A 71,801-nucleotide genomic window follows, 5' to 3' on the forward strand; every position below is an offset into this window, starting at 1 on the left:
CAGTGTTTAAAACCCAATGCTGTCCACTTTTCTAGAAGCTAGGCTCTTGCCCTTAAGATATGTATATGTATGCTTAATGGGAGGCTTATCCATGTCTCTAAAATCCATTTGTGCTAATGATTCAGTGAGTCATCAAATCCATTAGTATGGCTTGGCTTCTTCATTTTGTCTCCTGAAGTTCATTTTTGCATTTTTTTTTCTTAAGAGTAATGTTGTGTTAATTGGCTGGCATGCGGGGAAAGCTCCTTAATGGTATGCCGGTCCTTAGAAGCAGCCATGTCCCAAGTCACAGAATGATTGTCCTGACTGTTTCCAGTTTTCTTATAGGGTGACAAGATGACAAGTAGGAGAAATAGCAGTAACGAGGACACCGAATTCTCACTTTGAGAGCTGGTTATCCTCATCAGTTAAATATTGATGTCTTTCTTAGAGCTGATTTGTAATTGTTTAAAAATTGAAGGTAACATATGGTTTAGTGGGATGGCTGATTCTCACTGTATGGATAATGAGTAGTTCCTGAAACTTTCGCTATGGCTCCTGAGACTTTTGGGCAATGGCATGTGGTGTTGGGTTAGCTAGTCTTGAAATGATCCAAGAACGATGTGGTGCTATTAGCATATGGTACTCAAGGAAGAGGAGAATAATATTGGAGAGATTACATGGTTATTTCTGTATTTAAAAGTTTCTGTTACAGTCCCATTGGTACAGTCTGTACACCTAGAGAGATTAATTCACTTCAAATCTGATGATTAAGTGGTTAAAGCATCATCTCCAGCTGGCACTGAAATAAAGTGATTTGCATCATCTACATCAGCAGGGAAGTGTCACCTTTGTTAAAAAAAGAACCACCGACACACAGACTTAATTATCTCTTCAGAGTGCAAGCTAGCAGTTTAAACGTATTGACTTTTCTCCAAAACCGAACTAGATATTTAAAGAGGCATGATCAAAATCACGCTTCTCTGAAAACTTAACAGTAACTTCTAAAGGTAGCTATAACTCATCTTAAAAGGCTTGCTTCTGTGTTTTCTATTGTGTATTTTCTATACAATTGGCTTCTCTGCTTATCTGTTGCCCGTTTTCTCCTGTCTTTCTAATGTGGCTGAGAAGAACATCTTTTTAATAAAGGAGCAAATTGTTGTTTCAAAGCTACAGATATTGGTAGGTAGGCTCAGACTTCTGGTAGCTTGGTCTTTGAGCCTGACTAATGTGGTGTGATAAATGTGCTCTCCTTCCACAGAAACACTGAGTGGTTTAGATCATAAAAGCTATCATTATTTCAAATACTTTTCCTTCTTGTCAATCAAACCACTAGTTTGAAATTCTGTATCAAACCCTTTTAAGATGCTGTTAGGTCAAATAACACTGGAAAATGTGTGCTGAAATGCTGTTGAATAGCTTCTTTTAACTATTCAGTGCATGGCACATCATTAGTAGTAAGTGCAGTTGCAGTTTAGATTCATAGAAAAGGCTGTTATTTTAGTTGAGGATGTTCAAAGTCTCTGTGCTGGAGAGTCAGAAACACAGAAACTGTGCAGCCCGCTTGCTCTTGCTGCTGCTGGGGCTGTCCCTGAGCAGCCCTGGCTGCAGGACCTGAACCCAGCCCGCCCGGGCATTGAGATGCTGTTATATCCATCGCTCTCCCCTTGCTCCATGGTCTGGTAGCACTTGTGGGACTCCTTCCCAGGACAGCTTTTTGAAAGGGGCAGCAGGGCTATCTATACATGTCCAGCTATAGGCCAGAATCCCACCTGAGAAGTCTCTTTGCTGGATGTTTAGCTCATTTCATTGTCGGCAGAAATGTCAGTATTGCCCCGTTAAGAGGCGTCAAATGAGACGTGTCAGTATTGCTTGTCTTGGGCGATCTGTGTGCAGCCTGGGGGCTGTGCAGCTGTCCTGGAGCCCTTTGCCACCGCTGAGCCCCGCCGCTGCCGCCTGGGCTCCCTTTATTTCTAACGGAGCTGCTGCTCCCCTTCGCCTGGTGGTGCTGGAGGAGGAGGAGGAGGAGAAGCTGCTGGTTTATTCAGGCAGTGATGCTAGGATTGTGGGCGGGAGCAACTCCTTTTTTTTTTTCCCTCCTCTTTTTTTCTTTCTCCTCTCCTTGTCCTCCCTCTTCTCTCCCGCACCTCGACTTTGCTGTCTCCGCACTGCAGATCCCCCCTAGCCAGGAGAGCCGCTGCCGCGCAGCCCGGCCGGGCCACCCCGCCATGCCCCCCGCCCCGCCGCCCTAGGGCCAGCTTGCGGGTACCGCTGGCAGCGAGCGCCCGGCGGGGCGGCGGGCAGAGGCTGCCATGCGGCAGGACAGGCTGACGGGCTCGCTGCGGCGCGGGGGGCGATGCCTGAAGCGGCAGAGCTCGGGCGGCGGCGTGGGCACCATCCTCAGCAACGTCCTCAAGAAGCGCAGCTGCATCTCCCGGACGGCGCCGCGCCTGCTCTGCACCTTGGAGCCAGGTAACCCGCTCCCGCCGGCTGGGCGGCGAGGCGGCGGCTGCAATCCCGTAAGCGGCTTAGCTGGGGCGGGGGGGAGCGGCCGGGCCCCGGGCCGTCGCCTCCCCGCGGGGGCGGCTCGGCGAGGAGGACGCGGCTGGAGGGCGATGAGGGCCGCGGGTAGGCGAGGCGGGGGGCGGCGCCCCGGGGGCGGCGGTGGCCGGCACCGGCCCGAGGCAAATGGCCGCTCCTCGTCGGCTGCCGCTGCGGCGCGAGCAGCCTCGGCGGGGCCCGGCCTGCGTGAGGCGCCGTGGTCGCGGCCTGAGGCGCGGCGGGGTGTACAGAGCGCGGGGGCAGAGGCGGTGGGGGTCCCGCCCGGGCTGGGCCGGCCTCGGGGCGGGGAGCGGGGCCTGCGAGGTCGCCCCGGGCTGGGGAGCGGGCGGAGGCACCAGCGGCGGGTGCGAGGCAGCCCCGGCGGGGGAGACGGGCCCGCCCCAGGCGGGAGGCCGGAGGCGTCCGCGGGCCCTACGGGGAGGCAGCGCACTGCCCCCTTCCCCGGGGGGCTCCTTCCGCCCTCCCCACCCGGCGGATCCCGGCTCTGCCCTCTGGCTCTCCCGTCTCCTTTTCCCGCTCCCTCGCCCGGCATCGCAGCCTCTTTGTGCCGTTTGGCTGTGCCCGGTCCACGCTGCCTCCCTCCCTTCTCCTCTCCCCCCGGGCCGCGGCGCCGCTGCTTTCCGCCAGCCTCTCCCCATCACCCCCGCGGGGCCGAGCCGCCGGGGCCCTGCGGTCTCCCGCAGCCTCACCAGACCTTTCCCGCTAAACCTGCTAACTCCTGACTTGCCGGAGACCCCTCTTCCCGCCCAGCCTTTGTCTGTGGTAGGGTGTTGTCTAAATTCGCAAACATGCCTTTCCCGAGGAGGAAGGCATCGGCTCTGCGGCTATTTTTTCTGGATCCTGCTTCAGTACCACAATCCCTTAAGGACCAGCTGGTCAGCCAGCAACGTGCGTTTGCTCTAGGGAGGTGGGCTCTCAGCAGAAGCACTGATGGGTGATCATAACTGAATGCTAGATTCTAGTTGCCTGCCATCAAAATTTTAGATAATTTGTTTTTTTTATGAAGTATCAGAAATTTAAATTCAATTTACAATGTTAGAGCTGTCACTTGTAGCTAAAATGTTGTCTAATCCTAGGCATTTATGAAACATGCAAGCCTGAGGTCCACTGAAACGTGGAGCAATGCATAGAAATATGTAAGACTCGGTTTCCTATTGTACTAGCTGTGTGTCCATCAAGCACACAATGCTGGCTGCTTCTGTGTTTGAGATGAGTTTCAGATGCTATTATTAATATGGTCTCAGATATATTCTAGTATAGGTTTATGGGGTTGCTGCTATCAAGGAGATTTCCTGACTCATAATTCTCACAGACCCCTGTTCCTACAGTAGTCTTCTAATATCCCAGGTAATGATGTTATCTGGATAATGACATTCTTTTACTTACACTCCCACAAAGACTAGGAGAGATGATCAGAGGCATAACCACGAATGCCATAGTCTTAAAGCTAGGAAATCCCACTGGTTTGGGGTTTCCATAGTGTTTGTATGTAAGTAAATACAGTAACGTTATTCAGGATGCATGCTTTCACAGAGTGGTGGAGATGGGGTGCCTAATGAGCCCTTTAAAAAAATAAGCTGAATTAAGTTTCCTTCAGATTTTCTTAGCGTCTCTATCAGCTCTCTGTTTGTATTGGGAAGTTTCTGTAGGCTGCAAATTTTAGATGTGCCATGATGCATCACAGTGAGCTCTGGCTCCTGACAAAAGTGATTTCATGCGGAGTTACTCAGAATGTTACTTTCATTTCTCATTTTGCAGATGAGAACCTACATTTAGAGATAAATTACAGGGCAAGGCTAAGAATCTTCCTGAAACAACAAGTGATCATAAGGTGGTAATTTACGTTGCCATTTTCCCCCCAAGTTTGGACTCCTACTGCACACGAAGCTGCTTTAGGCCTTTTTCCTCATTTGTTTTCAATAAAATATTTATTGGCTTTCCATGGGAGAGGTTTCAACAGCTGCTTTTAGGTACAGCCAAGGATCTACAGTGATGTGCTTTGTAAGTTTGAAGCTATGGCTCACATAGGAGCATCAGAATAGATCATCTTCCTACCCTTTTTCTGGTTTAGTATTTCTGAAAAATTCCCAGAATTTGCCCCATCCTTTTGTTTAATGTTGCCGAGGAGTGGGGATTTTACTCTTTCACTCAGGTACTTGGCTGACCGCAACATTTTTCTCCCATCTTGTGGCTCATTATGAGGTCCTGTGGTACATTTTGGTCATGCAGTGGAAGACTGCTAAGGTTTGGGAATCCTAGGGGTATAATCTTCCCTCTTACAGCCTTTTGTTGTCAGGAGTCATTGTGTATCTTGCATGGAAAAGCTAACGGGACTGGGTTTTGTGGTGTTTTATCTTTTTCTTTTTTTTTTCTTTTCTTTTTTAAATAGCTTTTCTGCAGTGGTTTCTGGTGACCTGGTTGCAAGGGCATTGAACAGGCCTTACTTTGGCATTCCCCTACTTTTCAGAAATTCGACTGGTGCCAAATACATGTACCTTTGTGTGTGCTTGTATTCGTGGAGCTAATAATTCGTATGTGTTCCCAAGACATTCCTGCTTACATAAGTTAATATGCTTTTTAGGTATGAAGCATCAGTTGAAAGTGTATGATCTGGAGGTGATACTTAGTATGTCAAATGACACTGTAGCTTGGCTGGCTTGATGTAAAAGGGCTGAGTTGTACTGACAGCGCTTACAGTCCCCGAGAGTAGGAACTATTGCTGCGTGTATGGTACATTTCTGCCAGGCTGTCCATGCAGAGGAGCTGGGAAGAAAAGTTCCCATAAGGCTCCAAGGGGTCTTTTCTGCAAAGAGCATGTGTTTGCGTAATGGAGAGGAATGTGGCCCAGAGATGGAGGATTGACAAAAGGGGAAAATCCGGTGAAAACGGGTGCAGGTCTGTGATAAGGTTGGAGGGATATGGGGTACTGAGGGGGGAAGAAGCTATCAGGGAATCTAAGTTAGCTTGTGGGGAGAAGGCAACTGAATGCAGAGTTAAAGGGAGTTGCTGGTAAGATGTAGCAGATGACGCAAGTGTAAGTGAGGAAAGACAGTATGTGGAAGGCGGCCCTGGGGAAAGACTGGTGATGATCCAGGCAAAAGTGGACAGGATGAAAATGACAAGACTGAGAGAGAGAAAAAAAAAAAAAAAAAAAAAGTAGTAAGTAGGTGCAGAGGTGGGAGATTTGTTAGGAAAAGGGGAACAATGGAGGTTGGAAGGTTTGGGAAACCAAGAGAGATTGGAATAAGGATAGGTATTAATTTCCTTAAGCTCTAAAGTCCAAGGACAAATTCAGTGAGGAGTGCAGAAACTGCACATAGCAAGATGGTTCTTCTGCCAGAAATAAGAAACAGGCAATGAAGTGCTGCTTCTAGCTTGGTGGTTGCCCTCCTGCAGATGCCCTGGGAAGTTCCTGGGTGGGTACAGCTTTCCTTGCTCTGTCTTAGAAAACTGTGAAGTAATATTTGGCTGCTGAGTTGGAAATTAATACATGATTATTTTGGAAGGCTATTGCTTCTTTGCTACAAGGCAGTGTTAGATAACTTGTCAATATCTGTTGCCTTAATAAAAGGAGTTCTTGGTCATGATATCTTTTTGTACATATTAGGGTTTTCCAGTACTCACCACTAGATTGCTTGGGAATGAGACTCACTTTTTCGCATTTACAGCAAACGTGATACAATTTCATCTTAGTAGGTTACTGGCATTGTTACATTGCTTTGAATTATTATGAAAAGATTTATCTATTAGGAGTCCCTGCTGAGTACCATGGATTGTGGGAAAGAACGCTAATAAACAGTTACTTCCAGGAATAAGTGTTAATCTTTTAATGTTTTCCAAGACATTTCTATTATGTTTTGAAGCCTTTGTTTTTCTAGATCTGACAAGCATGTCTTTTAAATCTGAAGCAGGGAAATGAAAGCATCAATCCCCACATCTCAGTGATGCAGTTCTAAAATTCTAAACAGTACTGGTTTTTGTGTGAATTGTCTTCCTTCTCACTCCACCAATGGAAAAAAAAAAAGCCTTGAAGGAGAAGGCTTTGTCTTTAAAAACCTTACTGCTTGATAAATACATATTTAAATGACTCATCACCACTTCAGTATGCAAATGCTGAAAGCCGTTTTACATTCCATAACTAGCAAATGCCACTGCAATTTGGGTTTCTGTCAAACTCGCAGGCTTAGTCCTCCACAGCACTGAGTATTACTGGTGAGTTGATTAGCATATATTTTATATACTTAAAACCTTGCAGGATTAGAATCTGTCTTTTTATATATATGGCTACTAAAATATATATTAAAAATGTTTGGCTTGATATTCTAGAAAGACAAGAAGCTATGCATAACATAATTTTAAATATGGAGCAATACATCGTAGTAAACTGTGGAGGAAAAATGAAGAAAGGCTTTATTCTTTATGACAGAAGACTTGAGGGAGGGGATGCAATGCGACGCGGTGTTCAGCACCTGAGCTGTGGACAGCGGCATTTGAAGGAGCAAAGACTTGTACATTCAAAATGTGGGGTATAAAGCAAGTTAAAAGTGTTACTATTTTTCATGTTATGGCATACTCCAGTGCCACAATCGGGATCCAGTGTAGGCCAAACTTGAGATCCTAGTATTTTATGTAATATTGTGTTTTATAGATTATTAGCAGGTGTGCTTCATAACAACTAACATGATTTGGTCATATGGCCAAAATAAAATCTAAGCTTAAATGAGAATACTGACCAAATGTGCTTTATGTTCTGAGGAATTATAAAAAAAACCTATATTCTGAGCAATAAAATAATTTTAGTACCCCAAACTTAGAAATTAGTTTCGAGTGATTTAATGTCAAGAAGTTGAAATAGATGAAAAGAAACTGTCTCTGTATATATTTTTTCTGTGGATGCATATGATAGTTTGCAGTGTACAAATATAGTCTGTAGAATAGTGAACTACATGATTTTTAGTGAAATGAGTTGTGCCAAACTACATCATTAGAGTAAAGAGGGTATTACTGCATTTTAAAAAAATTTTGTCCATGTATGTCTTATCCATGTGGATTCAAGGCACATGTTGTGAAGACAAGAATTCACAGAAACAGGTTGAAATGTAGTTGTTGAAACATGTAGCTGAAATCTTGTGTTCTTATTTCAATTGTGGGTGGGTTTTTTTTTTTTTCCTTCTGAGTGAAATGAAAATAATGACAATGATTATTTTTTTTCCTTTTTGTTTCTAGGGGTTGATACAAAATTGAAATTCACTCTTGAACCATCTTTAGGTCAAAATGGTTTTCAGCAGGTAATTTGATTCATTTTTCTCTTGAGTTATGAAGGACTGGGTTCTCTTAATCAAGGTACTTGCCCTCGTTCAAAAGTGCATCTGTCAATATAATGTCAGGATATTATTTGCAGTTGCATCAAGAGCTGTTCTGTTAGTATTTGGAAAATGCAACAGGCTTTCATTGTTTACTCAGATATCTCATAAGTCTTTGTGTTCTAGAATATTGTATTTTTGTTATATCATTAAGTAATCAATCTGTATTTTCCCTGTGAGTGTATTAAGCAGTTAAACTCTTAAATGTGTGCAGTAAAATGAAATGAATGTGCACGTCTGCAGTGTTGTAAATGTTGCTATATTGGTGCATTAAGCTAATGGTGTGGATTTCATATGTTTTTGGATGTTTTTGCTTTTAGTGGCATGATGCGCTCAAAGCAGTGGCCAGATTGCCAACAGGCATACCGAAAGAATGGCGGAGAAGGGTAGGTAGACCTGTACGCTTTGTGGGACGTGTTGCCTGTGGGTTTCTCAGGAGAGATGAATGACATCCGTATTATCAGTGTTTTTTAACAAATATTTGGAAGTTTTAAGTTTAAGTTGTACTGGGGATTTTTCCTAGTTTACATTCTTCAGTGATAACCTCACAGGGCAGCTGGAGAGACTGAGGAGACAGGTAAAGATGGTGTTTTCCATAGTTGGGCTCTTTCTGTTTGAGGCTTAGGTAACTTACTCTGGTGCAGATGTTATTTCTTCATTCTGTCAGTCTCAAGGAATTGCTTTGGTGAAGCTGCCCCCGCAGCTGAAGATCAACTGAAAGGAGAGCAAATCTCCAGTGTAGGCTGTCATACTTATGATGGTGAAGTTGATAGATGCTAGTGCTGACAAGAATGCTCATAGAAACATTTGATGGGGGAAAGGCAGATTGCTTAAATTAGGGAAGTTCAGAGTCAGGAGTGATGTAGAATAGTAGAGTGCACCATTAATCGGAAGTTGCACTGAGTTAGTGTTGTAGGAAAGGGTCCAGTGGGATTTTGCTAAACTTACTTCATTGCTTTCTTCAACAATGTTTGAAGTTCCCTAGCCTAAAAAAAGGCATGTCTATTAATCTTTTCTATAAAACTGAGTCACACGGTCTCAGCTTTAAAAACGCAATTTTAATAAAAAGAATATTTTTAAAGCTGTATAAAATACAGGAACCTTATGAAATTCCAACCATAGTGATTCTGTGTGAAAGGCAAGTGTAGTTTACTGCACGTGGGGCGGAATAACCCCATGCATCAGTACAGGTTAGGGGCTGACCTGCTGGAAAGCAGCTCTGTGGAAAGGGACCTCAGAGTCCTGGGGGACAACAGAATGACCATGAGCCAGCAATGTGCCCTTGTGGCCAAGAAGGCCAACGGCATCCTGGGGTGCATCAAGGACAGTGTGGCAAGCAGGTCAAGGGAGGTTATCCTCCCCCTCTACTCTGCCCTGGTGAGGCCATGTCTGGAGTACTGTGTCCAGTTCTGGGCTCCCCAGTTCAAGAAGGACAGGGAACTGCTGGAAAGGGTACATCAAACGGCTACAAAGATGATTAGGGGACTGGAACATCTTTCTTATGAGGAAAGGCTGAGGGACTTGGGTCTTTTTAGTTTGGAGAAGAGAAGACTGAGGGGGGATCTTATGCTTGTAAATACTTAGGGGGTGGGTGCCAGGAGGCTGGGGCCAGTCTCTTTTCAGTGGTGCCCAGTGACAGGACCAGAGGTAACAGGCACAAACTTGGTCATAGGAAGTTCCATCTAAACATGAGGAGGAACTTCTTTACTTTGAGGGTGGTAGAGCACTGGAAGAAGTTGCTTAGAGAGGTTGTGGAGTCTCCTTCTTTGGAGATACTCAGAACTCGCCTGGACGCATTCCTGTGCAATCTGCTCTAGGTGAACCTGCTCTGGTAGGGGGGTTGGACTAGATGATCTCCAGAGGTCCCTTTCAACCCCTATCATTCTGTGATTCTGTGAAAATATATGTAGTTTCATTGATTTTTGATGTATCAGATTAATTTTGTTTTCCTGTTTTCTTTTTGCTATCTTTCCAAACCGAACTGTTCCTTTTTACAAATCAGGAGGGAAGGAAACAGAAGACTTACAGTGGCATCGTTTTCCTCACACAACTATGATTTTATTTTTAATCTACAACTCCAATGAATCATTATATCCATCTAACAGCCTTTTTTGTTTCCTGAAATGTTCTTTTCCCACACTCCAATAAGTCTCTCAGACACTTTTCTGTGGTACATGAGTGGCAGAGGTCATAGAATCAGAGAACGGTTGAGGTTGGAAGGGACCTCTGGAGGTTATCTGGTCCAACCCCCTTGCCCAAGCAGGGCCACCTACAGGTGGTTGCCCAGGACCGTGTCTGGATGGCTTTTGAGTATCTCCAAGGAAGGAGAATCCACAACCTCTCTGGGCAATCTGTGTCAGTGCTCTGTCACCCACACAGTAAAAAAAGTGTTTCCTAGTGTTCGGATGGAACCTTCTGCGTTTCAGTTTCTGCCCATTGTCTCTGTATGCGCATCTCGAATACTGTGTTCAGTTTTGGGCCCCTCACTACAAGAAGGACATTGAGGTGCTGGAGCGTGTCCAGAGAAGGGCGACAAAGTTGGTGAGGGGTCTGGAGCACAAGTCTTATGAGGAGCGGCTGAGGGAACTGGGGTTGTTCAGTCTGGAGAAGAGGAGGCTGAGGGGAGACCTTATTGCTCTCTCTACAATTACCTGAAAGGAGGTTGTAGTGAGGTGGGTGTTGGCCTCTTCTCCCAAGTGATTAGCGACAGAACAAGAGGAAATGGCCTCAAGTTGCGCCAGCGGATGTTCAGGCTGGATATTACGAAAAAATTCTTTACTGAGAGAGTGGTGAAACACTAGAACAGGCTGCCCGGGGAAGTGATGGAGTCACCATCCCCGGAGGTGTTCAAGGAACGTGTGGACGAGGCATTGTGGGACATGGTTTAATGGGCATGGTGGTGTTAGTTGATGGTTGGACTTGATGATCTTACAGGTCTTTTCCAACCTTAGTGATTCTGTGATTCTGTGGTCCTGTCACTGGGCATCACTGAGAAAGAACCTGGCTCCGTCCTCTTTGTACCCTCCCTTCAGGTATATATATAAATTGATAAGAACCCCCATGAACCTTCTCCAGGCTGAACAATCCCAGCTCTCTCAGCCTTTCCTCACAGGAGAGATGCTCCAGTCCCTTAATCATCCTTGTGGCCCTTCACTGGACTCTCTCCAGTACCTCTGTATCTCTCTTGTACTGGGGAGCCCAGGACTGGACCCAGCACTCCAGGTGTGTCTCACCAGTGCTGAGCAAAGGGGGAGGATCACCTCCTTCAACCTGCTTGGCAGTGCCCTGCCTGATGTGTCCCTTCTTTGCCACAAGGGTACATTGCTGCCTCATGATCAACTTGGTGTCCAACAGGACCCTCAGCTCCTCCTCTGCAAAGCTGCTTTCCAGCTGGGTGGTCCCCAGCATGTACTGGTGCCTGGGGTTGTTACTTCCCAGGTGCAGGACTTTGCACTTCTTGTTGAACTTCATGAGGTTCTTGTCAGCCCATTTCTCCAGCCTGTCAAGGTGCCTTTGGGCTTATCAGCCACTCCTCTCAGTTTTGTGTCATCAGCAAACTTTCTGAGGGTATGCTCTGTCACATCATCCAACTCAGATCTCTGTCATTTCCTTCTCATTCTGCCCATCTCTGTGTTTGCTCACATGCGACCACATGATGCTAACCAAAGAAGTAGTGTTAAGAAAAGGGATGTGGTCTTTTCACTGCCATTCCCTGGTTTCCCAATGATTTTAAGATTGATATCAAAATAAAGGAAGCATTTTGAGTTGGCAGCATGCTGATTGCCTCCTTTGCTGGCAGCAGGAGCAGGGTGACATCTGCATTATTGCTGTGGCATATGACATTTGTTTTCTGGGGCTGGCAGAGATAAAGAATCCAGTCAAACAACATCAGTAGGATGTCAGCAGTGCCAAAGGCTGCTGGGAGGCAGAGCAGCAGCATTCCTCCGCATGGGTGGCTTTGCAAAAGTGTGGGAAGGGACATTTAAATGCCAAAACCATGAGATTCTGGGAACTGTCTATAAATTCCTTCATCATGCAACTATCAAAGTGTTTAAATCTGTGGGAAGTGTCTGAATTGCTTTTCTCACTTGAGTGAGTTAACGGCTGATACAAAACTTGACCAATTTGTTTTCATGACTTCTTCCAGTTTCCTGAAGAGAAAGATCCTTTATTGTTACTTGTGGTTATTGTATGATCTGTCATGTCTTTCATGGTTCAGGAACTTTTCAAATGTTTAATAAAGGTTCAGCCTTTGTCTTAGATAGACATGTATAAATCTGTTCTGCTAATTATTAGGCTTTAAAAATAGTCAAAATGTTTGTATTCAGAACTCCCTGTAGCACCAACAGTTTAGGAAGTCCTCTTGTAAGGGTAAGTTGCTCTGATCTGAAAGTATCACTTGGATCAATCCCAAATGGTTAATACTAGATGCTATTTCTTATGCAAAGTTGATCAGAAGAGAGCTTTGGTAAAGAAAAGCACCACTAGATTTCTTTTGTGGGGTTTGTTCAAACTCCTCATCCATGGTTGAGTTTGAGGAAAGCCTGCAGCAGCATTACCTTTCTATAAAACTCCTTGCTGGTTATGAGATTGGAAGGGCTGAACTGACAAGGAGGGTCCTTGCAAGAGAGTGTGCTTCCATCTTGGAGGGCCCCTGTGGATTCAGTTTCTGACAATGGACTTGTGTCTTTGTTAGCAGTTCACAGATCTGGACGCTTAATGCTCACTGTTTCCTTCCTTTCTGTTTTAGGGAGCAAGTTATTACTTTAATTGTGCAAAGTTTTTTAGATATAGTCCTGTTCTGCATATTTCAAGTCTAACAGCAAATCACATATGGGTGAAGCTGATGAGGTCTGTCTAAGGGTATGTATCAAAACTGTTCATCTTTTATCTGAGAAATAATTAATTTTGTTGACTTGCCTTGTGTATTTCTAGGTTTGGCTGACCCTAGCTGATCAGTACTTACACAGTATAGCCATTGACTGGGATAAAACCATGCGTTTCACATTCAATGAAAGAAGTAATCCTGATGATGACTCTATGGGCATCCAGATAGTAAAGGTAGCCAGCTAATTTGTTATTTTATTTTAATTTTTTAATGAAGAGTTGAATTTTTTTTTTTAAGAGATGGAATTCAGATTAATTTTGTTCTCTGCAACTGCTTTGGCAAAAATTAGATCTTAATTCTCTTTGGCCCACCAAAATGAGTTCTTCGGCTTCTTTGATCCTTCTTCTGCACTGGTCTGGTTAGTGTTAGCTGGGAAAAAAATTGCTACTACTGATTTTTTTTTTTTTGCTCAATTTCTACTTTGTTATTTTAAAAGAAATACTGAAATTTAATGGAGACAAAGGAACATAAGTGGGTTTTTTTCCTCTTCTCTATAAATAAACGCAAATGTTTGCTGGGACTAAAAAGTGTGTATTATAACATAGCAATTGAGCATTTTTTCAGTTATTTTACAGGAGTGAAACATCTCTGTCTATGTGTATTACTCAGCTAATTAATGTTTAATATTTAAAGCAGTGGGCAGTATTAGGGAAGAGCTTAATGGATTTGTATTGCTGTGGTGACTTAAATATTAGTCTGTTTACCTATTTAGGAGGTATTACTCTGCTTAGGAGAGATTGTGTTCTATAGTCACCTTAATTAGAGTACACGGAGCAAAATACTTTGTGTTCCTGATTATTGCAATTGTCATCTGTACTTGGTAATTTAAGCTTATAGATATTACTTATGAAATATTAAACATTGTAGTACATGTTTTGCCTTTCCCTTATGAATTGCTTAAATCTCAGGAATGCTGTTTCTGTTTTTTTATGTTTTGAAGACTTAGTTACCTAGTAGTTCTTTTATACTTCGATAAAAACAGTTGCTCTTTTTTGTTCAGTTAAGCAGCTGTTATGTCTTGCCTCTTTGAAACCTAGATATCTGTTAACATCTTCTCTGAATACTTCATATGAACATCTTTTAGGTAACTTGTTTACTTAAGAGCTTGCTGAACCTATTTCTCTTCAGTAAGCTTCAGTAAGCTAAAAGTATACAGATTAAAAAAGAAACATTGTCATCAACTTTAGGAGTATGTACTGGGAGCATGGAGGTGGAAGAAAAACTGGGACAGGTGGGAGAACTAAAGGGGGAAGCAAAATGCACATCTTTTCTGTCTGTTATTGTCTTTTTTTTTTTTTTTTTCTTTAAAGGACCTTCACCGAACTGGTTGCAGTTCTTACTGTGGCCAGGAGGCAGAGCAAGATCGAGTGGTATTAAAACGTGTTTTGCTGGCTTATGCCAGGTGGAATAAATCTGTTGGCTATTGTCAAGGGTTTAACATACTAGCTGCACTTATTCTGGAAGTAATGGAGGGCAATGAAGGGGATGCCCTGAAAGTGAGTAAAATTATTTTTTTTTCAGTGTTGAAGATTGTTTTCATTTAGTGAACTTTAGAATAAGCCAGTGCGTTAATTTTGTAGACAGCCTAAAAGAGCAGGACTTAAAGTAGTCAACCAATTTATATCTGTGGATTGTTTGTTATCCTGTCTGAGCTAAAATGAACAGTTTGAATGTTATCACTGTTAAATTTTTTTTCAAACAGAAACAACTGAGGGCTTGGCCATAATAAAAATAAATCAGAACACGGCTACTGGCTTTAGAATATCTTATCCCATAATCCCAAATCTGCCTCAAACACCATAGGTAGCTGAAACCTTCAGATTCCGTTACCAGCCTCTTGTGTGGCAGTAGCATGTGAGGCAGTTAATAAATTTGCTGCATTTTAAAGCAAATTCTAGGAAAACACAAAATAAATGTTTAAAATGAAAATAAATCACTTTGAAGCTACTTTCTGGGCTACATTAGTCATACAGTTTTATTTTTTAGACCTTTTCTATTCTAATTAAAAGAAAGCTTCGTGAAATTTATAATTTGTCAGAAAATGGAAATACAGTTTACTACAGGACGTGGTTTAAGGTTTGCCAAGATCATGTGCAAATTTACTTAAGTAAACTTGCTCATATGTGTAAGTTGGGGTCAAATTAGTAAAAGATGACTGTGACTCTTGAGATACTGAGCTGTTTGTTTTGCCTTAGACAATGATTTAAATATGGTAAATATTTAAATACATTCAGAGCTCCTAAAGTATAAAGCTTTTGGTAGTAGAGTCCGGCTAGCTGGTATTTAATACTTCATTCTAGAGAGCTGCCTGTAAAAGGAAGAAAATACCATAAAATACCTACTTTATATCAGAGAGTAAAATTTCCTTTCAATAATTCTTGCTAGAAATTTCCTCAGTATTTTCAACTATAATTTATCATATTTTATTGTGATCTTATACTGTCCAGAAGCTCCTAAAACACATTATGATGATATAGGAAATGCGATTGCCCAAGGTTTATGAAGTCCAAATTGATTATAAGAACTGTGTGCATCCTTATATTATTGGATAATCTTTCACTGTGAGTGGTGTCAGGCTCCTTGTGCTAAGGAGGCAATGGAACGGTGCCAGACTGTCCTGGAGAGGTAAAGCACTGAAGGCTGTTAGAACCAAAATGGGCCTTACCTGGCAAAAATAAGAATGGAAAATAAAGTAATTTCTTTTCCAAGCTTAGTGCGTGGCTTTGTAGGGTTGGAATTTCCCCAGAAGAGAGAGGGGGAAAAGGGAAAAAACAGCCAAACCACTGAGGGGGGGAGGGGGGAAGGAATTGGAGGTTAGCATGTGGCTGTTTCATTGTTGTAGTCATTGCTGTCTAAAGCAAGTGATGAGTGGCTTTGGAACAGCTGCAGAGGCTGTTGCCTGTAAAGCTGCCCTCAGGATTGGAGCTATGGGAAACTATGTTTGGATTATTGCAGAGTCTAGGAGTTAAGGGGGGCAAGGGGATTCTCAGGGCTCACCAGTCATGTCCCCTTTCTGGGATGGATGTTATAAACAAAAGCTCTGTGTCTGGGAAGTGTCTCCCAGAGGCTGGGAAATAGCTGGTACTACAGACATCATGGGGCTTTAACAGCACAGGAGCCAACATGGTAGCTTCAGTGAATGCCCAGCCAGGGATGCTTGAGTCTTCACTAGTTAAGGTAAGCATGTTTAAGTTAAATCCCTTAAGACACCTCAAAGTTACCCTACTGAAATTATGGTAAGCAAGAAAATCATAGCTTGCATGTATAGAAGCTATCAAAGTATGCATAAAAGTCTTACAGATTCTGAAACTTAAAAACCATTTTTTCCTGCACATTATTGTGGGGAAATATTACAAAGTCAAACAATAAAAAGAAATGTGCACAGAGAGATGTCATGAAGAAAGTATCTATGGCAAACTGGTAAATGTGTGAAGCTGCTTTTTTAAAAAAGCATTCTCAAAACAATTCACATGCCAGTGAAATGGAATGGACTTCAGTGTTGCAAAAATTTCTGTTCTTTCCTGTGCTCTCATATATCTGAGATTTCTTGATTTTGCTCCCACCACACAGTGGGAAGGAAGCAAAAGCCTTTATAAAATGGTTTCTTTAAGGTAGGGATTTATGGCTTATGTCATAAGAAATTAATGAAAACACCAATAGCATAGTTGTAAGTTGATGTTTTATATTAAATTATTCTTCCATTGGTTGAACTATTTCTGAACAAAATAAAGCATATTTTTAAAAGACGATGAGGTGTCCCAGTATTCAGCAAAGGTTAGGGAATGCATCTGACAAAATATGAGACTCCAGCTTACCTGCGTACCATGTTTTGATCACCTTTTTCCTTTCAATCCTTAAAACTTAACACAAACAAACAAAAAATGTGTAGAAGCTATTGATTTGCCTGTATCAGCTACTGATCTACATGCTTTAAAACATGGAGCAAGAGACTGTTATTGCCTGAGAAAATCTTGCAAGGTCAAGTGGTAGTACGCGGTCACAAGCAGCTGGGAGAGAAAAGGAAGCAGTCAGACTATGGAAGGTGGTGCTCTTGGAAGTCTAGTGTCTGCCAAGCTATTTTTGTGGGCATCTTATGAAAAGAGAGGGATTGGAAGGAGGATTTTCTCCTATATACAAAGGTGCCATTGTCCTCTCAAGCATTAGAGGCTGTATGAAACAGATTGTAAGGATGTTCATTTGAAATTTTAACAAAGGAGTAATGGAGAGTAGAAGCAGATGGGATGAGCATGCAGGCTCTCTGGATATGGTTTGTAGAGTGGCCATAGAAATTGTAAAAGATCCTGAAGTAAAGGTCAGCATCTTCTGTTGGGCTGATGATATACATCAACTTCTGCATATTTCTTTGTTGCATTTGTTCATTCTCAAAAGTTTGACAGTATCCAGTTAAAACATTACCACCCATGTTGAGCTATCTCATTTGAAATAGATGTCTGTTTAGTGTGTCTCATGCTGCTTAATTTAGCAGCTTTTAAAGTGACAAGACGAAGTGCAGCACGTGGTAACATACCACAGTAAAACGTGTGGAGAATGTTTTTTAAGGAACAGTATCTTGCATTTTGGAGAGGAAAAAAGATGATTTGGAAAATCAGTCTTCTGGCTGTGGCAGTTAACAACCAGAGAAGGGACAGCGGAACTTTCCAACAGTGTGGAGAATCTCATAAACACATACAGCATCAGAAGTGCCAAAAGTTGCCTTTGGTTTGAGTAATGCTTCCAATTTGATCATAGCTTACTGTGACATTGATTTCGGTCATTAATGGTTCATAAATTCTGGACAGCTTCAAGAGGCCTTTGCACCTTGATTGTTTGTGGATGCCTAGAGTACCTGTCGATGCTTAAAATGATAATGTTTTCTCCCCATATAAATGGAGATACAAGAGGCATGTGTTGCCGCTGGCTCCAAGCCATTCTTTAGTGAACAGAGAACTTTAAAATTCTGTATTTTTTTTCTGTTATTCCCAGAAAATAACTGGCTCTGTAAGTCCTATGTGATTATATTTCATTTTCCCCACAGATCATGATTTACCTAATTGATAAGGTGCTTCCTGATAGCTATTTTGTCAATAACCTCCGTGCTCTATCTGTGGATATGGCTGTTTTCCGAGATCTTTTACGAATGAAGCTTCCTGAACTGTCCCAGCACTTAGACACCCTGCAAAGAGCTGCTAACAGAGAAAGTGGAGGTAGGTTTAACAGAAAATGCTATTAAATTCCTTTTTGCTATTGTTTCATCTGAGCACTGGTCTAAAAATACAGTCTTTTAAGTGTTTACATGAGTTTATTGCTTAGAATATATATTTTAAATTGTTAAGGTGAAAGATGGCAGTTTCCATTGTTCATAACCTTAACATAAATAGGTGGTGCTCTCAGGGAAAAAATAAAGGGGAAATAATTTGGTCCCACCACTAACTGCAAACAGAATTGTGTTGACAAAGATATTAAATGCATAGAGTGACAACACTGTAACACACAGCTTAGTACAAGGGCTACCTTGAAAAGGTTGTTTCTTGCCTTAGCTGAAGATACCTGTCCTACCATTGCTCCTTGTAGTTGCTAGCTTACATAGCTGTTCCGGGAAGAGTTACAATGTGAGACCCAATGGTGGATGGTTAGTATTTCTTCATCTGAATGCTTAGCAATACACAGGTGCAAGAATCATTAAGGTTGGAAAAGACGTATAAGATCATCAAGTCCAACCATTAACTCAACAATACCATGCCCACTAAACCATGTCCCGCAGTGCCATGTCTACGCATTTTTTGAACACCTCCAGTGATGGTGACTCAACCATCTCCCTGGGCAGCCTGTTCCAATGCTTCACCACTCTCTCAGTAAAGAAGTTTTTCGTAATATCCAGCCTGAACCTCCCCTGGTGCAACTTGAGGCCATTTCCTCTCGTTCTATTGCTAGTTACATGGGAGAAGAGACCAACACCCACCTCTCTGCAACCCCCTTTCAGGTAGTTGTAGAGAACGATGAGGTCTCCCCTCAGCCTCCTCTTCTCCAGACTGAACAACCCCAGTTCCCTCAGCCGCTCCTCATAAGACTTGTGCTCCAGACCCCTCACCAGCTTCGTCACCCTTCTCTGGACACGCTCCAGCACCTCAATGTCCTTCTTGTAGTGAGGGGCCCAAAACTGAACACAGTATTCAAAGTGCCTAGTACAGGGGGACAATCACTTCCCTAGTCCTGCTGGCCATACTATTTCTGATCCAGGCCAGGATGCCGTTGGCCTTCTTGGCCACCTGGGCACACTGCTGGCTCATCTTCAGCCGGCTGTCAATCAACACCCCCAGGTCCTTTTCCACCAGGCAGCTTTCCAGCCACTTGTCCCCAAGCCTGTAGCGTTGCCTGGGGTTGTTGTGACCCAAGTGCAGGACCTGGCACTTGGCCATATTAAACCTCATACAATTGTACTTCTTGGGTTGCTAACTGAAAACTGGTTTTGCACTGTGATTTTTTTTTTTTTTCTTTTTTTTTTTTCTCCCCTGGTATAGCATTCCCTCCAGACTCTTTCTTTTTTAAACAAGATAGGGAGTGTTTTGGGGAGAGTGGGTTTTTTGTTGTTGGTTGGGTGGGTTTTTTGTCAGTCTGGAAGCTAAGTGCACTCTGAGTTCCATCTTCGAAAAGATCTGTTCCCATGTTCCATATAAATAAACTGTGACTGTGCCCAAACTGTATAAAAACAACAAAGGGATATCAAGGAAGTATTTGCTATTTGAAAGTGTTTTCACAGGCAGCAGCCTCTTTGGTCATGGCCTTCAGTGCATCAGTTGATACTGGGATGCACAAAGCGTTCTCTGAGCATAAATAGAAAGTAAAACTTCTGAGTTCCAGGCTGAAATACTAAATCTTGTTTGAAACTTAACAAGCCAAAAGGAAAACTGAATGCGTTATAGTCGCTTCTGCTAAGCTGGCAGTGCATCAGGGTATTAAAACAATAGATAAGACTTTACAGAGACGGTCACCTTCATGTAGATAAAGACTTCTTACGCCATTAGTTTCTGAAGAAATGCAGTGTTTTGGGTTTGGTTTTTTTTTTTTTTTTTTTTTTTTTAAATAAAAGCTTTTAGCTCATATGGCTTTGGAGTAGGGCAGGAAATCTTTCTGATATAAGGAAAAAAAAAGTGTGGTGTTTTCCAAGGTTTACAGTCCAAAATAAATGCTGCTGCTGCTGCTTAGAGCTTTTTGCAGTACAGCAGAATGGAAGGTGACTAAGTATGTAATTTTTCCATTGCTCTTTTTCTCAGCTTATCTTTGGGATAGCTGCAGGCTAAGTAAGTTTTGACCAGTAAACAGAGGTACTAGAATGTCTGGTGGATTTCAGTATGCAGTTTACACTCCTTGTAAAATAATAGTAAATTACAATTACTTTAAGCTTTTTTTTTATTTATTTCAGGAGGCTACGAACCCCCACTTACAAATGTCTTCACAATGCAGTGGTTTCTGACCCTCTTTGCCACTTGCCTGCCTAACCATACAGTTCTGAAGATCTGGGATTCAGTATTCTTCGAAGGCTCTGAAATTATACTGAGAGTAGCTTTGGCTATCTGGGCAAAGTTAGGAGAGTAAGTGGTCATTTTTATCTGATTTTTTGTTTCAGTATGAGCAATGTGTGTAACTTACGTTGTTCTGAAGAGCGTTTTCTCAATTCTAAACAAGATGCAATTTTTCAGGAGAATGATTCTGGTTTGAAAAAGCTGCACAAATTGCCTCTATGGCTTCCCCAAAAACATGTGCTTCTGACATCGTGTCAGAATGGGCATGATAATTAATTGACCCTTGCTGCAGGAAATGTCTCTAGTTGTTTGCATTGTCTGTGTATAATGTCTTCATGCTATGCTAAAAGGTTGGTTGGACTTTCTAGAACATAGACCTCTGAGGGAGCTGGTAAACACTCTGAAACACATACAGAGAGACTTGAGGGTGACCAGCTAATTTAAAGAATTACAGAATCACTAAGGTTGGAAAAGACCTGTAAGATCATCAAGTCCAACCATCAACCAACAAACACCACCATGCCCATTAAACCATGTCCCACAATGCCTTGTCCACACGTTCCTTGAACACCTCCAGAGATGGTGACTCCACCACTTCCCTGGGCAGTTTATTCCAGTGTCTCACCACTCTCTCAGTAAAGAAATTTTTCCTAATATCCAGCCTAAACTTCCCCTGGTGCAACTTGAGGCCATTTCCTCTTGTCCTGACACTCATCACTTGGGAGAAGAGACCAACACCCACCTCTCTGCAACCCCCTTTCAGGTAGCTGTAGAGAGCGATAAGGTCTCCCCTCAGCCTCCTCTTCTCCAGACTGAACAACCCCAGTTCCCTCAGCCGCTCCTCACAAGACTTGTGCTCCAGACCCCTCACCAGCTTCGTCGCCCTTCTCTGGACACGCTCCAGCACCTCAATGTCCTTCTTGTAGTGAGGGGCCCAAAACTGAACACAGGATTCGAGGTGCGGCCTCACCAGCACCGAGTACAGGGGGACAATCACCTCCCTGCTCCTGCTGGCCACACTGTTTCTCATACAGGCCAGGCTGCTATTGGCCTTCTTGGCCACCTGGGCACACTGCTGGCTCATATTCAGCCGGCTGTCAACCAGCACGCCCAGGTCCTTTTCCGCCAGGCAGCTTTCCAGCCACTCGTGCCCAAGCCTGTAGCGTTGCCTGGGGTTGTTGTGACCCAAGTGCAGGACCCGGCCCTTGACCTTGTTTAGTGGGGTACCTGAAGCTGGGGATGTTAATTCCCTTATTTTCACTTAAGGAGACTTAAGGATTTGAGATCATTGGCTACCCCAGAAAAGAGTTCAGTGTTACTAAGAGAATGATTTAGTGTTACATGGTTCTTTTCTGGTAAGGCCTGCAAACAAATTTTCCTGATGTTCTCTGCACATTTTAGCCAAGTTTCTATTATAGTCCTTTATGGCCTTGGAAACTCGCCACATAGGACAAAACACAAGAGATGGTTAGTTCTTCTAAACTCTTCTTCTGTTGTCACAGCAAATATTTGTATTCCGAAGCGTGTACAGTGCTCCTGGAGAAACGAGTTTTGTCACTGACTTCAGTGGGAGGTATGAGCTCTGTCAGGTTGAGCAGATGTTAGTTCAGCTGGAAACTTTTTTCAGCTGGCGTCAGCAGCTGCATCAAATTTTTCTTGTGATGCCTAACAATACTCACCTTCCTTTCTTCCCTGAGACTGAACCACTGGGATTTATGTTCAGCTCTGTCCTTGGAGGTTTCATTTCTTTTTTCTTTCTGAATAAATTAGCACTGCAGTCCAGTAGCATTGTAAGAGACTTTGTTTAGTATATTTAATTTTTAATCTGAAGAATAATTATTAGAAGAACAATTTCCTAAGAGCCTTATTTGTTCATTTCATGAATGAAACTTGCATAAATCATTTGCATTAGGATTAAGCTATATGTAGTCCCATTGTGCTTTATTACTTTGAGCCATACCTTTAGATAAAAGGTCCTGTTGCAGTGGGTCTCTGTGCACTTAAAAGCTATAATTAAAAATGTTCCAACTCATAACATGATAAAAAAGAAAGTCACTGCTTTGAAGATTTTACCATAAAACTTAAAGCAAAAATGAAATGTGTTTCATAAAAATTGGAAGGAACAGAATGAAGAAATCTATAAGAATATGTCCAAAAGAATAAGCTGATCAGACTGCACACCTTGTAACTATTGTTTGTGGGGAATGGAAGAAGGTCTGGCACATTTGGGGGCAATTAACAGAAAGGGACACTGGTGTGATAACTAGAGATCCAGAAGATGATGAGTCACTAAAACTGAACAAGAATTGAAATTCAGTAAGCTTGTGATTAATGATATCAAATGAGATGAGGAAGTAAAAGATCAGGCACTATGTCTTTGCTGGGAGAAGATTGTGATTTTGTTCCTCTTTCTTCTCCACTAGCAGTAGAACCAGGGGGGTTTAAAGAAATGGGGCCTGAAACAGTGATCATAGTCTCATGATCTTCGTACTTCTCAAGACTATTTTTCTAAACATGAAAATGGGGTGAGAAGTGCTTTTCCTAAAACGTGGGCGGTTCAATCATATGTCTGTTTGAGGGAGACTGAAGGAATGGTGGGGTTAAAAATAGGTGCAGTAGAGAAAGCAGTATGTGGAGGTCATGACAGCCTGAAGGTATCAGGGAAGGTAAGCAGTAAGTTTGTGATAATTGGCTACATAGTCATTGTTTCTACAGTTGTTGGGTTGTTTTTGTTTTGTTTTGTTTTTACTACCTAATCATTCTTTTAGCTAAACTATGTTAGGATTTCAGTAGGAGTTTCTTTAGTTCAATGGGTAGACACTGAGGATCAAGGGAAGCTTCCTCTTCTAATCCTTAAGAAAAAAGGCCGTATACTTTTTTGATCATTCCAGCGGCTGTATTTTACAGGGGAGGCTACAATGTGTAGCCAGCAATGCACTTGATAGGGATAGAAGTGAAACAAATTTTTCACTTGATGGGAGAGGATGTTTAGCAGTTGACTCTGATGTATGTAGAACAGCAACTTACAAAAGCATACTACTCATATTTCTCTTCCTCTAGCTGACATTCTGTGGGTGATTCTGTGTTTTTAGAAATTTAAAGAAAAGCGGGGGGGGGGGGGGGGGGGGACAAAACCCAAACAAAAAACCCCACCAAAACAAACAAAAAAACCCAAAAACAAACCAAAAAAGTCTGCATCTCTAAGTTAGAAATAGCTTTCACAAGTATGCAGGATATGAGTGAATTTTCCTTCATTCTGCATTATGTGAGCTCAGCTCTTTTGAATACAATGACATCTATAAACACACCTATACTTAATTTACTCTACCAGAATGTTTTCTGGCCAGCTTGTTTTTTTTGTTCCCATCTGACAAAAAGATAGTTCTGCCAGTGAATTCAGCCGTTTGGTCCATAGTGAAAAATGGGTGATGAGGCAGTCAAGAAATCTTTATGCTCTGTTTTTGAGCTGATGGGAGAGCTCCCTTGTGCTAGTAGGAGGCAGGATTTATTGATTCTCATGTTGTAGAAACGAAAGAGGCAGAGGGAATTACCTGTCTGGACATGCATGAATCCTTTATCATGAGCAGTCAGGACAGTAAGCTATGCTCAGTACATCCTTTTACTGCACCAGTATTTCCAATGTGATGTGCACAGTTTTATTATTTGGAAGTGTAGGGAGGATTGCAATAAACTTAAGAATTAAGGTGACTAATGGAAGCGCATATTTTATGATGACAGAAAGTTCAGTTTTGGTTTGGAGGTGTAGAATCATATGTAAAAGTAAAATAAAAAACAACATGTATTTTGATGTAGGCAAATAGAGTGTTGTGAAACTGCAGATGAGTTTTACAGTACCATGGGCAAGCTGACCCAGGAGATGCTGGAAGACAGTTTGATTGACAGCAATGAACTCATGCAGGTGAGTAATTGTGATACAATTATTGTGTTTTCTGTGTGTCCTTTAGGTGCTGATTTCTACAAATTACATTTTTGTTTAGATACTGCAGAAACATAAACCCTCCCAAGAGTAAATGTTTAAGATAACTGAGTTGAGCTAGCATGTCAATGAAGCAAATAGATGTCCTGCAGTTAAAGCTAAAATCTTATCTTATACATTAACTATAGAGAACCACTAGGCTCCATTTGATAAAAATTGGTTCTATGTTAACAGCTGAAAGTTTGTTGTGATATAATGGCCAGTTGGATTTACGCAAGTAAGATGTAAAATCTTTTAGTAGTCATAATTTTTAGGATGTTTTATTTTTATGTTTTGGCCAGTTATTTATTACATTCTGTCCTTTTCATTCTGCAGACACTGTGGGAGATGAGTTTATCAAGTGAAAAGGGAGAAAAATATCCTTCATGATTTAAAAAAAAAAAGCCATGAACAGTCGTCAGTGAACTATAAACAAAGACATTTGTAGATAATTGCAGGCCCCGAATTCTTAAAGCATATGTCATTGTATGAGAACAAAGATTCATGTTGTTCTGGGAAAGGAAAGGGCCTTTAGTATTACAGATGTAATTGTATTGATTTGCACTTACACTTTTTTTTTCCCCTGGTATCCTTGAGGTGTTGTTGTCTTAGATGTTTTATAAAGAATTCATGCTACAGTTCTGGAACTTTGCTTTTGATGAGTTAGAGTATGGTGATTGAATGGGTGCAAATACAGAGCACATAATTAATCTGAAATTTTTTACCTAACTTAGGGGAAGGAAAGCAAAGTCAGTCTCAGTATATGCAGTTGGATGAGCTTATTACAGTAGTTAACAGGTGACTTCTGTTACCCATTATTGGAAGCAAAACTTATTGACTGTCTGGGATAATATACTTCCATTGTCTGGTGAAGTACTGCTCTGAAGTAAAGGATCAATTTCAGATTTTTGGCTTTTGTTGTTGCTGTTGTTTGTTTAATGAGGGAGCTCTGGGAATGAGAGGTGAGCACTGTGGCTTTGTTTTGCTTCAAAAATGGAAATGCAGCTGGTCAGAGGTACTCACACGTGTTAAGGTTTCTCACAAGGCAGTTCAGATATTGAGGATGCGTGAAGATGGTGGCTGAAACTGACGCCTTCTCATATTCATTGTGTTTCAGTTCCTGGTCTCAAGTGCAGTACAAAATCAAGATACGGCATTTGTGGCGAAGAATAATGTTGGGAAAGCTGAAGTAGTCTTTAGTGACTCTGTGGATTTCTTTCTTTGCCCTGGTGTGTGATAGAAGATAAGGCATAGGTAACTTACTGGTTGGAGTGATGGAAGGATCTTTTTGGGTTTTAAACTGTTGCAATTACAAGTAGGCTAAATTAGCAGTCTTTTTGTGCTTCAGCAAAAAATAAGCACTTGGTGCAAAGTATATGTGTATTCATAGTGTACCTGTGTATTTTGTGACACTGGCAGGAGCGTTAAGGTAGGGTAGCATTGCCATTGATATGGAGAATGTGGCAGGTTTAAGTTTTCTGTGTAGAGAAGCAGTGTGTCTGTTTTATGTGTGTCCTCTCAGTTGAAGAAACCACACTATAGTTTAGATAGCATTCTTCAAGTGAGAGGCAGGCACTGGCAGTGTAGCCATCTCCATCTGAGGTCTTCACTCTAGCGTCTCTTTACTGTAAGTGGAGAGAATTAGGCACTGCAAGTGTTTACCATTAGGGGATATGAATGCCACCATGTGCCTGGCTGCTGTATTTGAACAATTTTCTCTGTGTTGGAGAAGAAAATAAAGAAATATGAACCATTGCATTAATGAAAGGATCCAGGCTGCTTGAAGACGCTGTTTTTTAAATTGCTTTAGGCTTTTTTGGAGGAGTCAGCCAGAGATGAACGTTTAGACTGCTTTGTTTTCAAAATGTTGGGTTTTTCTTTTTTTTTTCTTTTTTCCCCTAATCAAAATCAGAACAGTGAATTTACATTTAATACTTTTATAAGGTGGCTCAAGGATTAGTATCCTGCTGCGGGAAAGGATTAATATCCTACTCTGCCTTCCCTACACATTTCAGTAAAAGTTGCTGGTGGCAGTCATCTCACTTTTCTTTAGACTTGCGTGACACTTATATCTGCATCTGAACTACCTGCCCAGGCTCATTTAAGCCAGTAACAGGCACTTCTCCACCACTAGAAAACAAATTGTGCTCTAAGGGGCCTGTTTCCTTTGGGAGTTGGAGGAGGGGGGTACTGCTTCAGGGGCAAGTGTTGACAGAGCAGATGTCTAAAGTAGATCAGAGGACTCTTGTCCTCATTGTCTCCACCAGCATGCATAGATGATGCAAATTTGTCATTAAAAATGCCTGCCTCCCTCTCTCCCAGGCAGACAGTACATATACCCAGGAGTGAGGGCTTAAAGCTTTAGCAGATTTGGCCCTTGCTTGGCAAGAGTTCTTACAATGTTGTGCCAAGGAGACTATGGAGGTATTGGAGGAGCAAGCAAGCCTACAGCTACCTCCTTTTTCAGATTCAACAGTTTAGGTAAATAAAGGGTAAGTGCTGTACACATCAGATGCTAGAGCGGGTGTGTATTCAGGACTAGAAGTTAAACAATTACAGTATTCAGTAATGTCATTTTATTGGCCTATTAATAAGCTTTGGTTCTAACACGGAGACAGAAGGCTGTACAGCAGGTTTCTGCAGATATTCTGAACAACACATGCTAGATTGAGTACACGTTTTTATGCCTTCTTAGAAAATGAGCATTTTTATAAGCAGCTAAACTAATTCAGTTTGTTCTCCTAGAAACGTTCCAGCATAGAGGAGATGAGAAGCAAACAGGAAAAAGAGAGGCTTCCCTATGTGCTTACTGTAGTGGAGGGGAACAGGGATTAATCCCTCTGTAGTACCGTAGCATTTTAGACTATCTCCTGTAGACAGTTACCCTGATTTGATGGTATTTACTGTTAACTTTCTACTGGAGTAGCACTTCATCTGTTTTCTTTTGGGTTTGTTTTTTGTTTTGCTTTTTGTTTTGTTATCTTTTCTTAGTGTAAGTGAAAAGAGAGAGGAGCCTTAAACCAGTGTGGGGTATAAATAAGATAATAAGTTTGGCTGCATCATGCTTCGTATGTGTAGTCTGTTTCCCTCTGGCACAGTTTCACCAGAATTAACCAAATGGCATCCAAAGCTGTGTACAAACTAGGAACAGGTTGCTTTGACTCTGAAGCATTGCTGTGAGGAGATCACAGGTGTTAATTGACAATATTTTTTAATTGCCAGTGGAACTTGCATCAGCATAAAATTTGTCTGTGGATCTCTTAGCCAGGTGGTAAGCAAGGCCTCCAGTTATAATTACTTGATAACAAGTAATTAAGCTAAAAACTTGTATGCTAAATGAAAGAAATTGCACAGGATCTGGAGGAGACACAGATTGGAGACAGGCAAAAGCTAAAAGCATAATCTAAAACAGTAGGTGCAAGGAGTAAATGGAGGACTCTGAGTCGACTGTTTCACTTAAAGGGTAACTAGCATATGGAACAAGTTACCTGAAAAGGCTGTTGACATAAAGAGAAGAAATGAATTCCAGACACACCTCCTTCTCTAGGACGGAGAGTTGAGACACATGGAGAAAAAAAACAGCAAAGTGTGGTGGAGATCAAACAAACAGGCAGACAAGTCGGGCCGGAGGTGGGTCTTTCTCCAGATCATAAAATTCCTTCGTCTGGTAGACTGCCAGGATATTTCTGTTCAGGCCCTAGAGAATATTTGTCTTTTCACAGTAGCATTGTAGTTTCATGGAGTGGCAAAGCTTCAGTTCATGCGCTGGGGTTTTGTAGGCGTTCTTCTTGCCTCAGAGTCTGTGCATGGCTTGAACTGTAAAAGCATTTTCACACAGAAGCCTGTTGAGCTGCACTATTGCCCTGTGCGTGATCCAGCCAGGAGTGTCCTTCCTGCTCCTCATTGCTTACATCATTGCTGCTGGTAAAACCTTGTTGTGGTTTTTTTTTTTTTTTCCTCTTCTGTCAGGAAAGGTCTAGTACTGAATTCACATTTGTGATTTTCCTTAGTGTATTTAGCACAGACAAGGCACAGTTCAAGAATGGATTATGTAGAAATTGTTCAAATTTCCTTTCATCTTAACTAAGGCCATTTGCCTTCAGATTAAAATGTCACTGACTTAATAGCACAGGAAAAAAAAATATGTGAAGATTTTCTGTCATAGCTTATGAGAAATTTTTACGTTACTGTTTTTCAGAAGACATTTAATAGTCAAGATGGGGAAAAGCTATGAGAAATTATATTTTGGTTTTTTTTCTTTTTACTTTTGACATTGAGATTCCCAATGAATTGTGTTACTTATTTGAAAGTCCTGAACAGTTGTAAGTATACAAAAGCAGGGGGAAAAAAGGCAACTAAAATAGGTAGGAACAAATCATCAGTGATGTTGCAATGAATATGATGTGTCTTGATGTCAGGTTGGCTGGTGACACACATTCTGTTATTACAAAATTAGTTAAAGCAAAAATAATGCTGAAAGCAAATGCATTTGTAACTATTTATCTTCTTTAACTCTGAGTATTGAAGTAAATAAAATGTATTAGAGATTTTTATGGACTTGTTTTGAGTTCTAGGGACTACATGTTGAGTTCAGAGAGTTGTAGAGAGGTTTCTTTGTTCACCGTAGAACAAATTTATTTAAAAAAAAAAAAACTACCACCACCACCCCAAAACTAAAAAAACCCCACACCCCCCAAACAATAACCAAAACCAGAAACTGAGAAGAGAAAAGTTAGCTGGATAATATTGGGTCCTTCCTCTTTGGCCGTAACTTTTGTGTCAAAGTGATTTCCTTCACACAAGCTCTTGGGGCTGCTCAGGTGAAGTAATGGATCGGTTAACAGTCCACATCAGGTGAGGATCTGCTCCTTCCTATCTATGCTAGTGTCAGTACCTTGTTGAATACTTGAGCAGAAACACGTAGGTATTCTGAAAGATCCTGAAAACCTCAGTGATGCATTCATGTAAATGAAATAATAATTAGTGGAGGAGGATTTCCGGTGTGCTGGCAATGAGAGGACTGACAATGATTATTTAATAAAGTACAGGAGTTGAAAAGGACCCTACATCTCATGTTATATGTTAAATTTTTTTTTTCTCCTCTGAACCATGTATTTTACTAGTGAGTCAGTCTTCATTCTTCTTACAGGAAATACTGACTGAATCATAAAACTAGACGATTTCCATTTTCTTACAGAGCATGAGAATGTGCAGCTTTTCATCCTGCAAGACTGTGAAAGTCTATTCATGGAGAAATCTTTTGTGGGACTGTTAATTAAAGGGACAATTTTAAAGGCTGCATGTTTTTTTTTCCCTAGACTGTTTATACCATGGCTCAGTTTCCCTTCCCACAACTGGCAGAATTAAGGGAGAAATACACGTACAATATTACTCCTTTCCCTGCAGCAGTAAAATCAACTTCACTTTCAGGGTAAGTTTGAAATGCACTGCTTATGGCATGTAGGGTTATTGTTTTACCCTACATGGATAGCAAAAAGGCAGGTGGCATTCTGCCTTTTATGCTCCTAAAGAAGATAAAGATGTTTGGTAATGATCATGTTTAAGAATGTCTCTTTCTTATTTCTCTTATGTTCTCATTTGACAGAAGGCTAGGGAGAACCAGAGACAGTGATGAGGAGAATGACCTAGATGATGAAGACTCAATTGCCAATGCAATTGGCTGTCTTGGACCGTTAAGTGGGTTTTTGGCACCAGAGCTCCAAAAATACCAAAAACAGATGAAAGGTAAAAGTGCTTTTGTTCATTTTTGGAAAATGTAGTTAGACCTGCATGACCTCGCAGAAATCATCTGTAGCTTCCTCTGTGAAAGCTACTATGAAAATTGCATTTTATATTTATGTAGAGATTACAGCAGGTACCAAATGACTTGCTCTGTGGTCCATGAAGATGTCTTCAAAGTCAAGTGTGAAGATGGTATGTATCGAATAAATGACAATGTGGGTTAAGGATTCGGCTACAGTAATGGTTAAAAAACTAACCCCATAGTGTTGTTCACCGACAAAAAAAGAACGTGTGGAAAAAAACATCACACCCTAAATCCATGCATATTTCCAAGAAAGCTGTTAGGTAGTCAGCATTTTCTGAAGAGTGTACCTTTATTAGCATATGCATGGCTAGCATTGGAACCTGTCAGCAGTGAGAGAATTCTGCAGGTCATTTCACAGCCCTTTTGGCCAAACCTTTAGACTGTTGTATATTTGGGGTATATTTGCATTTTTATAAAATTGGGTATGGTCCAGGGTGTTCTGACAAAATATCAATATTTTTCAAATCCTTCCACGTTGAAATAAAATTTGTGACAGAATTGTATGTTCACCTGTGCAAACTCTACAAGCAGAAGAAAATTCTGAACCATACAAGAAAGGCAGATCATTTGTTAACTTGCAGCAGCCTTTATGAAATGGTACTGGAGCAACAGTGATTTTATGATATCCTGGGAGAGGCTGTAGTTATTTACCCCCAACCCACCCCCACCTTCCCTGCCAAAAACCCCAGACTGATGTAGCAGTTGCTGTTATCTGATTATACATCATCATTCTTGCGGCTTGGTTTTGCTGAGACCTAGAAGCTGCAATTTTCTTCTTGATTGCTGTGGTGTTTTGTTTTTCCCTTCCTGAGGGACTGTAAGTCTCTACCTGCTGCTTCAAGCTAGCACTTAGTTTGCAACAGCAGTTTGATGTTCTGATTAAGCCAAAGACAAACAAACATCCCTTGAAAAAGAATTATCCCCTTGACCCTGGAGTGCCTGTTTGGTGGTGCATCAGAAACAGCTGTGAAAATAAATTGCACTGCTGCTGCTGCTCTGCAGCTGTTGATTGGAGAGGCTCTCAAGTTGCCTGATCCTCAGCTGCTCTGCGCCTATCCCTTTCGTTGCTACTACCAGCTTTCTCCCTGTGGTGCTATAACTGTTTCTTGATGCTTCTTGCTGGTATCACTAGGTTGGTTGTTTAATCTCGTGCCTGCTTGACTGAAATGTATTTTATAACTTGCGTTGTTAGCCTTCTCTTTGACCAGCTGAGTGTCTTTAATAATCAGTTTCTGAATTACTTTAGTGATGGCTTGATGTACTTCTGGGTAGTTGAAGAACTGTGCTTATAACTTCTCATTGCTATGTTAATTGACTTCTGTATTCTTTAAACTCCCCTAAAACCCTTGCTATTCTTAAGCAGTAGTTCTAGAAATGTGATACTTATTATAAATAGTGCAGCTTTGTTGAATATACATATTACAATAAATTTTTAATTGAAGACTACAGTTAAATAAGATGATAGGAATCAGACATAGACTTCCCTTGTAGATAATATGCGGAACTCTTAAGTATGCCAATTTACTCCTCATCTCCACTTTATTCCCACTCTGCGCAGATCAGAATGAAGAACAAAGTCTGGGTTCGAGTAACATTGCGGAATTAAGTCCAGGAGCAATAGACTCTTGCCGAAGCGAGTATCATGCTGCTTTTAACAGCATGATGATGGAGCGTATGACCACCGATATTAATGCACTGAAAAAGCAATATTCCAGGATAAAGAAGAAGCAGCAACAGCAGGTTCACCAAGTGTATATCAGAGCAGGTAACATATCAAAACATGCTTCATTTACTGATTTATTACAAGCTAACTTCATCATAGGAGACAAGGCAAACAACATTCTTTTTTTACATTTAAACAAATAGACAAAACGAGAGACTGATGGAATATATAACACATTAGTAGTAAAGTGGGTACCACTTCGTACAGACAGATTGTAAATGAGAAGGTGATGTTTTTTCTTCTTTTGTCAGGATCTGAAGATGACGACCCTGGGATTTTTTTAAGTCCCAGGGACCAGCTGAACAATGGTATTTAAAAGTGTCTTTGCTATCTGGGTGCATTGTGTTGATCTCTCTGATTAAAAACTTTAAATCTTTGGCATTCTTGGAGTTGACATACTGATGCACTGCAAAAAGTGAAATGAGGAGATGAGTACACTTCCGACCAAGTGGCAGGTAGATTCCTAGCTGATCCGTATTATTCTGATTCCTCTGAGCTCATCTGGGCAAATTACGCAGCTGAAGAACTGGCTTAGATATTCCATTGTGGCTGGCAGTTTACCTAGCCATAACGATATTGCTGTGAGGATCGAGCTGGACATCAGTCTGTTATTTAGCAATCCGTGTTACAGAGTCTGTTTCCCCAGCTGGCAAATTCAGCAATGCAGGGGTTAGCACGAACAGCGCAGCTGAATGTTTTGGTGGGTGTGCAAGCTGAACGCACCCCACCCCACTCATTCCTCTCCACTTAAGTGTCATCTTTAAGTCGGCATTGAACCATGCAGATGGGTCACTGTGGAGAATTTTTTTCCTCTTCTAGATTGTCTAAACTTGTCTTAGCAGGAGCATTTGAATACATAGAGTTGCAATTTTTCGTTAACGTAATTTATAAGGAATTATTTTTTTTTTTAATATTGGCAAAGTATTTGCTTTGAACAAAGGCTGTAGCCAGCAGAAACAGTGCAAACAGTAAAATGTTGATTCTCAAGGATTGCCAACCCTCACACCCCAAACACAAACCTTTCTAATCTTACTAATCACGATGCGGGGCTGGGTGTGTGGTTTAATCAAACTGTCATCTAATTACCTAATTCTGAGTCTACAGCTCTGGTTTAATAAAAGGATCTAATAGCAAAGAGTTGGTGCGGTTTATCCATTAAAAATACATTGGTTCATTCTCCAGTCACACAAGCCTCATGGAGAGGCTTATTTGACTGACCTCCTATAGGGACTCTATTGCCTCTCATGGTTGGAAGAGAAATGAAGGAGAGGGGAAAGATCAGAAGGCAATATTAATGTTAAACTGTCAGTTACAGTGCAGTTTGAAAAATCGAGAAGCTATTTTTGTTATGATTTATTTTCATGGTATTCCTAGCTCAGGACTTACCCGTATATAAGAAGCAGGGAGCAAGGACAGGTATCTTTATTATAGGAGTTACAGCTTTGTGTTTGACTCCAAGATGTAAGAGAAATGCAGTGATTGCTTTTGGGGTTGGTTTTTTTTTTTTTTTTTAAATAGCTGTCAGTCCTACAAACCTTTGCTATACCTCAAGAAAGGCATCAAATTTGGTGGTGGATCCTTAGAACGTTAATTTGCTTTGTTCTTTAACAATACTGTGTTTCTTTTAAACACTTTCTTTCAGACAAAGGGCCAGTTACCAGCCTCCTCCCTTCTCAGGTAAATCATTCCCCAGTGATAAACCACCTCCTTTTAGGAAAGAAGATGAAATTGAATAACAGGTCTCTCAAAAACGCTGTTATTCATATCCCAAGTCACGCTACAGGGAAGATGTCTCCCATTCCCCAAGAAGATCTTAAAACAAAACTGAACTCTCCGTGGCGCACTCACATACGAGTTCATCGAAAGAATATTGCTAGGGCCAAAGGCCAGCTGGGCTACGGGGATACCATAGGACTAATAGATGAGCAGAGCGAGAGCTGTAAAACAAATAGTCCTGGTGCAAAGGAGGAGCCTTCCAAACATTCTGACTTTGAAGAAAGAGAAGGAGGTGGTTTGGATGACAGGACTACTCGAAAAGCTGACCGGCAGTCGTCTGAACCAGTCTCTATAGACAGCAGTGCAAACATGTCAGTGATTCAGCTAAAACTGGAAGCACTGGAACTCACCTCAGATAACAAAACTGATGCTGAGTCAACATCCCATCAGTCCGGCCAGCCACGTTTATCAGAGTCCTCCCGTTCATCCAGTGACAGTGGAAACCTGGCTAAATCCTCCCAGCCTGTGAACGCAAAGCCGCAAGTCTTCAATCCTTTTCCCAGTGTCAAGCCCCTTCGAAAGTCAGCTACAGCCAGGAATTTAGGGCTGTATGGCCCCACTGAAAGAACGCCAACTGTACACTTCCCACAAATGAGCAGAAGTTTCAGTAAGTCTGCCAGTGGCAACAGTGGGACCAGGAAACGATGATGTACTACCTGGCACTTTCTATTTCTGACAGCAACAAAAATTTGTATTGCTTTTTTTTTAATGTGTGTATGTGCGTCCCAAAGTGTTTCTAATCTCTAAGTAATGGGGACAAAAGTGGTTACCAGATGTATAAATACATGTCTTTGAAAATTGTGCTCCTGTGTTATTATGGGATAGATTAGTGAAGATGCAGTCTGGCACCCTATTGTCAATCCTGATGGTTCTGTGGTAAAATAAACATTGATTTGCAGTGTGAAGCCTACCGTTTCTTTAAATCTAACTCAGACATAAAATCACCAGCTGCCTTTAACCCCTCAGCTCCCCATGGCTGCCTCCTGTCTCTTTCAAAACTCAAAGGACAAGTTGTCTGGTGCAGCAGACATGAATAACAGTTTTTATGACTGTTATGCAGCTTCCCCATTAGATCTCATCATCATGTCCTATGAGTAGCTGGAGAAACCATGACTAACAGAAGCACAAGCAGCCCTAGCAATCAAAAGTATCACTTTGTGTCTGACATTACCATGTACCTGCTGGGCCATCTGGCTTCAGACATTCTTGAGCAGCATTTTGTGCTTCTCTTCCCACACCATTCCTCTGCTGATATAAATGTAATCAGTGAGCATGAGAATTGCAGACCTAAGTCCATCCACAGCACTGGTTTGCTCCTTTTGTGTTACATATGTACGTACGTACATATGTTTCTGTTACTTACTGCTGGAGAGTTGCAGCACTGCAAAATTAGGAATTAGGTACAACTATATGTGTAGCTGTATGAATATTATGGCACATCTTGGCTTCAGTGGATTTAAAAGCTATTATCTAGATTAAAGACTTGTAATTAAATAATATTTGCCAGCTTAGTGGTAGGTAAAATATATGAATGTTCCAAAGTAGTTTAGGATTTTAAATTCTATAAATAGAGTGATTAGATAGTTAGGGTGCCACTTACCATTAAAAAACAACACATCAGCTGCTATGTAAGTGGGATGGACCCGTGAGACTGCCATGGGCTCCCATGGCTTGGTTCTGGTTTGGTATGAAAGAGCAATGGCAAAGCGATAGGCTGAGTATTTACTTCCAAATCAAAAAACAAAGCTGATGAATACCATAAGACAAGTACATTTTTTTTCTCTATATGTTAAACAGGCAGACAGCGAAACTGAATGAGGATAATTCAACTTCAGGGTTGCAAAATCAAGCACTCAAACTCTAAGAAATTCAGGTTGCTCTGCTGAATTGTATGTATTGACTGTGATTGATGACATTATTGCTTCCAAGCTTCCCATGACATGAAAGTGCTATTATTTTAAACTGGAGTAAAAGCAGTAATGATGAATCAGCCCCACTGTAAGTAATATCTTACTTCCTCTCTTAATATTCTTTGTTAAATTTGCAAATTAATATATCATTTTCTATTTATTAATGTATCCCCTAACCTATAGGATGTGATATCAGTTTTACTGTGTACCATAACTTATAAGCTGTATAATATATCCTGTTTATTGTTGTGGGGATGGTTTTATTTTGTTGTTGTTTTATACAAGTGTATGCATCTAGAATAATATACAACTATGAACACTATAAATATAAACCAGAGGTAGATCAGATCTTGCCCCTGCCTTATTTTCAGGTTATTAGTTATATTGTCACTAATAATTATTTATAGTGCTAAGTAAATTTAAAATAATGTAGAATTTAGTCACTGATCACGGACTGTATGAGAGTTGTTTCTGCCTTGATTTAGAAGAAATGGACTTCTCAAAATTTTACTGTGAATCATTCTCAATTTTTCTTAGCTTCAGTGTATCACGCGGCTGTATACTGAACCAGTAAAAATAAAAGGTCTGTCATTCTGCAAAAACTGCTAAAATGTTGCAAGTATGTGCATAAATTTTCAACACATTAAGATGTGATTAAGCAATGGAAAATTAGCAAGCTTTCAATGGATATTGGTCTGGGGAAAGAAATGCTAATAGAATACTAATTCTCATGATTCAGACCTAATCAATAATTGATGAGCATGCTCTGAGGGTCTTGTACTCTACTTGGACCATTAGGATTGAGGCGAAGGAACCACGGCAACTCAGTGCATTAGTTTCATGATGTTTGCTGCAGGAAATTTTCTTTAAGTACTGCTAGATGAGAAAATGGAATGTCATTTTAGCCGTTCAGTACCTCAAAGGATGTTCACTCTCTACCTGAAATCTGCCTGTTGAACATAGAGCAAAAGCAACTTTGTCACATAGTACTGAGGTGGAACATTAAGATGAGATCAAGAACCAGGAAACTCCAGAGAAGTTCCCAATTATTTTTCCCTAAAGAATCCCTTCAGCAAATGAGGTCAGGCGATGCAGCTGTGCTTGGAAGAGTGCACTGCAGAACTGAGGGTATTGGGAAGCATGATGGTGGGAGTCTCTGCTGCATAAACGTCTGCATTTTGTTCTCCTTGAGGCCTCCTTGTACTAATGCTCTCTTCCATGTGACTAAATTACCTTTCTGTTTGTTGGGGGTTTTTTAAACTCCTCAAGTCTTTTTTTGAGAAAGTATTTTATTAGGATCAGATTGACTTTTATTTCTGAGAGTGTGTTTCACCATCATCAAATGGAAGCTCTCAAGGGATGGAACGTTTTGATTCCATTTTGAGGACACTTACAGTCCTGTGAGTGGAAACAGGTCCAAAGCTATTCTGAGATTATTCAAAATTTGCCTACATTTTGGGGGTAAAAAAGGTAGATTGTAGAAGTCAGTTTTTCAGAATTGCAGGCAGCAAACAGTTGATTTCATCCATAATTGTAGCTAGAGAAAATACAATTTTGTACACTTAACAAAAATCCTACCAGAATCCATTCAAAAGAACGTAAGTGGTTGCTAGAAAGGCAACAAAACGTTATTTCAAGCAAAAATAAAATGCAGCCCTTCACACTGATATTTCCAATTCAGGTAAAAGTTCATATTCAAAAGAGACGTCAAGTCTGTTTCAAACCTCCACAACATGTATTTTAAACCATGTGAAATTGTTCATACAGAAATAAGGTGGGTGGTTTCACGGTTCTGTAGTTTTCCTTGACCTTCTTGGCAATGAGTTACCTGGTGCCCATCCACAGGCAGCAGTCACACATGGCTGAGTGGCAGGGAGCCAACGTCATCATCTGACACCAGCTCCGCTGAAGCATGAAGAGGCAAAAATTCATCCTAATGGATTCCTGTCCTTGTCAATGCTTAGTTTGCTCCAGTTGTATTAGCTTTTTGTTGGCGGAAGATTCGTTCAAGGCAGGGGGTCGTCATGGGGCCCTGCGAGTGATTTGAGATGTGCAGTCATCCCAGATGAGCACCTTCAGCCCGTATGTCATCAGCCAGCAGGGACCAGTTGGGTGACTGGTTTCTCAAGCAGCCGGAAACTGCTGTGTTTGGACACCTCTGCGCTGGTGACGGCATCCGTGGGAAGGTGTGCTCCTCTGGGAGGGTCATGTGTGGGAGGGCTGGGTCCAGCGCACTGCAGGAAAGCGCACGTGTGAAGGGTATCTTCTGCACATCCTTCCCCAACGGAGACCCTGAAGAGCCTTCAGGGCTTGCACTGATGTGAGATATTTAACATGATTTAGGACACAGAAGTGGTTTGCAGTGTAGGACCGTGTCAGGCTAGCCAATGCTCAGGCCCAGCGTCCCTCAGCCTGCAGGATGCCATTTCAGCTGTGCTTCACCCTACAAGCAGCATACAGCACTTACTGACTCACCACAGGTTTAAAAAGAACCACAAATTTTTCCAAGTTTTTTTGTGATAAAACCGTATCAAACCACACTGGACTACCACAAATAAGCACGCAGGCATAGTGGTGGTGTGGGAGGCGATGCATGTGGATGGAGAGGTTGGGAGGAGGGAAGGAGCAACCCATCCAGGCAAAAGGTGCAAGAAGTTTTGAGGGAAAGCAAACATCTTGAGTGCCCGTGCTTCTTTTTAGGTTGTTTGTTTATACACAACAAATCAAAGGATCGGATCCATGACGTGCCGCTCCCTGCCCATCCCTTGTGTGTTCAAGGTGGTCATGGCCTTGCCTGATGCCAGCAAGGAGCCACATCTGATGATGTTGTTGTCCACCCACTTGGTAGCCCAGTGATTGCTCTGAGCCTGCCCTGGCAGAGAGCCCTCCGATGTGGTTCACTGTGCCTCGGTTCGCACAGTGAGCTGTCAAAAAGGGAGTGAATGCTCTAAGCCCAGCCAGGGTAGAACATGTGCTGTCATTGCTGGCACACCTGACTTCTCTTGGCCTGTGCTCTGAGCCAGCTCTGCAGTGAGGGTTGTAGCTATGATGACACTGCCCCAAAACTAGGCTAGTAAGTGTTGCTAACTGGCAGGCGTGCGAGGCCATTGCTGGATGAATGTGGCCGTGCAAACCCAGGCGAAGTTTGGCACGCTATCTGCAGCTCCGCAATGCAGAGCTGGCTTGCCAGCTCAGCCCAAAGGTGTTGCAAGCCTGTGTGTGCTCAGAGCATGGCTTGCACCAGTTTGCGGGGGATCTGGTGGATGTATGCACCGCTCAACCCACAGTAGCGCTTAGGATGTAATCCTCCGTGTCTGGTTTGTCAGCAGTGGCCCTGCCGGTCGGCTAGAAAGGGCTGCTACACGATATGTTGCTCACTCTCTCCTTCTTTCAAGGGTGTGTACAGTTTTTCATTATCACTTGTTGGTTTTCTGGTATTTTATAATTGTTGGTGACATGGGGAAATTTTTTGAGCAGTGCCTCATTTATTGAATATTGGAGCAGGAAAGACAGGGGTGCTTTCTTCATTGCAGCACTCAATAGTTTTTGCAACTGTTCCTCTCTACATTTGGATTGTGCTTTCCCTTTGTGAACTCCCAACCCTTGCTTGCATTCATTGACTGTGTGCTTGATGAATTTTCAGGAAGATAAGGACAGCCATGCTGTTCGGCTTAGCCCAGCATCTTTTCTCTAACCACTAATGGTTGGAAACACCTAAGAGAAGAGTCCTGTAGGAACATGGTGCATCTGGAGACAGCCTTCCCTTGGGGCAGTCATCCGATTTTGTCTGGGTTGTGCACATTGTGCAGAGGTGAGGTGGATGGCCAGGCCAGCAGCTCAGGCCAGCGGCTCATCCATGGCAAACCAGCGGCGTGCTGATCTGGGCAACTGCATGCTCAGCAGGGACCACAAACAGTGGTTCAGTAGCAAAACTTCCTCCTTCACATGAAAAGAATAATAACAGAGACATGGTCAGGAATGAAAAGAATAATAAACACCAGAAAACGTGAGCCTGAAACAGTAGCTGTTGCTGTGATTCCTGCTGCGTGCCGGTTTGCCTCTGCGGGCTCTGCTTGCACTTCAAGCTGTGTGGTGGTTCCCCCCTCCAGGCTGACCGCCCTCCCCTTGCTGGGGAGATGCCACAGGACTAGCCTGGAGGGATCTTCGGAAGGGGCAGGAGGTGGGAACAGGCTGGAAAGCCTCACAGGCCCTCAGAGAATCAGACATAGCTGAAAACCCAGGTCCAGCGCTTCACACAGCCCATGCAGTGATGAAGGACACGCAGGCAGTAGTTTCCGACCGGTTTTTCAGCTCTATGCAGTCACACCCAATGGTGTTGCTCTGCTCTTGTGGTTCACTGCCCATAACGGCTCCTCCGCTGCCTGTGTGCACGTACCTTGCTTTCCCTTCCTAACAGCTCCGGTGGCTTCTGCAAATGACACGTGGGTACGAACACCAGCCCAGAGTCCACGGCAGGAGTCAGTCGGTGCAGATGCACCACAAGGACACCCGTGGAGGGAAGGGGTTTGGCCAGCAAGAAGGAAGCAAGTTTGTTCTTAGGAAAACTAGGTAAGGCCTCTGGCAACCATCCAGCATAGGTGTAGGAGTCCAATGTTAAAACTTTGGAAGGCCAGTGATTTACAGCTTGCCTGCAATCATTCATACGCACTCAGGGAGAGAAGAGCTGAGCGAAGACTTACGAGATGTGAACTTGTAGTGCCAGGCGCTAAAAATGGTGTCAGAAATCTTACAATTGTTTCACAACTGGGACTTATAATTGCAGCTTTCCTTACTCTCCTAATGACATCTTTTCATGAAACTGGGTTGTGGGTTTGTTTTTTTTTTTTTAAATAAATGTAGGTCTATTGCTCTGTTTCACCTACACCAAAATACAGCTGTAAACCTGATGGTTTTCTGCTTATTCTCACACTACCCGTCAGTTGCATTAGACATCATGCCCTTTCGAACTCCAGATTACTGCATATGGTAATTTTTTATACTGTTTCCCCTGCACTAATAAACTTTTCACCCAGCTGCAACAATACTGCTCCCTGTTTGGCCCCCAGTGACCTTGGAGAAGAGGCCTTTCTCCAGAGGGAACAGAAGGACTATTGTCCGCTTGGCAGAGGGACAGATGACTTGGTGTTGCCTGACACGTTCTCCATCCCCACTAGTCAGCGCTGAGTCACCGGTTTCCATCCAGACTGCAAAGTGTTTGTTCCACTCATGCCGAGGAGATGCTTCTCCTGCCATCGTGTGAGAGACAAGCTGTCCCACACCGCTGCTGAACCTCCGGGCCGGTGTGACAGACAGAGAGTTGGTGGGGGATGTCACTGTTGCAGTTTGCACGACATGATAGCATCTTCTGCAACGTGCTAAAATATCTGACCACCAATACTGCTAACTGCTAGAGGTTAGACCAGGTTTGCAGCCATCACCACCAGCAGGTCAGTGACGTATCCCCTGGCCTCAGTCTGCACCGTGTCTTTCTGTGTTCATATCAGTTTGTGGTGATCTTCCAGGTGCGGTCACTAGATGCCACTGGTGCTCCATGCAAACACAACTATGCTGCCATTCCTGTGAAAGGAAATACAGGCGTAGCTTAGTGTTTCCAATGATTTTTTCCATTTTTCATCAGGTGTGGAGCAGTTTCCAGGCCATTCACCTTTGATTTCACATTGCAGCCTCTCTGCTCTGTTTGACTCCTCTTAGTAGGCTTGCTAACCTTGAGCAGTGATCTCAAAGTACAGAGGCAGCCTAATGGTGTATCTTTGGAAACAGTGTCCATATCAATACACTTGAACACTCTAAAGGCTCTTTCTTAGTCAGTGGTATAATATATTTTCTCTCTGGAGGAGGAGCTGGCAAACACCATTCAGGTGGCAGGCAGGTGAAGGAAGCTTGCTACATTCGCTGGGTGCCTTGTAGAGACTTGATTTATCGTAAGAGTGGGTCAGCAATGACAACCAGATACTGCCGGTCATGAATCAGCTGAGATATTTCTATCACAAATACTGGAGCTGAGCTGTTCCATGCTGAAGGTTGAAAGAAAAAAAAATAAACCTTTTTCTCAAGCTTCTGTAAAAACAGAACATAGCTAAAGTAATGAGTACCTCCTCTCAGGTACTTGCCAGCTTGCTGCCCTGCCCTGGAGTCCTTACTATCGAACCTATGAGTGTTTCAAGCTTCTGAACTTTGAAGAAAAACTATGTTCAGGTCTCTCACTTGCTGCCACTGAGAGCTGGAATTTGCAGTCCGCCTGCCTGTCCTCAGCAATCAGTACTGACTTCTCAGGTCCCTGCGTGCCCCATACACAGCCGTTGCCAGCATCCTAGCAAAATGAGATGAGCCTTAGATTTACAGTTCAATTTTTCAGGAGTGTGCTCTGCAAATCTTCATGACCAGACACATGCAGCGACACACAGGCTTGACACAGCCTGACTGAATGTGCACCAGCTGGTTTACTGCCAGGAAAAAAGCACCGGTTGAATGCAGGTCACTTGAAAAACGAAGATCCTAGATCCATTTAAGGACTTAGGCTCTTAAAACAGGACTGAGATGTTATTAAGAAGCTTAAAAAGAAACACAACCTTTGCTCACCTACTGCACAGCATCAGAGGCCCTTGATACTCTGTAAAATTTCCCTGTTTGGCTTCAGAACTCCCAGAGCACCTAGAGCTCTGCCTTTGCTTATGTCATCTCTGTGTCCCTTGGCTAATCCACATGTGAGCAAAAAGGTAGTCAAATCAAGCTGAAAAACTGACTCTAATTAACTGAGATTTGGCTGGCACATCTAGAGCTGCTACGTGCCATTCAATAATAAATTTCAGCACGGGACAAATCTTGATGTGCCTGGGCAGAGGCAGAAATGGACTGATTTTGGTCATTAAATCAAGATGTGCCTAAAGAGAGTGTGGTCATTTCTAGCTCTGACCAAGTGTGATTAGTCCAACAATGTCTGGGGAAATTCATCAACTGGTTGCTTTTAATCTCCATTTTGAGATACGCTTCAAAGAAAGGCATTACTTTTATCCTCAGAATTTTTTTTTCCTTGTGCAGCCAGTGATGTCCATGACCAGAGTCCTTGAGCCTGAACAGGTCCAACCAACAGTTCCCCTCCTGATGAACAAGTGTCTTCACTGCTGAGTATTGTCTATTTTAGGGTACATGGGGGCGTTTTCTGTGCCTCCTGCTGAGGTGACGACACCGCAGACGCAAAGTCAAGTTCCAGAACGTGGGGACATGGCTCTGTGCTATCTACACAGATGGATGGGTTTCATCCTGTGGGCTGTGTCTTCAGGAGGGTGAAAGGGGAGGAAGGCATTGACCTCTTATAAAGTTACAGGCGATAGTCTTGTTTAAAAAATAGCTATAGACGAGTCTGTGCCTCCACTGGAAAGGCTGCAAATCATGAAGAGTGGAAAAACTCTGTCCTAGAGATCTGGCCACTCATATGGATGAGGGAGACCTGGACCCCAGCACCTGAGTGATTAGATTTTACGTTATGCAGTACTTACGTAAAAAGAGGATGGAGCCCTGTGCAGGGAGTAATCTCAACCTGGGGCTTATTTCTTTAGATTAATGGAAAAAGACTGAAAGATACCAATGACATAATTTGAATACACATTCTATATTAAGGATAACCCATAATAAATCTCCAGTGTCATTTCCCAACTTGCTTCTCCATTTCTATTTGCCAGTGAGTACAGAAATGAGACTTGGGCACCTTTGACTATGGGAAAGACTGACTGTACTTTGAGCTGAAGTGGGTACTGATTCCAAGACGGGATTTGGGAAGGATAGCATGGATAGATAAGAGAGGGAGTACAAGAAGATATTATTTTTTTCTAGTCTGTATTTTGAATATACAGATTTTTGTATACCTTTTTCCTTCAAGGACGTACAGTGCATCAGGCGTTTAGCTGTTATATTTGTTACCTTACAGGTATTACCAATCTGTATGGTGAGCATTGACTGCTATTTGAATTAAAGTAATAATAAGCTTGCTCTAACCATTCCCCTCTCAGTGTATGAAGTGGCGACACCTCAAGCAGCAGCCTGCAGAGAAGATGATGGTCTCTGGTCTCTGAAGCCACGTGAAACCCTCAATGGTATGTTAGAGGGACCAGAGCACTACAAACACATGCAAGGATGGTATTTGCTGAAGTTCAGTATCAGGAAGAAAGTGAATCGGCAGCATTCTTACCGTAACAAAGCTGTAATTACACAGTTCGTATGGGCAGGTGATTTTTTTTTTTACCATGCTCACCTGCTAGCAGGTTACCATGCAGTGTCACTGGTGCCCATACTGACTATTGATCCCATAAGCTGTTGTTGGTCTCCAGAAAAGGAGTTACCTCATAAACAAATGTTCTGGGTTTGACTTACGCCCTCCTGCAGTGTCTCCATGGCAAACAGGTTGGTGCCACCACTGTTAAAGCTGGCAGAGCGAAAAATTTCTATTCCTTCTTGCCTTCCTTCCATCCTTCCTTCTTTCCCTCTTGTCTGCCTGCCTGCCTCATCTTGTATCCCTTCCTGCCTGTCTGCCTGCCTTTTTCCCTCCTTTCACCCCCAAATAGATCAAGAGCACTTTCTAGAGAGGGTAGAAAAAACTGCACGGTGGTACCTGACCTGGATGTGATGTTTCATTTATTCAGCTTTCCGTTTCATATTTATTTCTTCTTACTCTTGCACAAGATCTGTGATATGTCTCCAGGCTTCCAGGGGAAATTACGGAAAGAGCTGAATGATTTATCTCTGTTCCAGCACACTGCAGGGACCTGAGTGCACCATCTGGTAATGAACAAGGCCATTTTTGACACCTAAACTCCTGTTATGAACCAGCCACAACTTCCCTTTTTTTTTCTTCATGTCTATTTTTCTCCTCATCAAATTCTTTTTTGGTCTTCCTCCTGTGTTACAAGCTCTCCCAGTTAGATATTGAGTCCATGGGGGATTTCTCTGGTCTTTTTTTTTGGAGGCTTAGCGGCTACTATCAGACTATATGGAACCCACCCCCCTCAGTTTTCTTTACAAAACTAAAAGGAGAACACTCTGTTTCTATCTCTCTTAGGGTTGAGAAGGTTTTTGCCAAAAGTTTGGAGATCAGAAGGGAAAAATTTCTCCCAAAGTTGTTATCCCTGTTTTGAATCTGGATGCTTTTGGAGGCTTGATGCGTGATTTCTTAGCGTTTTGACATGAAAATTGTGTTGTCCTTCAAAACAGAGAGACTAGTCGTTATTCAAATTCACAGCAGCAAATAAATGACCTGCCTTGTGAAGGCAACTTTTGTCAGAGATGAGTCAGAGACTGCAGAAGCTTGAAGGAAGGTTGGGAGCAAGGCTCCAGCTTGGGGGGCTTGGGGTGGGCATGGCTTTTCTCTCTCCTTCCTGTACAGCGACCTGTGCTCTGCCTCCTTTTCTTAGAAAATAGGTAAAGTACATATCTGAGACTATATTTTGGCACTCACCAAATCTCCCCAGTAAAACAGAAGTCATATGAGGGAATTACTACACAGCTAACACTGCTGCAGAACTAGTTGCAGGTTAAAATTGCTCACTGTCAGTGTATTTCACCACTATTTCACCGCTGCTCAAAGATGGAGGCACTGGGACTGTGCTGCAGTGAAAACTGACTATGTGAATAGTAAGTGAGTGAAATACAGTTATTTTTCTTTCAGAGGTGTGTTCTGCTCTGAGGTCTGTTGGAGAGCATGGAAACCTTTGATGAAGGTACTTTGATGATGATGAAAAGAGCCATCACATATGTGTAGAAATAAAAAGGAATTCCTTCTTTTATCTTCTCGTTTTCTCACACAATGGACTGACTAATTGGAAATAGGGTTGCTAAGTTGTATCTTGATTATTCACCAGCTTTTAAACGCCATCCAGGACCACAGAACAGAGAGTAAGTCCCGCTTGCTTTTCTTTCAGGCGGAACATGTGCCCACATGATTTTCAAGCTCTGCCATTCACATGTGCAGATCGTTACAGATGAAATGTATTCTTCATGTTGTTTTGCTCACTACTCCCATGCAGAGATGGACTGGGGTGGGGAATGCCTCGTACGCTGTAACCCTGAAGTTATTACTCTCAGAATAAGTGTTGCAATATGAGTATGTTGTCTGGGATGTATTGCCAGGCTCTCTTTTTGGCTTTTGAAATGGTATGCAATGTTGCTGTGATGCAGATTTTTCATTTGCTTGCACCACAGGCTCTTGTTTTAAGTTAAGGCCACCTCAGGGTGGGAAGAGGATGTCAGCTTAGGTCCTTAGCTGCCTTCAAGCGGTGGTCTTAGCTGAGGAAGGGTAGACTCCTTCTTCCCTTAGTGTTTGGAAGATCCTTGGGTGTATTGAAGGGAGCTGAGACATGAGAGCAAGGTGCCCCTTGCCCTTCCTCCCTGGGCATAGTGTAACTCTAAATCAGGCCAAGCTTCCAGCTTGAGCTGCAGGTTCTGCCCCGCTCTTCAGCTATGACAACTGGTTTGTGGGATGCCTTCATCTATGCCGTTGCTGTTTTCTTTGGAGGAGATGGGGAGCTGCTTTTGAGGCTGGGAACGCTGCCCTAGCAGGCAAGCGCCTCCTCTTCCCGCATTTTCTGTATGTTCTCACCAGAAAGTATGATTCTAAGGCTGAAGTATAGGAAATCTGCCTCCCTGGCTTTATCCTCACAACATCCTGTAGCAGCTTAGACCCGTGACCTAGACAGCACGGCAGCGGCTGCGGGAGGCTGAACCGGACAACGGGAAAAGGAAGAGGATTTGTGGGGAAGGAGCATCCCATCGGCATCCAGCCAGCCAGGAATCGCCACCATCAATAACATAGCCTGTGGGGAGCAAGTGTCCCAAAACTGGCATCTAGCTCCAGTGGCAGCTGCTGTTAGACCACCCTGATTTACCACATCAGGTTTTAGTCTGTGACCAGAGTGCTAAACAGCAGAAAGTTTAGAAGAAATTGGACTGTTGTTTGCTGCTGTTGAGAGCTAAATGGAAAAACATAACCAAGCTGATGAGCAAAATCCCTTTATCTGGCAGTCACAGAGCTCTGTGTAAGAAAGCTGAAGAGCTACATGGGGGAAAGTCTCTGTAGGGCTGCACAGAGCTCTAATACTTGCAAAAAAAAAGGGGGGCTGGCAGTATGATTTTCAGCATCGCCTACCGGTACATTAATCACTAACAGATCATACGTGTATAAAAGTATAGCACTGAATAAAACGAGGCCGATTTGGTCCCAAAGAGTGGAGCATAGTGCTGACAGGAAAAGTGGACTAATATTTTGCAAAGAAGGGGGTTGAAACATTCTGGGTGGATTTTGCTAGATTTAAAGAAAGTGAAATAAAGCAAAAAAAAAAGTCTAGCAGTGTTGACAACACCTCACACTCACATTTTTAATGAAACATTGTGATTTTCAGTTTCTCTTTTTACAATGTTTACATTATGCTATCTAACTCAAATCATATGTCCTATATCATTAAAAAAACCCTCCTCAATTGACTTGAAACACCCCAATCCTCTGGCACTTCACTTTTGGGAGAAGTGGGGGGGTATTTTGCTCCCCAAATTTGACTGTTAGAGAAGGGAGGAGGAGTTTGTCCTTCCCTCTATTTGGCACACAATATTCGAGTGCCTTTCTGTAAAGAGCAGGTTTGTCTGAGCACTAAGCTACCCACAGAATGGGCGGACTCCTGGCTTTTGCTAGCTGGAGGCTGAGGGCTCAGCACAACAAAAACTTGAGTTGCCTGCAGAATAGCTACTCAGGTTCACCTGAAATCTAAGGCAGATTTTGGTCCTTCTTAGAAAATACTAGTGCTTTGCTGGTGTTTGTTGTTGTTTCTAACCAAGACAGAATTGAACCGATCTCCCTGTTAGGATGCTCGGAGATGTGCAAGATGAGATGCCACTGGTGAGACTACAATACACAGATTAAGTAAACAAGGAAGTCATTAAGGGACAGAGAAGCCCTGAAGAAATGGAGTGGCTTTTAGTTTGAGGAAGAGTAGGTATATAAGCTCTCATTTGGCATTAAATTTTACCCTTCCTTTCTGCAGTAAGCCGCAAGTCAGACAACTGTTTGCTGTGACTTCAGCAGAAAACAATGTCTCCCTTTTTTTTTTTGGGTTGCTCACAGGCATCTTGGGTTCAACAGAAAGCTTTCTGACTTGGATCCAACTATTTGCTCAGTTTAGCGGAAGTTTCTGATGTTATTCAGTATTTCACAATGGCACCGACAGGAAATGTATCAGCACAGGGATTCTACTTAATTAACAAGCTGCCAGGAACACCCCAGGAGCAGGAGAGGAGAAAGGCACGGCTGGAATTTGAGTAGGGGAGGTGAGGAAAGATTATGCCAGGGGAGGAGGTGTCCTGCAACATGGCAGTAGAAGAAATGGAAAGGAAAGAAAATAAATCTGAAGAATAATAGAAAAAAGCAAAAACAAACAAAAATTATTCTGTTTTTCCATACAGTCCTCTGTTTTGCTCGCCTGTTGAGCCCTATCAGCCACCTTGACTCAGAGCTGGCTAAACCAGAGTGTCTTTATTATCTAAACGTGTCTTCCTTTTTTTGCTTGGGGTTCTTTGGCAGGGACACGTATCTGAGGATGCTCCGAGGATAAACATCCCCCATTATCATTTTCAGGGCAGTTGTAGCTCCCTGCTGCATGGAGACTTGGAACCTCTGCAAAGCTTCTCTCTCTCTCGCCTCTCTAGAACGGGTGCCTTGCTCCTAAGCAGCCCAAAACAAGAAATGATGAGACCTACTCCAGAAAGCAGACTTAGTTCCCTACTTGTTTATGTTCTGGGAATGAACTGCAAGGAGTCTCTGTAAGGAGCTAGACCAGAAGTTCCCACCCTATGGTCCAAGAAAAGCTGGCAGATCACACAGTGAGCAGCAAAGCTTATCATATGCTGCTTTGAGCTGCCTCCAAAAGAGCCTTTGCATTGCATCACATCACATATATCTTCAGGTGTCAAGCCACGGCTGGAAGAGGAACCAGCACAGCTCTCCTCTCCATTCTTCTCTTTCTGAGCACTAGCCCACAGAAGTTTGAAAGTTCTTGGATTTTCTTTAAGGAACTTCTACTGTGTAGCTACAGTGACCTGGTCACAGAGGACTAAAAGTGAAGGGTTTTTTTGGAGGGATTTATAGATGGTGTCCTATTTCCTAGAAAGGCATTATGCTTTTTGAAGTTCACATAAAACTGTGCCAAAACTATGAGCAGAAAGACTGTAGGACAAAGCATCAAGGAGGTGGGTTTTTATTAACTACATTTCCTTGGGACTTTTCTTATCAGTGTGGGATTTGCACTTGGCTCTTTTGAGTATCAGGAAGGATTTCTACATCTCTCAGGAGAGAAGAATCAACACTCTAACCAACGAGCATAATATTCCTATGTCTTCTGTTAGATTAATCTTCTAAGACACCAAAGGCTCCCTTAACTTTACATCAAAGGGGCTCATGTTTCATACAGTGAGGAAACCGATACAGAGCAGTGGATTTAGCAGTTGATTTTTCTCGGTGCTCAGGAAAGGAGTTCCTGATGTGTTCTGCATCATTCACGTGCTGCTGCTGCGCATGGGAGCCACGCCGGGTGGACAGGTGCAACAGGCTCGTAAGCTCAAGGAGCATCATTTGGGGACCAGCTTTAAAGAAATTTGATCCAGTTACAAGGGTGGGAAAATAGTGTTCCGTCCAGAAAATTTCCTACTGAAATTCGGTGTTGCACGTTCTCATAGCACCTTCTGAATTCAGGTCCTCTCTTTTGCTATCACTTTTCCAGGATGATTACCTCTATAATATTTGTCCATGAAAGACACCTCCACTGCTCTCCCCCTCAGAGTTACTTAAGGCACAAATATTCATGTGGAGAAGTGGAGGAGCGTTTTGTTTCCTGCATGGTTCTGTAAACAACAAGTGGTTGTGCTGGGCACTGTAGATGTGCCTCACCACCCCCACATCTATAGAGTAGTCTTGGTGTTTACCATACTCCAAAGTCACACTGGCGCCAGCCGGGCTAAGAGACGTGGAGAGTAAGAAACAGAAGTACCAAATACAAACAGCACAGACAGAGGAAAACGAAGAGAAAACCATTCATATCTGATTACTGCTTGGATTAGATACAAAGGCGCTTTCCACTCTGTATGATGTGTGTAGCTGATAGGTATTCACACCTGCCTGCCGATAGATTTGAGCACCCCTATAGGTTTTCTCTGTTGAAGAAGGCTGGGCTTACCTCATTTCATATTTCAGATACTCTTGCTTGCATACTCCACCCGTCTGTGGATATCTAGGTCCTTACCTCAGACATAAAAGAGCTTTGACCTTCCTCCAACCTGCCTTGGACATGCAGAGCCAGAGAGTGGCTGCCCTACTGCTGGGTTCATGGGATTGCCTGCCCACCCCGAAAAGCAACTGAGGCACTTCGTGGTGGTAAGGGGCATTGGGGTGAGTGACTGCCCTCCTCCTGGGTCCTGCTTCTGAGGATAAAGTGACATTTTCCCCCAGATCAGGCCTCACTGATATTCCAGAAGACTGTCTAGTTACTGGAAGCAATCATCTCCTGAACGATTTCTACAAGCAATGCACTGTGCAGAGAATAGTTTTGCACTTTTTAGGTGTATGTATAGATGAAAACTGGTTTTGTTTCTTGGAAAAATGGCAACATCCAAAGGCTGGATATTGCTAAGGAGCATGTTTATTTCCTTACCCTGTGCGATCTGTCCCTTTGTTTCTTGCAAACCAATCCTCACATTTTTTTAAGTTTTACTTTGCCTCTGCATGTTTCTATGAATCTGTGGTTTGCTGGTTCAGTGCACTGCAGCAGTCTCTGGTTTCCTCTCCAAAACTTTCAAGCTGGTCTTAACCTCCAAGCACAGCAGCTGCAAATGGCTTTTCCCAAGGTTAGGTCAGACTCCCCGAGCAAATTCTTTTTTTTGAAGGGGTGTTGTTCTTTGATTCCCATTGTAATTCCCATCATGCACATTTGATTCAAAAGCTTAGATTTAGATAAAAGCTTGATGTTTCTATCCCTTACAAAACAGGTATCTTCTGAAAGTTTTGTTCTTTCTAGGAGTACAAAGCTATTAAAATCTCTATAGCAGAGCCTGTAGGTAGGCTCACTTTCTCTAGCTAACTTAGCTGGAAGACGTCACCTTTGTCTCCAGAGCTGCTGGTCACTTAGAGAATACACCAGGGAAATACCACTCTGTTTACCCTGTTCTTAAACTCTTTCCTCAGCATCTCTGGCCAATGCCATAGGCTGGGCCAGGGGAACCCCCAGGTTAATCCAATAGGGCTGTTCTAATGAATTTATTTTCTATCATTAAATCTCTTCCCTCTGACCCTGAATCATTAAAAAATTAGCTATTTTCTACTCCTGTTTCTTCCTGCTTCTCCTGTTGTCTCCTGGCAGGGTGGGAGCTCTCGTTCTTGGTTGAACCCCTAAATGTGTTGGCTGCGTTTGCAACAAACTCCACTTTCTCTGGAGCGCTCCCTTTCATGTTTTCCACCCGCAAGCTTTTCTCCCAGTTCTCTGTTTCTAGCTCTTCTCTTCCGTGTCCATCTCAGCTCCTCCACCACCTTGTGTCATTACTTGGCATTATGATTAATGGTAGCTGTGGGTAGAAACCTATAATTAAATACTTAATTAAATATTGCATAACGAGTGTATAACAGAACAATAGATAGGATAAGAACACTGAAGGAAATAGCTCCTGACAGATGGAGGAAGGTCACTGACCCTGTTAACACTATTGCTTAGTCAATTGTCTCATTAACCAGCTGCTATAACTAGTCTTTACCAGAATGTTTTATGGGCTGTTGTATTTTAGTCCATGGCTCTTGTAGAGACAGGTATTCCTGGAGGGTTATCTGCTAGAAAGGTTGTTTCAGGGTCTATTTTACCACCTGCAGTCATCATTGAGTGTGTTACTCGTGGTAATAACCATACTTATTTATGACAACCAGTATTACCTCAGCTATTCTGAAGGTTAAAAAAAAAAAAAATTGAACCGCCATTTTTTTGTTTGTTTTGTTAATGAATGAATTGCACATCTGGAGAGTGTGTAGGTCTCTGTATACCATGATTGCTATCCTTACTGTTATTGCTCTAGTTATAGTATGCTATGGCATCAAGAAGTATCAACAAAATTGGCATTTTTATTACAGCAAGCCTGATATTGATAGTAAATTACAACAAAAGAATTTGCAATACAGTCTAAAGGTTGCACGGCTAGAAGTTACTGATGTTTTATCATTTGAGAGACACAGGCATAGTGAAGTTAATTGACTTGCTCAGTATAGCACAGTGAGCCAAAGCCAACAAGAAGCTGAACCCAGCCACCGTCATCTCCAGGCTCACACACAACCATAAAAATTGTTTCTTTTCTTCAAAAACAACCAATTCAAAACAAAAAAGAGCCCTCTTGGGTATGAGCTGGTAACCTCTAGTGTCCATAAGTGGCACTGTCTTTTAGAGACTTCTACAATTTTGTAATAACTGTGGGATTTTGTTCCTTCCAGTGTCTGATTAATTATACATTTTGTTGCTCACGTACTAAAGCTGGAACTATCAATTTTATATATGTTTATTTACTTTTGAAAAACACATAATTTAGTTTATGGTAAGATGTGCCCTATCTCTGAGAGTTCTGCTTTCAGTCATGCTTCTGGCATGTTAGTTATAATCTTCCACCATTTCACAGTATCTGGATGGTCCTGTATTTTATGTGCATAAACTTACATCTCCTGAGCATGTCTTGGCACAAATCTGTTGTTCTAATCCCTGCCCTTTGACATGTATATTGTGTGCAATTTTCTAAAAATGGAATGTTTCAGGTTTATTTCTTTTCTAGCTTTAACTCATTTCCCTCAGCTTAGACAGTTTCTCATTGCCATAGTGCTTTTTTTGGTAACGTTTCCACTTTTTCTTTAAAATTCAGTTGAAAGTTCTTCATTGGAACAAATTAAGATCCTTCCTTGTCGTAAAACTGTTGTAATCATAGGAAGACTGGGATATTGGAGGACTTAAGGGCAAAATTGTCTCTGGTGAATTATCCACCAGAGGATACAGATTTTGGCTTGAGATTTTGACTATGTCTCTTATGAGGCAGATGTTCCCTGCTGATTTCAAGGGGTGTTTCAGGCATCGTAGGAAAGGAGAGTACTTGAGTAGGGATCATCATATGAAATTAATAAGAGAATTTTGCTTCATGCTTTCAATGTCCTTGAGACTACAGAAATTATGCCAATGGCATAAATGAAGCATTCTTTAATCTTTGCTAAATGTTACTGAGCATTGTGGCTGTTATGTAGTCAATGTAGTCATGACATTTCCACATTAGTAAGTCCATCTGTAACTGAAAAGAGAGAAGTCAGGCTTAGTCATGTGGCTTATTGACCGACTTCTGTTGTACTCCAACCCTAAGGTTTTAAAAACCAGCCAGATTTTTCACTCTTGAGAGAGAACTTCCGCTGCAGCAAACAACAGTTGTGAAGGTGCCAGAAGTGTAGGATGCCGTTAAAAATCTTTCTCCCCCACCAAAAAACCCCCGAGTGACTGTCAGCCCAAGAAGACCCTTTTGAAAGAGGGGTCTTTACTGGGTCCCTGCTACGTGTCAGCAGAGTTTATATAGTCCATGTATTTCTGGGATGATGCTTACCATTCTCTGAGATTTTGCCATTCTGTTTGGCTGATTTGGATTTTGTCTGTGGGCTGTGGTTTTGAGAGTTGAAAGCAATGAATGTTTTGTGTATTAATCCAGGCTAACTGCTTTGAACCCCTTTGCTGTTGTGAAAGCATAAATAATTAGCTTGTCTTGATAGTTCTCCTTTACTTCTTCCCTCCAAAATTTCAGAAATGCTTTCTTTGTCATTTGGTGATTTACAAATCCAACTTAGAGAACTGAAAAGGAGACAGACAGCCATGTTATTTACCTTTCTTGGTACCCTGAGCCTCCAGCTAGGTCATCTATTTAAATTGTCCAATATGCCTAGCAAAGCTTTACTCAGTTTTCCAGTCGGTTTAGTCCAAACTCAAGGATATTTTTTTCTTGTATCTGTTTTTTTCCAAATTTCAAAGCTTTAACAATAAAAAAAAAAAAAAAGGATGAAGGACATTTTCTGTGGAAGAACAAGTGGGGAAGCCAGAGAGAGAAGGGAAGGGAGATTGCCTGGGAAAGCTGAGAATAGCTGAGAATATTTCTGAGTGTAAACTATGTAGGAGCCTGCAAATCTACAAATCTACAAAATGTAAAATAAAAAGTGAGGTAACACTAGGTGAATTGTTTGTTATTCTCCACCATATGTGATGAGACTAGAATAGACCACTGTGATAATCTTGTCTGATTCCCTATCTAACATAGTCATAAGGCCTCTTTGAACTACAGCAGACCACAGGGGGGAAATCCAACCAGCCCTGTTCTTCTGTAAAGCCTGATTTCCAGGGATGGACAATCGTTCAGATGATGGCAGTTGTGCTAATAGGATAGTGGGCCTTATTTTCTGAATTTATTTAAATGGAAATCCCTAACACCATCTCAGAGGAGAAGGACCTTCCAATAGTAGATGTACCTATGTAGGCATGTACATACAATATCAGCTTTCCCTGCCTTAATCTAACTGCAGATAGCCTTTAGTTATTCTCACAGCTCATCTCTGAATCTCCATGCTTTTAGTTCTGCCCAAACAAATACGTAATTAATTTAAGCAAAGAGAAACTGTTTCAACAGGAGAGGCTGAGAGAAGCCTGCTCTGAAGCCTGTGCCCCAGCTGTAGGGTGCAATCTTATAAGGTGCAACAAACTGGGTTCAAACCCGTGCTCTCTGCTGAGGGACCATGAAGAGCCCTGTGGCTACGCTCTGCGTGAGGTCCAGGCCTGTAGATGTGTCCTGGGGAGGTCTTGTCCCATCAGCTGGACAGGTTTTTTTCCCTCATCTGCCCTGTGAATTGTGCTGTGCCACAGAAATGAGGAACTCTGGGTTTAGGAGATTTGGAAACCCAGATTCCTACAGGATTTTGCAGGAAGGAATGGTACCCACAACACCGACGGGCAGAGGAGATAAGATCTGGCTACTGCCCACGGGACTCTCATAATGCCTCTTGGTGACTGTGTGGTTTCTGAGACTCTCTGTCTCCCGTTTTCTTTCTTTCAGTCATTGCTGAAAAAACATTAACTAGAGTGGGGTTGAGTACAGGACCTTGCAGTACTGGAGAGTCATTTGAGAGTGATCCTTCCACCTTCATTACAACTAATTTTCCCAGTTTCTAATTCACTTTTGCACTGCCATGTTGCCTTGGCACTGATATGACACCTTAAACAGTTGTTAGTAATATAAAGCAACATAGTGGCCTTGCAGCCTTGAGGTCTAAAAAATTGCAGCAGTCTCTGTTTTCTGCTAGCCTACCTGCATCAGTATTAATTACAGTACCTTCTCCAAAGGGGGATATACATCCCACACGGTCAGGGAAAGGACAAATGGATCTGGGGAGCTCTAGTGACTCTCCTGGCATCACTTGAAGCTGGGCAAGAAATGGTGTCAGCAGACACTTGCTGAGGACTTAGCTTTCTTTCGAAAGGCTGCTGGCTAAACTCAGTCGAGTCTTCTGAAGGCAGAAAAGTTATATGAAGGCTGTGTGAGTAAGGCAAGGAGTTAGCCTTGTGTTTTGCTTTCCTGCCAGCAGCCTATGACATAAGGCTGAGGTAGAAAGTGGAAAAGAACCGAGCATGACTGATTAAGTGTAGAAAGAGAAAACAGAGACAAGGAAAGATATGGGAGGACTGAAGTCTAGATATGGGAAGATTTAAGTCTTCAAGGTCAAATGTATTTGTGAAAGGGTTGGGAAACAGTTGCTCTCCATGGTCTTTCTTACCAAATACAGAATAAATGACTGTCCTCTACAGCAGCAACACCACCGCTTCTCTTCAGTAATAAACCAGCACCATGGTTAGGCTTCTTCTCTGTTTTGGCCTGTTAAGGAAAGTCCTTTTTTGTTCTTAGATACACCAGCCATAAAATTCTACCTGTGTGTTTTTGTTTCTCTTATTACCTTTTTACATTTCATAGTTCCTAATCTGTTTTCATTGTTATCAATTCACCCTTCTGTTAATTTCTTCTTTTTTTTAAAAAAAAAAAAAAGGTTTTTAGCTTATTTTGCTCTTCTTCTAAGTCAGGTTATTTTGTAACCAGTACAGCCTTCTTTCCCAATTGTGGTATTGTGGCTTTCCTAGCATCTAGTGAAATATTCTTAAATATCTCCTAATTAACATTTTTCTTTTTAGAGTCATCTCCCAACTGACTTCAGTCAAGTGTCTTCAGCTTGGTAGAAAGTTGGCCTTTTTCAAGGTCCAAGGATGTATATATTTTACTGGTTTGGACTCTGTTCTAGTTACACAGAACAAAGGTAATGAAATCATGATCCCTGGCTCCTAAACTACCACTACGTCCTACTTCTGTGAATGTCCTCTGTGTCAACAGGAAGGCTAAATATAAATCCTTCCTAAGTTGGATGTAATACTTGAACTCAGATGTTGCCTATGATTCTCAGAAATGAAGGAAAAACTCATATTTGCAGCATGAGATCCTTGAAACCCTTATTTTCCCCTTCCTGAATATTGCAGATAGGTCCTGTAAGAGTCATTCAAACCTCTGACCTCACCAAAAGTTGAGTTCTTTTGCCATGGACATAATATCAATTAGACACAATAGAAAACATTCTCTAACCATCCATACCTCATGAAAATCAGGCATGAAGTTTTTCAACAGCCAGCAAGTCTGGTATACTTTTGTAGGTCTCTGGATTAGCTTGTACAAAGCAGAACATGGTTTTGTCATGCATGTGCAAGACACAAAGCGATTGACTTTCAGGATCTCTAATTGACAGAAATCCTCTGAAGTTATTGAGAGAGAGAGAACCTTAGTGCTACTGCTAGGTTGAATCCTCTGTGGGTACAGTGTCTGGCCAGGAGCTCTAAGTCTGCTCTACATCCTTAACAGAAACTGTGAGTAAGTTTCCATTTTTACACACCGTCACCATCTCCTCACATGCAGAAAGTATCCAGCAAGGCATCTGGGACAGTTATTTTTTTTCTTTTGTTAGAGTTTGAACTCCCACTAGACAAAAAACTGCAGTACCCTGTCTCCCATTAGGCCACCTTGGGTGGCTCTGTTACAGACCCCAGGCACCGGTATGTGCTGGGGGCTGACCAGCTGGAAAGCAGCTTTCCAGAGGAGCTGGGGGTCCTGGTGGACACCAAGTTGACCACGAGGCAGCAATGTGCCCTTGTGGCAAAGATGACCAACAGCCTCCTGGGCTGCATCAGGCAGGGCACTGCCAGCAGGTCAGGGGAGGTGATCCTTCCCCTCTGCTCAGCACTGGTGAGGCACACCTGGAGTGCTGGGTCCAGTCCTGGGCTCCCCAGTGCAAGAGAGACATGGACATACTTGAGAGAATCCAGTGAAGGGCCACAAAGATGTTTGGAGCACCTGTCCTATGAGGAAAGGCTGAGAGAGCTGAGACTGTTTAGCTGTACTGGGTCTGGCCGGGATGCAGTTAGTTTACTTCACAGCAGTCTATATGGTGCCGTGTTTTGGATTTGTGACTAAATCAGTGTTGATAACACAGCAGTGTTTTGGCTACTGCTGAGCAGTGCTTGTGCAGTGTCAAGGCTTTCTGTTTTTCCCACTCTGCCTCCACAGACAGTAGGCATGGGGTGGGCAAGACACGGGGAGAGGACACAGCTGGGATGGGACAGCAGGGACAGATCCCCAAACTGGCCACAGGGGTATTCCCTACCATACAATGTCATGCTCAGCAATAAGAGGTCAAGGAAAGGAGGAAGCAGGGACATTCATGGTTATGGTGTTTGTCTTCCCAAGTAACCATCACGCATGCTTGAGGCCTTGCTTACCAGGAGGAGGCTGATGGGACATAGTGAACAAAGTCCTTATTTTGCTTTGCTTGGGCGTGCAGCTTGTGCTTCACTTATGAAACTGTCTTTATCTCGATTCACGAGTCTTTTTGCCTTCCTTCCCTTTGCTCCCCATCCCCTGGGAGAGGGGAGTGAGCACATGGCTGTGTGGGTGCTTGGCTGCTGGCTGGGGTCAACCCAACACATTAGCCTAGAGAAGAGAAGGCTCGTGGGGGATCACAGCAATGCATATAAATCCCTGAAGGGAGGGTGCATGCAGGACAGAGCCAGGCTCTTTTCAGTGGTGACAGTGACAGAACAAGGGGCAATGGGCACAAACTAAAACACAGGAGGCTCCACCTGAACATCAGGAAACACATTTTTTACTGCGAGGGTGACTGAACACTGGCATAGATTGCCCAGGGAGGTTGTGGAGTCTCCATCCTTAAAGATAATCAGAAGCCTTCTGGGCATGGTCCTGGGAAACCAGCTGTAGGTGGCCCTGCTTGAGCAGGGGGGTTGGACCAGATGACCTCCAGAGGTCCCTTCCAACCTCAACTGTTCTGTGATTCTGTGAGTCTGTCTCATTCTTTTCTTGTCCGTCTGTTTACCCCTCTTTAACACCCACCCTGGAATAGGACAGACACATCTGTGAATTGCAACAACTTACTAACCCAGCAAACACACTGTTTTTTAGCTGCATTAGTAAGTTAACTAAGATCACAGGTCAGTGCAACAAGCAACAAGCACCAAACCTAATGAGAATTGGGAAGTGCAGCATCTGTCCGAGGACAGCAGAAGAGTGGGGAAAAAATGGGGAAGATCTGCTGCTTTTTCTGAAACACCGAGCTGTTTGGCTGCAGGCCCATGGGGTGGGAAAAGCCAGTCTAAGCGATCTTTGGCAGTGTCTGAGTTAATTTTCTCGCTCAGGTTTTCAGAAACCAAGTTTTCTATATAATCACTTTAGAAAAGGATGGGGAGTATTTGCACATCCAGCGTGAAACCTGCCTTGTTCAAGGTGTCAGTGTCCAAACAGACACAAAATAACCTCCTGTCTCCCTTGAGCTGGCATCCCACTCTTCTGGCTTTTCTGTAGGGTGTTTCCCATAAAGTCCATGCCCCCTAAAGATCCTAAGAGCACCTTTCACTCCAGTGGCATCTTAAGACTACCTAGTGCTTCTTAGGCTTGTACCTCCTCTACTTCCCTGACCTTGTTCTTTCATTCCCTTCCTGCCCACCTCAGAGTGGATGAAGGGTGAGTCTCTCACGTGGCGGTGAAACCTGAGCTGCAACCAATGGACCTCCTCCTCTCATGGTAAAAAGTAGAGAACAAACATTTATAAACTTCTTAACATTAAACACTGAAGTTAAAAATACTGAAGTCCTGGAAAAGAAAGGACTGTTATGTCTCAATGAGCAAGAGAGCACTAAAGAATCGATGCATAATTGATACCAGTGTTTGGGTTCCACCTACAGCATCTAGCCTTGGCCTTGCTCAAATGCATTTTACCTGTTACAGTTTCCACCCAGCTATGGCTGACTGTTCCTGCTGCAAGCACTGTTTATTCCCCCTTTAATTCTGAATTTTTACTATTTTATCTTTTACAGAACATCAGAGGATGTAGTTCATTCTTTTTACAATTACTCGTACGTATCCATGTTTTTTAGTAGTGGGAACTAGAGTACTTGCTGAAGGGCTTGCTTTTCTGGCAAGTAAGTTCTTTGTTTTCAGCAAGACAATTTCTGAACTGCCAGCCGAACGCCACTAGTGCATATAGCTTTTCTATTTAAAACCGAAAAAGAGTCCTGCAGAACAGGAGGCATTTTGAAGCAGCAAGGGTTTTTTTTAAATTCAGTCTGCTGCTGAAGGATATGTTTGTGTGCTCTAGTGAAAGTCTATCTGGATTTATAACATGCATTCTGAAGAGGAAGGTATCTGTTTTCTAGGAATGTGTGTGGTTGATACAGTTTTCCTGGGTTTCTAAAACTGAAATTATTACTTCCTAGGCTATGAAACACTGCTCAGCACACACAGGTTATTGTGGGCTTCAGTTACGATAGAAATGTGTGTATTTAAGTCTCTCCTGGAGACATGAAAGAATTTTTTTACTTTGCTTTGCTTTATGAGCTCTTCCAAAATGTGGTCTCCACTTCAGAGACACTGTTATAATGAAATATTTTCTAATATCCCATGCAAATATCAGCCTTTACGTACTGAGGCCAAAATAAATACAGACTAAAGACTACATCTACACTCTCCGCAGGAGCAGGCTGGAGGCCTATATTTCGGGACCCTGTTCTGCATGCCCACACTGTTGTGATGCCTCTGTGTTCGGCATTGCCTTTTGGAGCACAGTGTTGGATTCAGCGATAGCTACGTACCGCCATCACCAAGCACTGTGGTAGGTCTTGTAGGCACTGGCTGAACAGCTACAGACCCAGCTATACCTCTCCTGGCCATAGTCTAGGGACATACCAGCTTGGGTTATCTCCAAGAGATGCACGTGGAGGGTGGAGGGGGGGGGGGGGGGGTGTCTCACTTCCAGGCAGCATAAAAGAGGAGCAGATTTTAGGGCAAATGCAGACCCATTCAGATGTAGTTGAAATTCAGCATAGACGTACCTAAAGATCTATCTTAGATTTGGGGTGTCTCAGCAGCTAGATAAAAAGGCAAACACACTTGAAAATCCCCTTGCCATCCTTTGGCAGTTCATCAGGAACAGCCCACTCCCCTTCTACCCAAGACTTCTGCGAACTGTCCTGCTCCTTCCCTAAAACAAAAAATGCCCTCCATGGAATACATTTCCAGTAGCTTCTGTAATGAAGCGTGCCTGCTTCCCAGGAGTGCATCTTTCTGAATGCAGTGTTCGAGACAAAGCGCGAGTTATTTAGTTCACCTAAAGGATAGAGCCGAAGCCAATTTTGAATGTATTAAATATGTTGCATTAAGCATTCCTTTGCCAACCCTGTTTTGAAAGCCTGGGGAGAGAAAAGGAGCACAGTGTTCCTTCCCAATATGTAAATGTTGTTGGATGTTTGCTTGAAGTACGTGGCTTCCTGTAATTGCAGTTTTGATTTTAGGACTAAAGATGCGTATTTGTTTACTTTAGATTTCTAAATCCTGTTCATTCTGTCATGGAATTGCACACATTATTCCAATCATAGCAGGGCGGTCTGTAGCTTCTTTACTTACCATGTAGCCAGACCAGTTTCTCTGAAATCAAAGGCTTGGGGCTTATTTTGTTTATTTTGCTTCTTTTAAATAAAGAGACTTTCCAAACAAAAAGCCAAACAAATTTTCCTGTGGCCTTCCTAGATTTGTTCTGCTTCAGTTAAAGAAAGATGTAGGACAAGTCAAAGTACATTAAGGAACAATGGAAAACCAGGGAGTAATCCACTTTTTCTTCTGTGTTGAAGAGCTCCCTAAAGAAAAGCAGCAACATTTCGGGGTCTGAATCTGGGTGTCTTTGAAATCCGTGCCTGACCTCACCTCTCTGAACAATGAGCTTCCTCACAAAGAGAGCGCCAACTGTTAGCCCAGTGTTCATTTGAACCTCCTCCAGCTCCAGGAGAGAGGGAAGCAAGAAATTCCACTTAGGATGCCAGCGGGTCTCGTTCGTGTGACTGGCAGCTCTGAGGGATTCCAGATGGCTTAAGTCCTTCTTTTGAACATATCTTTTGATCTCATTTAAATTTCCTCCTGATATCACCTGCTCTGTGTTTACTGATTGGAGAATACGCAGGTGGACATCTTATCTCCACCATAGGCTACAAATGGATTGAAGGGAATTTACGTGCAGGAGGGAGGTTGTGTAGAACAGATAATACAGCTCCAGCTCCACTCCATGATTTATGATTCAGAAACCACAGTATAATTTTAACAGACAGAACAAACAAACAGAAAACCTTCTCCATTCCCAGTGTGTGTTTTCTAAATGTTACAACATGTACTCTTCAATCTGGTGGTCACCTAGAAAGTCAAGCAAGAGCAAGAAACTTTTTTAGAATTAACTTTTGTGATCACATATTTTATCCTGTTTTTTGTTTACATATTTACAGTTCTCTCTATTCACAAACAAGTCGTTCTTCAAACTTTCAAGCTATGTTCAGCTGTTGGACTTCTTCCATAACAGGTAGCAACAAATAACTTGTGCTAAGGACAGTAGTCTTACTACACCAACATTGTAGCTGAACCCTGCACGTTGTGGAAAGAGGGAGAGCAGTCAGGATCATACACTGGTACGGCACAGGTGCAAGAAGACATCAGAATGCTGCAGAAAAATAAGACTGATGAGCTGGGTCCTCATGGAGGAGCGCATGAAGCTGGTCAGTCTGCAGAGACAAAGACCTTTGTTGGTTGGGTTAGTGTGCACCTTCATCTGAGAAGGGATTTTCTTGCTCCATTTAAATTGATGAGTGTAGACCGCTGCTTAACTTCAGTTTAGGTAGGTACCCAATCTGCATGTCACCTGTGTCAAGATGAGAGCCAGACGTAAAATTTTCTCTGTAGTGTGGTTTCTGTGGGGTGCATGGGCTAGAAGAAACCTGTTTCACATTTTTCCAGGTTTAAGGTATGCTGCCGTGAACTTCAGACACCAATTCTTCAACTATTTGCTTGTACATAACTTAATACAGTCTCAGTCTCAGCTGGGGCACTACAACTAAAATAAATATTTTCATCTTGAACCTACAATGATACCCTTGGACTTAGATACCTGTCTGTCAAGACCGCACAAGGTACTGGCACAAGTATGCTAATGTGAATGGCGGGATCAGAGTTACATTTCAGGCTAACCACATCATCTGCTTAGCAGTGTCCAGTCTTGCTGATAGACACAGACTTTCATTGACATCAGTGGGAATTGTGATTAGATTAAAAATATCCAGTCAGAACTCAGGTTTATGTACATTTGGTTATCACTTGGTCTCAAAAAAAATACTTGCAATCGAGGAGATAAGATTTGGAGTTTTTCTACTGGGAATAAGAAAATCTCAAGGTTTAGTGTCATCAAAAAAACACTAGAGAGAAGTACAACAGCTGACGTTTTCTCATAGAAAACAGACTGAAAACCTGTACAGATGAGGTTTGCATCTACCGTGCCCCATGCTATGGCAGATTTCTCTGTCATGTGACATTAGAGCTAAGAGAAATTTAATTCCCTGAGAAACATCTCTAGATACATCCTGGTTTTGCCTCCTAAAAAAGTGCAGCTTTAGTGAACCCTGTCACTCTACATTCATATTGCTCTGGGTGAGCTTCTCTCCAGAAAGCAAGGGTGGCTCAGCAGTTAAGGTGCTGCTTAATGCTGGTGAACACATTGACTGAGTGATTTGCCATAGAATCTCGCCTGAATGAAATTCAACAGAGAGGAAGCTGAACTCATTAAATTTCTAGTGCTAACTGAAGTGGTTCCTTGTCCAGCCCTCAACATTGCTGATGAAGAGAGATAGGTACTTCCAAACACCAAGGCAAGATTAGTTCAGGTGCTCTGCCTGTAAGAGGCTTTGCTGTTCACTGATGACAGAGGGTGCCAAGGGGGACCAGGCTCTTCACACGGTGTCTCAAGAGTCAGTATAGCGGGAAGTCCCTTTGCCTTGCCTTGCCTCATCTGCATAAATGGAACTAAGAGGGTTTTTTTCAACTTCAGAAGGGCTGTTGTGAGAATAAATGTGTTAGCACACTGAGGTTGCTCCAGTGGAGTTATCTAGCCTAGGTTCCTCAGGTTTGCTTTTTATGGCTTGTAATATCTTCAGACTTTGTCATGTCTTGCCAGTCAGAAGGACACTCCTGTTTAGGAAGAGACAGTGACACTCTTACCTTTACGTTTCCTGGCCCTGGGGTTGAGCAAAGGCCGGTGCAGTGCACAGCATCAGCTTGGAAGCCTGAGGTTGCTTTATAATCTACCGGAGACCCTCAGGATTTTTACCCAGATTAGGAAACTCTTCACATATCTCTGTGCCAGGGACACATATGTGTTTAGCTGCTTAACTTCACTGATATGGTTGGACTTGATGATCTTACAGGTCTTTTCCAACCTTAGTGATTCTGTGATTTCTACAGGAAATTAAATGCCCAATTGTCTCTAGAATTTGGCTATACCTACTAAGGGGTGAAAAATTGTTCTCCCAAACTATGCAGCAAAGTCTTGTTGTAACACTCAGGAATGCTGCTTCTTGATTTTAGTTTACTGTGACTCGGCGTAGTGTTAACTGAGTTCCAGACAGCTGCCCCTGAGGTTTAGGGGATAAATATGTTCAGATTTTCAAAAAGGTCGATTACGTTCATTTACCATGAACTTCAGAGGGGATTGTGAGGGCTTGATGAGCCCCCAATATTTGAGCTGCTGCTGTGTGGCTATCTATAAATAACAAGGATCAGGTGCATTTATCCTACTGGAAACCTGCCCTGTTTTTCATTCAAGAGGATCTCTGATTGAAAACTTATGCCTGAAAGAGCAGAGGATTTTCTGCAGAAGGACAGAAATTTTTCTGTCCTTTTGGACTTTTTCTGAGTTCCAGCTTTGGGTGACAAATAGATTTCAGTGCCACGTCTCCTCTGAAAAAATATCATGCCCCCAATTTGGCATTTAACTTCTTTTATTCAATATTGTCACAGCTCTGGGCAGACGAGTTAGTATCAGGTGATCCATCTAGCAGACTGGTTAAGCCTATTAAGCCCTAAAAAAGGTTCAATTCCTGTGGGGCTAGGTTTTTACAGGTGTTAGGGAGCTATGCATGCAGGTTGACAGTGGAAACTAAACGCTTAAGTAGAACTGCAAAATGTGCCTTCCTGCATCCTGAGGCACCCACATCTTTGAAAGGCCAGAGCTTTTGGTGTCTGAGCAGGTGAAAGCATAACAGGGCACCTGCAGGATGCAGCCCTTGTACAGCCCTTCTCTTGAAGATGAGAGGAGAAACCCTCCCAGCTATAGGGTTGGTAGGAGAAGAGGAAAGTCCTCTTCCTCCTTATCTGATCTTAGTCCCATTGTCCTGTAGCTCTTCTTTCCTCCCCTTCACAGCCCCCTTCCACAGTGCAGTGCTCCAGGAACACACCATCAAGCAGGATGCTTTATCCCCACCGTCTCTCTCACCTAGCTGTTTTTACATGACATGTACCGCAGAGAAATGTAGTTTAGGCAGTTGCTGGGAACAAGTAGAAGCCGCCCTGCTCCAGGGCCCTATCCAAAAATACTCTGCCTCCTCAGCTAGTATGCACACCGGCAGCTCCTGGGCCTGTCCTTCCATCAGTCCATTTGCCTTAATTTTGCACCTCTTCCTCTACTGGCACCATTTGGTGTCTCCATTAGAGGATGGGACTGCCAGGGTGACTGACACTGTAGACACCACTGATGATGCAGACCAGACAGAGAATAAGCATTGCTTAATAACTCTTTTGCTGCTTGTTTTTAAGTAAAACCCCAAATATGTTGTTTCCCAGAAATATCGGAGCCCTCCCCAGCCATATGATTCATACCTGCTGGAAAGATCTGGTTAGGTTCCCAGCCAAGTCACCCAAACGCTCTGAGCTTGCCCTTTCTGACCCTTTGCTTCAGAAGAATCTGATCTGCCCAGTGTAGATGTTTGTAGCTGAGAGAGTCTTCTAGACGCCATGTCTAATTAAAGGAGAGAAACAGCCACTTTCACAGCATGATTCTCCCCATCCTAAACAAACAAACAAACAAACAGAGCAGTTGTTCCAGCAACTGGCTCCACTGACGAGAGAGGGAACATGTGGTGACCAACATAAATTTCACTCACTGCCTAACATCAACAGAGATGAGACCTACCATCTCACCAAGAGATGGTTTGACCAAGTCACACTTGTTCCTTGTCCTCCCCCCCAGGGATAAGTCAGTAGGGATGCCGCTATTTTCTTATTTTCAGTGCGGTGCCCAAACCGACCTGGCACAGGGCACTGAGCTGCGGAGAGTCCTGCCTGCAGCCATTCCTGTGGCGGGCGGCTGGGAGGGCCTCCCCTGGCCGTGGCCTCTACTCATCCATTCACACTGCTGTTGAGTAACACGAGGCACCTCCTCCTCCCTCAAGGACTAAACACGTTGCTTTTCCTATGTTCCCAGCTCCCACAGCTGCTGAAGAGCTGCTGCGGCTTTCTCTTCTGAACAGCACAGTATGTTAATTCTAATGCAGCCTAAATACACCCCGCTGAAATCAGGAATAGCTGGTAAAGGGGTCAAGTAATATTTGCAAAGGGTGACTTCCCTACACTTTGTTTGTGTTTCGTTTGTTTGGTTTTTTTAAATTTAAAGACACCAAAATTACACCCACCAGATAAATAGCTCCAGGTTCTTGACCTAATTATGGGACAGAAAAGCCCTACTTGGGCTTTGCTCTATTTTCCAGGTTTCAGTGAGGCTTGTCAGATTTATTAGAGTTTTGAACCTACCACCACCACCACAGAAGGTGACAAGAGCATTTGCTAATATGGACATTTCAATCTTTGTCACTGGGTTGCATATCTGAGGACCAATGTCCTCCCAGTGCATGTCCTGGCTGGTGACTTCTGCCTGCAATCAATGCATGCTGTCGATTTTCAGCCTTAGAGAGTCAGGTCTGGAAGCAAATGTTTCTCATTGTTTTTCCATCGCAGGCAATATTGTAAAGGTTACAGACAACTTGGAATGGTTTAAAGAATAGCCTTTTGAAGCACAGACATGAAAATGAAACTCTGTTTACCTACGCTGTGTGGCAGGCATATCTCTCAACTCTGGGGTACATTGTCAGTAGTAAAACCACATGAACTTTCACGTGATGTCCCTGGAAAATGCTCACACATTGACTGTATGTGCGTGCAGATTGAACACGGCATGGAGATGCTTTCATTATCCAGTATTCAAAACATTTTGTTAGAAGAAAAGTGGGAAAATAAATTTCTGAGAGGAATAAGCAGATGTTTGCTGTTAAAGATCAGAATGTTATACAATCCAGTTTATAATAGCTGCTTTTAAATATAAACTAACTTCTGACCAGTGTTTTCCAATGTACTGCGAAATCTGCATGTCGTTTCTTTTGTCATTTACAAGTAAACACCCACTGGAGTATTTTATAGTTTGTAAAATATGAAAAGGGCTTTGTTCATAAGAGACTCCTTTGATTTACTGTAAGATGAAAACCTATGTGCCAGAAGATTTTTGGTTCTCTTAATCAGAACTGAGCAAACTTTTCTTCAGCTTGACCACTCTGATCTCATTGCCTAAACATACCAGCAAATAGCTAACAATTGTGGTGGCTTTTTTTTCTTCCTTTAACATAGCTTTCCTTCCCTCTGGACAGGGCAGATGTTGGAGACTAGCTTCAGCAGCCAGGAAAGGCCTCTTTATCTCCTGACAGGCCTACACTACTTGAACCCACAAAAACAACAATAATGAGGAAGCTTTCAAAATAAACAGACCAAATGGGTGCATCTTCTTGTTCCCAGAGCCTCTGCGCCAGTAGTAATGCTTAGGTACTGTGCTGAGTCAGCAGCTGCGGCTATAAAAATCAATGTTAGGTTTGCAAAGGTGGAAAAAAAAATTCCCTCACAGTCATTGACAAAAAGGTAGAGCTGCCACACCTTCAAAATTTGATCGTTACTTATAAAAGAAGCACTGCTGCCACTATTAGCTCTTTCAACCTCATTATAGCCCTAGGCAAGGAACACGTCTTCTTTCTGCTGCATGCTATCAGCAAGAGCCACTGCTGCAGGTAACAAAGTCTTCTTTTCTTTTCTGGGAAAAAGCCTGATTACAAAAATTAATTTAAAAGAAATCAGGAATGATTTGAACATGAACCAAGTATCTGCAATTGCTGGTTTCTCAAGACATTTCGTGCCTAGTCCTGAAGCAGGTTTGAACCTTTCATGAACAGCCACTTCCCTGATTTCCAGTGCACGGCCATCCGCATAGCATCACTTTGCTCCCCTTGCAAACACTCTGCCTCTTCGCTGTGACCCTGTTTCTCCCATGTCTTAATCACAAAGCTAAAGCAGGATTTGTTGCATTGGCTTTGAAGTTTGAAAGACTTTTATAGAGTTGTTACCTCTCATAAAGAAAAAAAAATTGAAAACCTCTAGTAGCTATTGCTGTGTTCTCCACTGAGAATGGGAGTAGTTTGGACATAGCTAGTTTATCAGAGAAAAAAAAATACCTTGTCTACATGTAACCTGCTGTCATGGTACTTCAGGAATGCTGTCTTCCTCTTTTCCCAGGCGTGACCACCTGGAGACCTCTGATTTCTTCTGCCCCTTCCCAGTTCAGAGATGTATCCCACCTCAGCTGGTGTCAGCAGCTGAAAATGGTCGCAGGGAGCCAACATTAAGCCTCTTTTTCATCCAAAACCCATCCATGCCAGCGAGGGCAGAATCTGCTCTACAGCTTTTGTGCCTAAGGCATTACTCATTTATTTTTGAACAGCCTTGTTCTAAACCACTCTTGTTGTAGGAGAGTGGGCTACAGTAAACCCCGGGTGCAGCTGGGTCTGTTGTAGAGCATAGCAGTCATGAACGATTCTCATCAAGCTGCTGTAACTCTTTTGGTTGGTTATTAGTTGTCAATTGGCCACAGCTGGGCCAGGTGGCCCTTTGCAAGGCAGTTGTCAGGAAATAGCTGACAGGACCTGGATCAAGCAGGAAGCAAGAACAACCAAGTAAAAGTCTTGGTATTTTCCAGCACTGAATAATTGGTATAGATTGGAAGGGGTGGGGGAGAGATGGAAGAAAAACGCTATGTGCAAAGCTTTCTTCTCCACAGAAAAACTCTTTCCACCAATTTTTAGCAAAGCTGCATCTTGCATGATGTCCCACTGGATTTGAGTTTTAAAGGGGAGATAAAAATAAACTTCTTTGTGCTCTGTGAAAAGATCACTGAAAAAGTGATTTAAGATGAAGGAAAGCTAAGCCCTTTTCCCCAGCCATCCATGTGTTTATCATATGCACATATGAGCAGAGAGGGACTTCTCACCCGAGAGGAAGAACTAAATTACAGGAGAAATTCCCAGGGACCTGGAGAAAATTTGGAGCTTCTGCTCTTTCTTTTCTAGAAGCATTATTCTCAGGAGTCCCCAGATAAACACAAAAAGGGGTGGCAAAAGATGAATTATGTGCTGGAACAATAGCTGGGTTTTAAAAGGAGTTTATGTGTGGCTCAGCAGGACTTTGCATTGGATCATTCCCCGAGAACCTGCTGGGACTTCCAGCCTGGTGCCAGGCAGTTTTGGGTATGACTACATCCATGAACAAAGCTAAGCTTTGATCTAAACATCTAAGAAGACGTCCAGGACCCTCAGAAGAAGAGCTACAGTAGCTAGCATGCTGGCCAGGAAGCTAAATGCAGCAAACATAAACCTCCTCATCACTTAGGGTTTTGAGAAGTAGTTTCATTCATGTAGGCTAAAAAGCTATTTCTTTAGCTGAGGTGCCAGAGCTGCTTAAATCTATGGTTTCAAAAAAATACTTGCTGCTGTCTTTCCTCATTGTTATAAAATGTGGTGGTTAGAGTGCTCACTTAGGAGGTTAGAGATGTGAAGCCAGATAGTGATACAACAAGGAATTCAAGAAACAATGATACAGGAAAGGTGTGTGTGGGCTGGTGACTGGGGCATTCACTCGGAGAAGACAGTCCCGGGGTTTGCTTAGCTTTCCTAACCCTGGTCCTGTATTTTATGCGAAATATTCATTGGCTAGGAGTCCTTAGAAAAGCCACTGGAAAAGGCATCCGCAGGTGTCTGTGATAGCCACAGAGCTGGAGACCAGCTCCCCCACAGAAGGCATGAAGACCTAGTGCACCCGCTGAACTCTGTGGCTTGGGTGGCTACAAGGCTCAGAACTGGATGCTTGCAGGTGAAATCCATAACAACAATCCAAGTGCTTTTTCAAGCATTTAGGATTTACCTGGGGATCAGTAAAACATCTCCCCTCACCTTTCTGATGTCCTGAGCTACTCTGAATTTTAGGGTCAGCAGGGATATGTAGAGCTCTATGGGTCCTACTCAGTAAGCTTCTTGACTCTTGGGTGCCAAGCACTATATTCACTTCACAGATCCCATCCTAAATCTGTTATGCGTCTAGCCTTTAACCCTAAATTCAGGTGCTTAGTTAATTCCTTCCTCAGCAGCTGAAATGAAGAGTCTTGTCCAGTAATCTCTGGTCCCACAGCTGTTTGTATGGCACTGAGCAGCCACCAGCACCTCTTCCCCATGCATGTGGCACCCCTGCACAGCCTGGGCACCCACCTCCGCTCCCCTGCCCCTTTTAGACTTTCTGGGCTTTTTTTTTTTTTTTTTCTTTGGCTGGATCTGGGAGCTCTGTGCAGCTGTGAAGCTGTATCTGATGACAATATCACGACTGCTTTGCCAGTGCTAACGAGAAGGAATCTAAATGTTTCAGGAGATGTAAATAAATGCCATAGCAATAAGGTGGAACACCAATCTGAAGCTGACAATGGCTCTTAGAGGATCACTGTGTTTTCCAGTCTCTGGAAAAGTCTACCCAAATAATTTGAGAGCTAAAAATGAATGTTTCTGAGCACTTTCGTAGCCGCAGAACAATTTTAGCATCTTGTTAATTGCATATTTTACAGGAACATTTGCTTTTGGCTCAGGAAAAGACCACAGAATGCAGTGTTTGTTATTGACATTGTAGTCCTGTTGTCCTGGGTGCCTTACTTCATAAAGGAGATGCTTCTCAAAACAGTTTTCAGTCAAATTCTGACCTTCCAGCTACCTGGTGACTTCATGACTGCCGGCATATAGGATGTCACAGGCTTTGAGGATTTGATTGTTCAAGGCCTGAATAGGCAAATCTAAGTGTGTGACTGTCAATTATTATCCTCAATTTACAGATGGAGATTTACTAAGTTCCTTGCCCAAGCTCACTATCCAAGTTTGCGTGAGAGCAGAGAGCCCAACCCAGAGCTATTCAGTTCAGTGTGACCACCACAGTCATTCAGTTCTTATTAAAATTTCAGTGTGTGGCAAAGTCAACACGTGCAGCACAGTATTGCTTGATTTTGCTATGCTGGTCTCCATTTAGTACATTAGTACATTTAATACATTAACTCCTATGGTGGCTCTTCCTTCATACAGGGGAAAAAGTGGGCTAAAAGCCTATGCTGCTTTTTTTAGCAAGGTTTTTTAGAACAGCAAGGGAAGGGGGGGGGATTTATTTTGTTTTTAAATCATATAGGTGAGACCCATCTGGCAAAGCTTGATGTACACACTTACCTTCTGTCTGTGATGGATGCCTTACAACTAGTTAACACAAGCACAGCCCTGCTGAGCCTGGACCCGCAGTTGTAAAGGGTGACTTATAAGATTATGGCTTAAAGGTATATGGCTTCTTTGATCTCGTAAATGCTAGATAAGATTATGGGAGAAAACCTTTGACTTCAGGAATTCTGTTATTAAGGTATTAAAATTATTTCCTGTTTGTTGTTTTGGTATTTTAAATAATTGTAAGAAAAGGATGTTCTCAGTGGGGATTGAAATGGATAGATAGAAACCCTACTTAGTGCTCCAAAGAACTGAAAGAGGCCAGGTTATTGTGCAGTCAGACCTACTCTGTGAGCCTGGCTTGACTGATTTAACTGGAAAACAGTAACGCATACAAACAAGAACCTGAACTCCTTCCCCTAGGGTTTCCTGCCCTGATCTCTTGCTTGAAGAGACAATTGACATTTTTCATCTCCCTTAAAAAAAATTAGGCCCACATGCCAGCATGACTTAGTCATTATGTAGTAATTACCTTGAATATTTATGCAGGATTTCAGTAGATAAGCTTAGGGTGAGTCACAAGAGGATTTTATACTCCTGCAAATTTTAGTCCCTAACTCCTGCTTAAAAACGTCATTTGGTTGCTACTGAAATGGCTTCCGCTTGGCTTGAATTTCATCCAGACTTTTGTGCTACCTGCATTATTTTTCTTACTGCAAATGACAATTTTATGTGCTTTTCAATCAATGTTTGAATAACTCTTCTCTTTGTATAGGTTAAGGCTGTATTTTGTTGGAGAGCCACATACTTTATCCTGGTGTGTTTAAATGTGGGTGTTAAATCATAGGAATAAGATTTGAATTAAAAGAAAGAGTAAATCGGAGTTAAAAAGTGAGATGCTGGCTTTGCATCACCCTCCATGTTAAGGCAAACAGAATTTATCTGTCTATTTTGCTCACTTCAGTCTTTCTGACATAATTTCTCTTTGTTTATTTTGTTTGTTTGTTTTCTTAAAAAGATGCAAGACCACATTTGTATCTTTTAAATCCATTTTTTGGTGTCTCTTCAAATGAGTAAGAATTTGTAAATGGTTTCAGATTACTTTGCTTTTTTGCAGTTAAATACCAGTTTTCCTTATCCACCTCAGCTCTATTCTGATGTATCAGCCAAAG

The 71,801-nt window shown here is 42.6% G+C and overlaps 1 protein-coding gene across 2 annotated transcripts; it reads left to right on the forward strand.

Annotated features, from left to right (window-relative positions):
- Positions 1 to 2,291: 2,291 nt before the first annotated feature.
- On the forward strand, positions 2,292 to 34,267 carry TBC1D30 (TBC1 domain family member 30). 2 transcript variants are annotated; one of them, XM_059816908.1, is made up of 12 exons: positions 2,292 to 2,451; positions 7,768 to 7,829; positions 8,225 to 8,290; positions 12,840 to 12,965; positions 14,103 to 14,288; positions 17,828 to 17,996; positions 20,213 to 20,381; positions 24,126 to 24,231; positions 29,607 to 29,719; positions 29,894 to 30,033; positions 31,674 to 31,880; positions 33,481 to 34,267. In XM_059816908.1, exons 1-12 carry the CDS (start codon positions 2,292 to 2,294, stop codon positions 34,260 to 34,262), a joined length of 2,286 nt encoding a protein of 761 aa, XP_059672891.1. In that variant the 3' UTR covers positions 34,263 to 34,267. The 2 variants fall into 2 exon arrangements, with proteins under 2 accessions (XP_059672891.1, XP_059672892.1); XM_059816909.1 differs by having other exon boundaries at positions 33,553 to 34,267.
- The last annotated feature ends 37,534 nt before the right edge of the window (positions 34,268 to 71,801 follow it).

Source organism: Gavia stellata, chromosome 4 (genome assembly GCF_030936135.1).
Source record: "Gavia stellata isolate bGavSte3 chromosome 4, bGavSte3.hap2, whole genome shotgun sequence".
NCBI classification, from domain to species: domain Eukaryota; kingdom Metazoa; phylum Chordata; class Aves; order Gaviiformes; family Gaviidae; genus Gavia; species Gavia stellata.

What these genes read in the sequence shown, in the direction of transcription:
- TBC1D30 (XM_059816908.1), top strand. Translation starts at nt 2,292, where the DNA reads ATGCGGCAGGACAGGCTGACGGGCTCGCTGCGGCGCGGGGGGCGATGC. An exon ending in CGAAAGAATGGCGGAGAAGG is followed by an intron (nt 8,291 to 12,839) that starts GTAGGTAGACCT and finishes GTGTATTTCTAG; the next exon opens with GTTTGGCTGACCCTAGCTGA. An exon ending in ATGAAGGGGATGCCCTGAAA is followed by an intron (nt 14,289 to 17,827) that starts GTGAGTAAAATT and finishes TTTTCCCCACAG; the next exon opens with ATCATGATTTACCTAATTGA.